Source organism: Nuphar pumila, chromosome 4 (genome assembly GCF_984573655.1).
Source record: "Nuphar pumila chromosome 4, dmNupPumi1.hap1.1, whole genome shotgun sequence".
In the NCBI taxonomy this organism is placed as follows: Eukaryota; Viridiplantae; Streptophyta; class Magnoliopsida; order Nymphaeales; family Nymphaeaceae; genus Nuphar; species Nuphar pumila.
Window position 1 is genome coordinate 105,285,146 of NC_143252.1, and position 72,089 is coordinate 105,357,234.

A 72,089-nucleotide genomic window follows, 5' to 3' on the forward strand; every position below is an offset into this window, starting at 1 on the left:
TGTGCATGAGTGCTGAAATTTTTCCCTGCCGATAAAACGTGTAATCAGAATTTTGTTACAGACATTCCCAGCATAATTTGATTATAAAGTTAAATTTGGGTTATTTTAAGTGTGTTGGGTGGTTCGTGTTGGAGAATTTGTGTAATTAGAGCTCCATCAGCTAGATCTAATCTAGCCGATTTTCTTGTTTTGCATTTTCGTAATTCTGTATTTCATTCAGCACTAGTGTTTGTTCCAGTATTTATTTTGTTCAAGAAAGTCCAGCAAACTAGTGGTGTTCGTATTGGGTCATTGGTCATAGATTAGGATTGTCAAGTTCGAGTGGTTGTTGAGTTAGGTCATGTCTCGTTTGTTGTATTGTTGATTGGTTTAGTTTGTGTTTCTGTTTTGTGTTTGCTGAAATTCCAGTAGATAGTGTTCTAGCATTCTTTCAATATTAATTTAGTTAATTAGGTGGTTTGAATCTTCATTTGAGTGTGTTTTAAAGAAAAAAAGCTTTATAAATATTTTCTATCGATTTCCTTAGTGAGATAAAGATCGGTGTTTTTTTTTAGGGTCTTCTTCTTCAGTTGGACGTCTGCCATTAGAGGTCCAGCTGAAGCTTGATTTTTAATTAGAAGGTTCTTAGAATTAGGTAAGTCCATTATGGTGTCTAGGTTCAATGCATTAGGACTTGTTTGTTTTAGACGTTTTTTTTTATTGGTAAGTTGAATAGATTAGATAAGGTTTGCTTACTTAGATTTTTTTATCCATATCTTTTAGTCTATTCATAACCATTCATTTTGTAGTTTAGAGGATATTATACTTAGATTAGTATAAGTTAAGTCAATTAATTAAGGGTTGGCGTTTTGTGTCAAAGAGGGCAGTTGAGTAATTTTGTGTGGAATTCAAATTTGGTAAACTTTGAGACCTTCAAATTCATGGAGTACATTTTAAGCAAGGTTTGAAGGTGGGTGTCCAGCATAAGAAGTTAGATTTTATATCTTTAGAAACCAAGTTTGAAATTTTTAATTACTTTCCAAAAGAGTAGCCACGGTTTTGAGAAAGGATCTTGATTGTTCTAAAATTCTAGAAAGTCAAAACTGTGTGGTCCCCTGGGTTGGACGGTTTTACATTCTTCACTTTCCTCATTTGATTTAGAAAGCTCTTAAGGAAAAGTATATCTTTTTAGGTTGGGCGATTTCTCCTATCTCACTTTCCAAGTTAATTTTTAAATTGCAATTAAGGAGGGTGTTGGCTTTCCCAAATTCGTGACTCGTTATTTAAGGGACCTTTCTCTAACCGTCCATAGTGAGCTAGCATAAATTAGGTTTTAATTATTTTAGTTAATTGTGTATTAACCTTAGGTTAGTAAGTAGGTTATTGATTAGGTAGGTCTTAATTAGTGTTTAATACATTAGGCGTGTAAGGTGTATAGAGTCTTTAGTGTTCATTGTTATTTTTTTAATTAATTAGGTTTTAATTTTTTGGTTTCTATTTTAGTCATTACCTAATTAAGTCAACCTAGTTGATTCATCTAGGTGGGGCGTGAACCTAGTCCATGTCAAACCTTAAACCGCCCTTCTTTGGTTCGTAGTTGTTGAATTAACTTTACTTTTAAGTAACATTAGATAAGTGCTTATTTATTTAGTCTTTATTAGCTTCTTTTATATTTTAGTGCAGCACTTAACTTAAGTTATTGTTTTAGAGTATAGTAGCTTAATCATTTAGATAATGTGTTTGGGATTGCATATTTAGAATAGTTACATTGGATTTGTTGTGTATGTTAGATTTAATCGTGCATTGCATAGCTAAGTTAATGTTTCATGTAGCGAGTTAATTGCATTCATTTGCTGTATTTTAAGAATCATTTTACAGCATTTAGGTCTGTGTTAGTGTGTTAATTGCATCCATAGTGTTAAAGATAGACTTCTAAAGTGAATAGTGAATTGAACTTGAAACCCGATTTTTGCCCTGTCGCACACTCGTTATTTCATGTGCAAAATTTTTTATTTTTCTAAAAATTCTTTTTTTATTCACTTTATTGGTGTGTTAACTGTCTGCAGACCAAATTTCAACTCAATCCGAGTTGATTTGGTCTGATTTTTAAGCGTTTTGTGAAAACAGCTTTTTCGGATTTTAAAATTTCGGGACCTGCGATATCCAGATTTTCCCTGGTTTTGAAACGCTTATATCTGGAGTTTCAGATATCATTTTTTAATTTTGTAAAACTGTCAAATTTTTGAATCTGTCAGTTACATAATAGACCAAATTTAGGGAAATTTGGACTTCGTTTGCCCTATCAAACAGCCAGTTTACGAAAAGCTGTCAGAAGTCTATTTTGCACTATTTAGGGGTAAGATTGTAATTTCACTAGTTTAGTCATTTTCGGTCTATTTTTATTAGTTTCTGCATTTTAATTGCTGCATCTGCATCATCCAGCATAGTTAGACTTATATTAGTTAATTTTAGAATTAGTTTAATATTTTATTTGTTATTTTAGTGTTAATTAGGTTTTGCTTGTGTTAAGTTCTTCAGAATTAGGTTTAGTTTACATTTTAGTTTATTTTCATTAAATTATTTACTAACCTTGCATTTTGTTGTGTTATTAGGTTGAAAAGCATAAAAAAATTCCAAAGATTCTTGTCCAAGTGCAAAAATTTGAGAAGTGGCGAAAAGATAGAATTACCCTTGGCGTGCAACAGAAGATTGAAGTGCTTTTCTATTTATTTTAGTGTTAATTTATAATTGTTATTAGAATTGTACTTGTTGACTGGTATTTGTGATTAATAAATTTAATTCCTTAGAAATAATTGAGTAATTCTCGTTCCCTGTGGATTCGACCTGTGATTACCACTTTTGTGGAAAGTCGGTTATTTACTTTTGGTTGACGATTTTCCAAAGATTTTATTGAAAACTATCTTTTAAAAAGAGCATTCATAAAAACTCAACCATTCGTAACCCTATCCTTGTTGAAGGGTATTTTTGAAAGTGATCTTTTGGACAGAAGGTTAAAGCCTTGTTTGTGCCAGTTGAACCTTGGAATTTCCCGTTGGAGGAAACTGTAGATCCCCAGTTGTTCTTGGTGATGAGAATATGCAGTTGTGCGCTTAGCAAATTGTTTGTGAGTTGTCAATGATGGCAGTCGGCACCTAAGAGAGTCGTATATGAAGACAACATAATGCCGATCTTCATGGTGACATTTTTTTTGAAAAAGCCTTGTGGGAGTTCTTGTTCTCAGCCACAGTCTGAGGGGCTTGTGGTGTGATGAGTTTAGCTCGGATGGTGATTCCTGGTGATGCCAACAATGCTGTTAGAGTGATGATTCTCTTACGATGCCATTAGGGTGATGATTCCCTAATGATGCCATTAGAGTGGTGATTCTCTAATAAAGGTTGTTAAAGTGGTGACTCTCCGGCAATACCATTAGAGTGGTAATTCTCTGATGATGCCATTAGGGTGGTGATTTTCTAACAATGTCATTAGAGTGGTGGCTCTCTAATGAAGGTTGTTAGAGTGGTGATTATCTAACAATGTCATTAGAGTGGTGATTCTTTAATGAAATGGTTGAAGTGGTGACTCTTTAATGATACCGTTAGGGTGGTGATTCTCTAATGAGGTGGCTGAAGTAGTGATTCTTCAGCAATACTGTTAGGATGTTGATTCTCTAACGATGCCATTAGGGTGGTGATTCCCTAATGATGTTGAAGTGGTGATTCTTCAACAATGCCATTAGGGTGGTAATTCTCTTATGATGTCATTAGGATAGTGATTCCCTAATGATGCTGTTGAAGTGGTGATTCTTCAACAATGTCGTTAAGATGGTGATTCTCTAACGATGTTATTAGGGTGGTGATTCCCTAATTGAAGTGGCTGAAGTGGTGATTCTTCAACAATGCCGTTAGGGTGGTGATTCTCTAATGATGCCATTAGGGTGGTGATTCCCTAATGATGTTGTTGAAGTGGTGATTCTTCAATAATGCCATTAGGATGGTGATTCTCTAACGATGTCATTAGGGTGGTGATTCCCTAATTGAAGTGGCTGGAGTGGTGATTCTTCAGCAATGCCGTTAGGGTGGTGCTTCTCTAACGATGTCATTCGAGTGATGGCTCTTCGTTCATGATATCAGAGTGGTGATTCTCCGGATAGTGTAGTTAGAGTGGTAATTCTCTAATGTTGGTCATCTAGAATGGTGATTTTCTAACGATAGTGGCCTTATGTGGTGTCGCTTGAGGTGATTCAAAGAATATATTGTGATATTGTACAAATAAATTATATTGTGGCACCGTTGAATTGTGCATCGTGCAATCAAGAATTTTGAAAGATTGCCAAGGCATATCGCTAAGTTTGGTCTGAAGAAGTCGACTGGAGACTTAGTATATATTGATTAGGCTCCATTGAAAGAGAAGACATGACGATAATCAAGAAATCTGTCTAGGTCGTCGATCATCGAGATCAAATTTTACATAATGCAACCATTCTGTTGGTCAAAGTGTGTTGGCAACACCATGGCATCAAAGAATGCACATGAGAGACAAAGCGAGTATGAGAAGAATTTCTTGACCTTTCTGTTGTTCGATGTTGTGATTTCGCGGACGAAATCCCTTTTAAGGAGGGTAGGATATAAGACCTGGAAATTTTCTAAGAAATTATTCAATACATGATGGAATTTCATAATTTCAACTATCGATGTATTTGTATATGCATATGTAGGTGTGCGCATTCATATATGTATATATATATATGTGTGTGTGTGTGTGTGTGTGTGTGTGTGTGTGTGTGTGTGTGTGTATCGGAAACCCTAAAACAAATGTTTCTCTCTCTCTCTCTCTCTCTATATATATATATATATATAAATATATATATATATATATATATATATAAATATATATATATATATATATATATATATATATATATATATATATATATATTATTCGCAATTATACCTAAGTTTTGTTTAAAAACATATAATTAATTTAATTTCACCAACGAGACCTCTAAACCATCTAAACCCTTTCATTCGATAAGGGATTGAGGTTTGAGAAATTCTTAAGCCTTACTGGAGTTAGACAAAGCCTTTTCAAAACAAAAAATATAACTCTATGCAAAAGTTTTAATAAAGCAAGATCAGATTGTGGTTTGGTTGGGCTCGACCCAGAGAGCTCGGACCTAGACCCTAGTTGGGCATGTTTGACCAGCTAGGGGGGGGGGGTGACTAAGCTGGGCGTTGGCAAGAAGGTAAGGGAAATAAGAATTTTTGAAAAAAAAGTGTGGATTGGCCAAGTGGGTGGCGCCTATGGCAATCCTATAATAATTCTGGGTGTCATCATGAGGAGGGGGCATGCTTCCAAGGGGAGCATGGGGCTGCGTCCCATGGCAATTTCAAAAAAGTGAAAAAGAAGATTCAAATGATAAAAGCCTATTGGGCATGTGGAAGGCTAGAACGAGATATTTCAAGTATGCCACCGCCTAGAAGGGTGTGACATACATCTTGACCATCCATTTTGGATCTTAAATTCCAACCATTGATTTTAAAATCCTAAGTATTTAAACTTTTTGAGAAGAGAAGAGAGAGAAACAAGGAGCGATTTTTGCTCCCTCTCTCTCCTCTCTTTCTCTTTTCTCCTCTCCCTTATCTTCTAGAAACTGAGTTTCCTTGAATGTTTGTGGTGTGTGTGAATCGATTTTGTGGAAGCTCCTCCATTCCAAGCAAAGAGAGACGTCTCTTCTCCTCCTTCTACCAAACCAAGTTGAGATTTTCCATTTTCATGTTATCGGTTTGAAGGTTTAGCATGTGGTTCATCCATGAAGCCCAAACAACCTTGTATCCATTGCATGTAAGGGGTTCTTGTGGCAGATTAGAAATATTTTAAAAATTTTATCCATCGTATGCTCTCCTTTGCACTACTATGCTCACACATGCACGTTGCATGGTGCATTTCCTTCTTAGTTTGCTTCGTTTTCCCCCCTTAAGATAGGGATTCCCACGGTTTTTCTGCTACTATGTGAAGTTCTAGCTGAAAGGGAAAATGGTTGGGTTGCTGCCTCCCTCTCTTTTGCTTGGAGGCTGACCCCTTTTTCCTTTTTTCTCCCCTTTCCATGCTACAGCCGCGCCTCAACCCGAGCTGTTGTAGCTCTTTTGTTCCTTCCGGCCTGACATGGTCTGGACCAAGTTTGGTCCAGACCTGTCACGAGGTCACCTTGGACCGAGCAGAGCCTCGGATGGGGTCACCTCCACTTGCATCGACATCGTGGCTGGCGCCCGGTAGCCTACTGCAACTGGGTTGCAACAGGAGAGCTGGTCGCAGGCCTACACCCTCTTCTTTAATTTTTTTATTGGTACAATAGCATCACCTCAAGTCTGGACACCACGGTTTAGACCATGGCTCAGGGCCCGAGCACCCTGGTGTGGGTCTGAACCGGTCGGTCCAGACCCAGGCCACCAACAACTGAACCTAGTTTGGTTCAGTTGGAGTTGCCGGGTGTGGCAGCACCATACCCGGTCTGGACAAGTCTGTCTAGACCATGCTTGTGGCTTGTGCATACACTGTGTTGCCAGCACAGGCCTTGACTAGTTGTCCAAACCTGGGTTGTTGGCCCGGCTGCGACCTACACCATGACGGGTCAGGTCAGGGCTGCCTCAGGTTGGCCAGGCTTGCCTCAAACTGGGCATGCTGTGCTGGCCTTGTTGGCATTTTTGACGCATCCCTGCTACAATGTTGCGGCAGCAAAGAGGTGGACAGCAAGTGGCAGCTTGTTGCCCACCTAGTTCACTCTCGTCGTAACAGCTTTTGTGGCCATTGTGGGTGGTTGCACCACTTTTAGACTGTCGCAATCGTGCTACATGAGTTTCTCCTTAGTTTGTTTTGCAAGCGCCATGTTCGATTATGTATGTATGAGCACTAATGTGATTTTCTGCAAAATTAATGTGAAGTATACCACTTGCACATCATGACACATGTGTGTGAACTTCGTTGTGGGATTGGATGCGAATGACATCACCATGAGATGCGCTTAGCGAATTGCCCTTGAGTATGTTGTCACCAAATGCAATGCGTAAATTCATGCAATATGACACAGGTTCACTATGTTTCAATTGTCATCATTGCAAATATCGGAAAAGCGGCGCGATCACTTGCGTATTGTTATGGTTGACCAATGTCACTAGGCACTTGCACATAATTACACGTTGTGAATGGAAATGAGATATGTAAATATTATCATTTACGTTTAATGATTGTACAAGGGAATTTAGAATATATTGCGTGTTTGCGCACTTGCACTTTGGCACATCATGACACGTGTATGAGAATCCCTTGTTAAAATGCATAAGAGGGGTGGTGAAGTGAAAGGAATGCGTTGCAATTATGCGAATTGTCTTGCACTTAGTGGCACCAAATACGATGCAAAAAGACATGTGATGTGATGCGCATTTGCAAATGCTTATTTCGTCATAATTTTAAAATATTACATGAAAATGTGTAGTTGGCTTATATATCGATTCATGTTGCGCAATTACATTCACACTTGGACATATTGACATGAATGTGCTATGGGTCGTACGCGACATATATATATGCGGTAATTCACCTCTTGGCTTTACACTAATGCATGTCGCACACTACATACTTGATGTGTCCAGACAAAGGTTTGAGATCAAACACCACATTAGGGTATTAACATGTTTTCCAATCGATATTGTTGAACTCCATATGAGTTGCATTGGGCGATTGACCCACGTTCGTGAGTGAGCTCACAAATCTTAATACCCTTAAGACATTAAATGGTGTTATGTCACCTTCATCGGTGAAAAGCTCCTCTTGACTTTATCGTAAAGCACGTGTTTGAGTGGGCTAGATCTTTATACAGTGTTTGTGTTACTCTGTGGGGAACACAAGGTCAGATGGGCCTAAGTACCTCGAAAGGAGAGAATATTGCTAGATAAGCATAATTATGATAGCTGCCTGGTCGCCCAGTTCACGAATTGGTTCGCCTTGAAGAATGTAGATTGAAGACCGTTACCTGTGCGAGTTCCTATCATGTACGTGCAGGAGTAAGCAAGAGGACACTATTATGTATCTTGTGGTATGTTTTTAGAGATGTCTTGCTTTGGTTAAATGTTTCTGACTATTTCATCATGATGCACATTGTTTGATATTGTTACTTTTGTTAACACTCGTACTTGTCATACGATGCACGTGTATGCTCACATGCACATATACATTGGTTGCTTGTTTATGCTACGTGCTTTTGATTCATGTTATAATTGCTATCATGTTCATGCTTTCCTGAAAATGGTTTATCTCACCACCTCGCAAGAGGTCTGACCTCGTTTTATGGGGATATAGGTGATTGACAGGTTGTGCGATGGGGCTCGATGTGCTGCGAGACTTGGATCCCACACTTCTAAACTTCTCGCGATTCTGGCAGTTATTTGGGGGAATGTCTCATCTTTTTGAGAGACATTTTGTAAAGAAATGAATATATATTTGTCGATCTCACTTTTGTAAATAAATTAAAATGTGTTGTTTCTACTTGTTGTTTCCTCTTGTAACCCGCTCAGAATTTCTAACTCTTTTCCCGTTTTGATTTTTCGCTTGCGCAATATTTTTTTAAAAAAATTTACTCTAAAAAAATTCAATGGATTTTCCAAGTTGGGATTTTGGGGCGTTACATGTATGTTGATACATATTGTAGATTGATTGTAGATTAATCTCTTTCGATTTCATATCTTCATACAATAGATAGTATGGTCGAAAGGTTCATATAGTTCTCCCCACCATACTATCTCATCTTTTGGATACATATACCACATATGCTCATTTCAATCATATTTTTAGCCCTAGTAAAATGGGAGAACAAGAATATAAAAACTATAAATATGAGCATTTTCAACACTTTTTTTGTAAATCTAACCATGTGAATGTGTTTGGCATGGTGAATTTGCTAGGAATCAACAATTGGATTTGTGTAATTTCTACGAAAAATGTGATTTTTGAATGCTTGAATATTTAGGAAGATTATGAGCTATTGATTTTAAATCCTTAAAAAATCTTGTTTATGCATCAAAATCGGATGATTAAAGAGAAAATTCTTATAAAACCAAGCATGCAGATCACATCCATACAGTTAGATTCAAGAGAAAAGAACAAAAAATTCATGAAATCATGCTTTACACATTAGTTCTCATAATTTCAGTTCTCATGTTCTAGTGATTTTATATATATATATATATATATATACATACATATATATATATATATATATATATATATATATATATATATATATATATATATATATATATATGTGGACATTTTCAGCACTTTTTTTGCAAATCTAACAACGTGGATGTGCTTGTCCTCTGAATTTGCTAGAAATCAACCATTGGATCATGTATTTTTGATGAAAAAATAAAATTTTTGAATGCGTGAATATTTATTAAGATTAAGTCATTGATGTTAAAGCCTTACAAAAATAATCTCATTTACACTTCAAAATTGGATGATTCAAGAGCCGGTTCTTATAAAACCAAGCTTGTAGATCACATCCGTACAATTAAATTCAAGAGAAAAAAAATCCATGAAAATCATGATTCACACATTAGTTCTCATATTTTCAGTTATCATATTCTAGTCACTCTCTATCTCTCTCTCTCTCGAAAACCTCATCAATGAAGAAACCTCCCAAACCTCCTCAATAGAAGTTTTATTGGATTTTTAGTATTGTTTTCAAAATTCTAACCGTACAGATGTAATATATATGCTTGTTTTTATAGGAATAAGTTCTTGGAGCATTTGATTTCCTTACGGAGAAACCTTCTTTGGCCACCCAACTGGACAATGCTCCAATGGAAGGTTGATGGTCGACTTCATAGGTATTGTCTTTGTGCTTCTCTACTTCCACAGTCACTCTTTACTAAGAATGCACAATGAGCCGAGTTAGCTCAGGCTCATCTAGTTTAAGCTCGACTTGAACTCTTTTGAAAAATAAATTTGCTGAGCTTGAACAAGCTTTCAGGCTTGATACACATAAACGAGTCAAGCTTAAATGGGTGGTCTAGCTCAAACAAGCTCAATTAGGCTTAGTTCACATAGTTATATAAAAAAATTAGATTTATATATCTATGTATTTTGTTCATATTCATAACACAAAGAAGGATCTTACCTTAGTGGACAATTCATTGGAAGAGGCATGAGACCGTTTGCATCTCTTTCAAAAAAGGCATTTTTCACAATTTAAAAAAAAATTAAAACAATTTTAAATTAAAGGTTTTCAGCTCGTACTCTAGCCAATCCCGAACCATCGTTGTTTAAGCTCGGTTTGGGCTGTTTTTTTTCATGAACCGAGCCAAGCCAGCCCAACCTCAGCTCAACAAGGATCGTGTGCATCCCTCCTTTTTACACTTAAAGAATATGGCGCAATTTACTTTTCCTTTGTTGCCAAGCTTGTGCTCTAAAATTTATATGGTACCAATTCACGACACCATGACCAATGTGGGAGTCGCCCACATGGCCGGCATAGTGATTGTGAAGGCATTGATATCAAGATGCAAGAACAAATCCCGCTGGTGCATGCTGTGTCAGTAGCTTTTAGAGGCGGGCCACATAAGACAAGGTGGTCATGGCCCCACCCAAAGTTTGCCTTGCTGGGGCATGGGTCCTTTAAGTGGCTCGGTTCTTGGCGAGGGCTCCTCATCATAAAAAAAAAATTAATGATATCATAATCTTGCTGATATATTACTAATCTTGTACATGATATGATTGGCATCTACTAATAGTCCTTAGCAATTAATTTGCTTACTGGGTTTCTTCATTGAATCTAAAAATCAAGTAGGATGAATTTGGTTGCCATGCATGAATAAGGTGCTAAATATTTGGAGCCAATCTTTTCTATTATTAGACCTTAATCGCGTCATGCATGAATATAAGGTCGTAAATATTTGGAGTCTGATTTTTACTTAGATAAAGACTTACCTTGTGTCTAGCATTGAGTCACGGTAGCGGTGTTTATGATTTTAGTCATAGATATCACTGTAATTTTTTATACCTTTTCAGCTAAGGCATTTGGTCTTCCACTTCTTCTTCCATATCTGACCGATCCTGAGGGCAAAGATTACACCAGTGTAGTCAATTTTGCAGTAGTAGAGCTACAACACTTGATGTATCATACTTTGTGAACCAGTTGTTGGATTTGTAAATCCATCAAAAACTAAAGAAGACTGATTTATATATTCTCGCTAAACTGTTGAAATAAAAACTAAAACAGATTTTGATGCGGAGGCGTACTTGAATCCATAAGCGCTCTGGTAGATCATTAACGGGTATGATCTTACAGAACCTGTATATCTGGCCCTATTCTTTTCTCTAAACCTTATGAGCGGGACTATTTTCTCTTGATAATTATGAGGAGCCTCAAATAGAGGGCCATTATATAAGGTTTGAGGACCATAACCTAATGTGTATCCAATTAGGAGTCTGTGTCCATTTCAACCCATTACAGAATGGTAGACAGATCAAGTCTCTCCACATAGTGTATCATACCATATAAGATATCACATGGCCCAACCAGATTAAATCACATAAACCGGGCATGAACCTAAGACAATCTATAATGTATGATTCAACGTATGTAGGCGCACACGATTTTTCTAACAATCTCCTACTTGGGCCACATATATAACCTTATAATCACACATTATATTCTTATGAGCTAAAAAATATTGTCTTATCAATTGATATGTCTACCAATCCAGTCCATTAATCATGTAACATAAAACTAAAGTGGTCTTCATTATAAATTAATATAATTGAACCCAACAATGATCACATATATCGATATAACCAAATGACATGAATCAAGTATAGATGTGAAGCATAAAAATTACATACAATATGACCAAACATGCCTATTTTCAATTGGTCCTTCCTTAGACTTTAGTGAGATCACAACAAAATGAGTACAGAATAAAACCGAAACTTTAACTTTATACTGAAGAACTTTATTATATCATAGAATGTCCAAATGCAAACTCCCATTAAACCATCATATCATAAAATGACAAAACACCCATTCGAGCAGTATGCTCATAAAAGACCTTGGGTGACAAACCTTTAGTAAGCGGATCCAGAATCATGGAGTTTGTGTCAATATGTTCTACAAGGAACTTAATGTCAATATGCTTTGACTTTGAGGAACTCTTTTTATTATTGAAATATGGCACTGTCGAATTATTGTAATAAAATAACTTCAACAGTTTTTTAACATTGTCCGAAATTCACAGCCCTGTGACAAAATTACGTAGCCATATTTCATGGTTGGATGCCTTGTAACAAGCTATAAATTTTGTTGCCATGGTAGAAGAAGCAATGAGTATCTGCTTAGCACTCCTCCAGAAAATAGCTCCCCCGGCCAACAAAAAAGCATAACCTGACGTGGATCTGTGACCGTCTTGGCATCCCGCAAAGTCAGAATCAGAATACTCAATTATCTTCAACTGATCTGACTTCCTGTATGTGAGCATGTAACCTTTTGTTCTCTGTAAATACTGCATAACCCGTTTGGTCGCTTTTCAATGATCCATACCTGGGTTACTAAAATATATGCCTAACATCCTAACAATAAACGCTAAATTCAGATGCATACACACCTGAGCATATATAAAACTCCCCACAACAGATGCATAAGAAATTTGTTTCATATCCTTAATTTCAGACTAGTGTTTAGGGCACTAAGCGAGACTAAACTTATCTCCATTAGCAACATGAGTTTTTCTTGGTTTGCAATCCTCCATGCCAAATCTATCTAGAATCCTTTCGATATAGCTCTTTTGAGATAATCCAAGAATACCCCGAGAACGGCCTTGATGTATTTGGATCCCTAATACAAAAGAGGCATCACAAAAATCTTTTATTTTAAATTTTTTTGCCAAAAATCTCTTGGTTTCGTGCAATATGACTATATCATTATTGGCAAGCAATATGTCATTCACATACAAAACCAAGAAAATAAATTTATTCACACTGAACTTATGGTATATGTATTCATCAACCACATTCATCTTAAAGCTAAATGAGAGGACAACTTGATGAAATTTATGATACTCCTAACCAAAAGCTTGCTTAAGTCTATAGATGGATTTCTTTGATTTGCAAACCATTTTTTTGGCGTCGCCTGAGACAAAATATTCTAGTTGGACAATGTATATTGTTTCATCGATATCACCATTAAAGAATGCAGTCTTAACATCCATATAATGCAGCTCTAAATTATAATGAGCCACAAGTGCCATCATAATCTTAAAAGAGTCTTTCGTGAAAACTAGAGAGAAAGTCTATGTGTAATCAATGCCTTCCTTTTGAGTAAATCCATTTGCAACAAGAGGGACCTTATATCTTTTCATACTACCCTTTGAATTTCTTTTGGTTTTAAATATTCATTTACAATCAATGGGTTTAGCACCTTCAGGTAATAGGACAAGATCTCACATGTCATTGTCTCTCAGGGATTTAATCTTCTCATGCATTGCATCAATCTATTTTTTAGAGTTAGAACTTTGTGTGACTTGACGAAAGTTGATTGAATCATCTTTTCTTAAGCCAATATTACCCTCATGTTCTTGTAGTTAGATAATATAATCATCTGAAATTGCCTTTCTTCTCTCTCTAGTGGATTTTCTTAATGACACTTGTTCATGAAGTGTTTCTTGAGGTTGTTGAGTTTGAACTCCAAGAGTAACAACTTGATTTTGGATAGGAAGATCTAAAATATTACCTTGATCTAGATTTGTGAAAACAATGTCAAGAATAAAAATTTGGTTATTGTCAACCACAATTGTAAAAAGAGAAATAGTCGCTTCTTCAAAAACAATGTTTTTTACTTTATCACTCCCCCCAAACTTAGCACCCTCAAAGAAATAAGTGTTTTGCATTTCGAAAATGACTTATTCACAAGATCATAAAACTTATAGCCCTTGGATCTTTCAGAATACCCAACAAAATAGTAGTTAACCGTTTTAGAATTCAGTTTCTTTTCATGTGGTCTGTAGGGCCTAGTCTCAGCTGGACATCCCCAAATATGAAAATGTTTCATACTAGGCTTTCTATTTGTCCACAATTCATATGGGGTCTTGGTTATTCCTTTATGCACCTAATTTCCTTATGTTTGTTCATTTCTCTTTTATACACTCAACACAAACCTAAAAGTCAGTAAAATTAAGGAAATCAAGAATCTCATTTGTCAGTGAAAGTCACTGAAATCAAACCTTTCAATTCTTTGTTTAGAAATATTACCTAAGCGCTTATGCCATAATAAAGCAGAATTCTCATTTATTAATTTGTGTTTTGTATCACAAAAACTTAAATGCAAGGTTTCATCAAATGAGACAACAATATCAAGCAAATAACAGTTATCAGCCATAGATAAAGAACTGGTCCCAATAAGATTTGAACCGAGAAACAATTTAACTTCATTATTTTCAAATAAGAAAGAATAACCATATTTGTCTAAAATAAAAATAAAACCAAATTCTGCCTAAAAGATGGCATAATAAATATTTCTTTCAAATCTAAATAATTTTCAGTCTTTAAAGGTAACTTAAATATCTCTATTGCCTCAATTTTAACTGTTTTGCTATCACCCATATAGTTAAATCTTTCAGCATCAATTGACGGTCGATAACTTAAGCAACCTTGTAAAGACACACTTATGTAAGTGATAGCACCAAAAGTTATCTACCAAGTGTGTTCGGGCATATAAGTTAAATTAACTTCAGAACAAACCAAAGCAAGAAGCGTACCTTTTTTCTCATGTCAGGCATGATACTTGGTACAGTCAGTTTTCATGTGACCATCCTCTTTGCAAAAGAAACAATTAGACTTTGGGTTCTAATGTCTTTTTTGTTTCTTCTGTGATTGAGAGTCAATTGCAGTTTCCTTAATCCTTTTCTTTTTCTTAAACCTGTCTTTAGAGGATACTGTCAAATGTGCACTTTTAATCTTCTCTTGGTTCATCTTATCCTCTTTTTGCACTCAGTGAAAAATGAGCTTATTAAGAGTCCATTTTTTCTTCTGGCAATTGTAACTGACCTTAAATTGACTATATTGTGCAGGAAGGGATATCAAAACCAAATGCATGAGTAAGTCCTCAAACAACTCTAACTTAAGTACCTTGAGTTTTGAAGTAAGATGGGAGATTTCCATAATGTACTCTCTAATATTTCATTTGCCCTTGTACCTCATTAAGATAAGACTCAAAAGAATAGTACTTGTCTTAGTCTTTTTATTTTTTATAAAATATTTTTTAATTTCTTAAAGGAAACGTTTGGCATTCACCTCTTCGGACATAGTGCTCCTAAAGGATTTAGGAATTGCATATTTCAAGATCATGAGACTCATGCGATTAGATCGATCCCACCGCTCAGAGTTCCTTTTATCCTTAGTGGAACTTCTATCCGTAAGAGTAGGAGGTTGATTTTCTCGTAGTGCAAGATCAAAATCTATACATCCAAGAACAATCATGACATTCTCTTTTCAGTTTTTGAAATTGAAAATGCTCAAAACAGGGATGAAATTAATATTTGCAAATATCGTAGAAGCAGAGGTATTAACTGAATTAAGAACAAACAAGTTCATGATTAACATACATTTTCATGTGCAATAACATAAAATAACATATTTAAACCATAGTGAACCTCATCACAAGATATCCAGCACAACATTGACATTTAGTCTTTGGACATAAACATCAACTTGTAAATAGTACTCTCAATACAGTAATCAAACATGGATAATTAATCTTATCAAACAATAAGCATTTCTTTGGACCAACTCATTATTCACATGAAAAACTGAATAATCATCTTATATTTATTATTAAAAGTATATATTTGGGCTCGGCTAAATAGTAATCTTTCTTTAAGCCGATCAATATTTGCATGAACTGCAAATATATAAACATCACAATATTCCAAAATGAATAAATCTACACAATCGAGGTTACTTTGGCAACATATTGATTCAACTAATTTAATTTAGAATATTGGACTCGAAATTCTAAATAATAACAATGTTTAAATATGTCAATATATGCATATGAACATAAATTAAGCACAATCATGACATGAATGGGCCATAAAAAGATAACCGAAAAATGCCCACCAAAATGACTCATGATGCACACCGAATAGCCTTTGCAAATAATAAAAACCTAATAAAATTTATTTATTTATTATTATTTTTTTAAGGCTTGCGCATAGGTTCGATCAATAGGAATGGGTTGGACCCACCTGTAGGTCACATCAGGTCTGACTCAGCACGGGTCAGCACCATAGCCGAGTACAAGCCTGCACCATCAGGTCGAGCCCATCCAGGATCAACCCGCATAATTGTGTGGCTTGACTCAATTCAACCCCCAAAACCAAAGGGGGACTGAACTAGTCAGTAGCCCCTATCTCCCAATGGGACTTGAGCCAGTTTGGGTCACTTAAGAAGCCTGTACCCAGTAATACATAGGACCGATCCAGTCTTGTGTACAGATACCAAAATGGCCCTAGCCCAGCTGAGCTGGCTGAAGAAGGTATCAAACCACTCTGGCTTGGATGAGCCAGCTGAAGAGGCTCTATATCGCCCTGGCCCGGCTTAGCTGGCTGAAGAGGGCACTAAATCGTCCCTGGACCGGCTGATCCGACTGAAGAGGGCATCAAACCGCCTTGGTCCAGCTTAGTCGGCTGAAGAGGGCGTTGAATCGGCCCTGGCCTGACTAATTAGGCTGAAGAAGGCACTGAATCGACCTAGACGATAACCAAATTTTCTGGCCTGTCTAAGTCGGCTAATAGACATTGAATCGACCTAAAAGTCATTTTGCTTGGCCCAGCTCATCTGCCTCATCTCGGGTTAGCTGCAGTGTGATTCATCTGTAATGAATGAGGCCCGAACGAATCGTCGAAAACCCATAACGGTCGCCAAAACTCATCGCCGGAGGGTTGAATCTCAATGACAGGGGGCCGAATCAAACCGCAATAGCCGCCGACCTGTGAAGATCACAGGCACCGACCAAATCTAGCCCGAATGCTGGCAGACCCAAAAAAAACTGGAATGGCATTCATCCTTCATCGTTCGGCGAACAAAAGAAAGAGGGACCTCCACCACCCACCGTCCTTCAGCGATCGTGTCAGCTAGGGCACTCCACCGTCAGACATCCTTATGAGGGTCGTCATTCATTGCTCTATGAATCAAGCAGCCAATGACCCCTCCTATCATCTGACAACCGAAAGAAAAATAGGGGAGAGCCAAACAGCCCTTTTGTATGCCCTCCATAATGGGGCATACGGGAAGGGCCCCGACTGGTGCTCTGTAGAACTATGCCAAACTTGATCGTTAGGTCGCCTGAGTCATCCGGTGATCGAAGTAGGCAGACGCCCGTCTGGCGATCAGACCAGGCATCCTCCCATTCGGTAGTCCAAATAGGGGTAAGCCCTTCACCACCCGACAATAGACTAACGATCAAAAAATTGGAGAAGGGCCCATATTGCCCTTCCATCCGATCCGCAGAGAAAGGAAAGGCCTGGCGGGCCTCCTATCTGGCAAGCTGAATGGGGAAAACCCTTTGCCGCACGGTGGTGATCTGACGATCACGATGGATCATCACTGAAAGAAATAGGAAAGAATATAAAAATCATGTTTTTAACGATTCAACGGGAACAATAACTCTGATACCAATTGTTGGATTTGTAAATCCATTAAAAACTAAAGATGACTGATTTACATGTTCTCGCTAAACTATTGAAATCAAAACTGTAACAAAACATAATGCGAAAGTGTACCTAAATCTATAAGCACTCTGGTAGATCGTTGACGGGTATGATCTTTCAGAATGTATATATCTGACTCTATTCCTTTCTTTAAACCTTATGAGAGTGATTGTTTTCTCTTGATGGTTATGAAGAGTCTCTAAAAGATAGTCATTATATAAGGTTTGAGGACCATAACCTAATGTGTATCTAATTAGGAGTCTGTATTCAATTCAGCCCATTACAGAATTATAAACAGAACAGGTCTTTCCACATAATATACCATACTATATGAGATATCACATGATCCAACCGAATTAGATTACATAAATCGGGCCTAAAGACCGTCTATAATGTGTGACTCAACGTATGCAGGGTTTGTTAAGCTCACAATTTTAGGGTTTGTTATTTTTTAACACCAGCAACTCACTAAACGTTCAACTCGGCTTGTTCGACAAGCTCCTACCTTCCCATTGCTCTTGTTAGCTAATTAAATTAATAACCAACTTTTTCAAAATTTTGCTTCCTGTTCTTCCGACAACAGAAGGGAGAAAAGAGGGAAAATCTTATATTCTGCATCAATCGAATGGATCAGACGTGATGGGAATGCCTCAAAAACTAATAATTAGTAGGTTTCTCATTTGATGCATGTGATAAAAGAGTGTCATCACTACCTTAAGTCATCACTATTTCTGGTTGGAGAGATTGGAGGGAACGATTACAACTACGCCTTCTTTCAAGGGAAGAGCATTGATGAGGTCAAAACTTACGTGTGTAATGTAGTGAACACCATCTCCGATGCTGTGCAGGTTGGTTTCTATATCTTCTCACTTTTGTTATTTTTTACCGGCCTTTGTATTTCTGAACTCTATTTGCCATTTAATTTTAAAGGGTTTTGTAAAAGTTTATCTTGGCATTGCCACAAATATCAAGAAAATTTGGTTTTAATTGGTTAAAAGAAAAAACTGACTCTATCGAGCAATGTTAAGCTATGGTCTAAGCAACTGACTGGAGCAGGACCAAGTTGGTTTGAACCTTTTCAAGCCTTTGACTACTGAACAAACTACAATGCACCAACCAACCTAATGAAATGCAGAGACTGATCAAACAAGGAGCAGTGGAGCTGAAGGTTCCAGGAAACCTTCCCATCGGCTATTCGATGAGCTACGGGACCATCTTCCGGTCGCAAAACACATCGGATTACGACCCTCAGATCGGTTGCCTCAAGAGCTACAGCGACTTTGCAGTCTACCACAACTCCCACCTGCAAGATGCGCTCCAAAAGCTAAGAGAGATGCACCCACATGCAAGGATCATTTATGCTGATTACTACAATGCTGCTGTGGGCTTTTTCAGAAACCCCAGCCAATTCGGTAATGCCTATGATTCTATTAAACTTTACCTGTTGATTGTCCAGTTTTTTACAATAAGAAAAATTTGATAATGGTATGTTCTGCAAACTGGGGGGTGGTCATATATGGTTTGATTTCTTGTATTGATAGGTTGGCTATGTCGGCTCTGAACCAGCTTGAATCTGAGATCAACGGAAGACTTGGTCAACTTTGAACCCAGATTCAAGTTGGTGACTTAGCCAACTCAATCATGTTTTTTTTTTTTTTGCATAGTTGCATTATCTTTTACAATGAGAACCTCCCAGCTTTACTTATCCAACTGCTCGAACCTATTCAACTAGTTTGACTGGTTTGATACTGATTAAGGTCACCCAAGACTGGATTGACTCTTTCTAACTTTGATCTATGCTCCATCTTTGCCTAGTCTTAGTGTTGTGAATTTGTAGTATGCTAATGTTTAATTTTACTCTCCTTTATTTTGATTAACACAAATGAATTGATAATTAATATTTGTTTTTTTTCTTTTAACTTTTCTCTTTGTTTAATTGCCAGAGTATGAGAGTGCACTGAGGGCTTGCTGTGGTAAGGGAGAGCCATACAACTTCAACCTTGGGGCCACCTGTGGGGAGTCAGGGATCAAAGCATGTGAAGATCCAACCAGATATGTGAATTGGGATGGCATTCATCTTACTGAGAAGGCCTACCAGTGGATGGCCAGTGGATTCATCACTGGGCTCTTCAGTTACCCCTCTATCAGATTGCCCCAGAATTGCAACTGAACATTAATCTGATCAGTTCAACAACCATTGTTTTTATTCTTTTATTGCTTTGTTTTATTAGACTTATCTGTCAATTGTTTCTAATCTGGTGATTGAAAGCCCTTAGGAATAGAATAGTCAAAAGGGGATTGTCTTTTAGTTCAAGGAAATGCATGGTTTGAAGGTTGCATGTTAACCAACTGCTCAAGGGTTCGTAGTGTTACTTTTCTTTCTTCATGAAAAAATAGTGTTCTTTCCTTTTATATTGCTTCTCTCTCTCTCTCTCTCTCTCTCTCTCTCTCTCTCTCTCTCTCTCTCTCTATATATATATATATATATATATATAGAGAGAGAGAGAGAGAGAGAGAGAGAGAAAATGGGTCAGTGCTAAATGTGTTTTTCTGCTCTTTGGGTATATTTTTTCGCAGTTCCAACACTATAAATGTGTTGGGCATGATCGATTTAAGAGGAATCCACACCTGGATTATGTGTTTTTGATGAAAAAACGATATCTAGAGCCTAAAAATTTTACAAAGATTTTGAATCATTGATTTTTGGAACGTTATAAAAACCCACCCATGTGTTCCAATAGAACACTTCAAGAGCTGATCTCTATAAAATCAAGTACATATATCCCATCTGTACGGACAGAATTTAAATAAAAAATAAAAAAACCCTGAAAAACTTGTTCAGCATCATTAAGCACGGACCATTACTCTCTCTCTCTCTCTCTCTCTCTCTCTCTCTCTCTCCAAAGCAGGTTATATGTTCCCCCCTGAACAGGGCAGTTAGCTACATCTCATGTTCGGGGGTCCCAAAGAGCACCACGTATGTAAGCATGTGTGTCTCGTATTCCCATGTTTGTCAGCGTTAATTAGCATTGGAGTTTGATGTGATTGCAAAGACTTAAGTACCCTCTCCTCCATTGGTGCCAAAAAAAATGACGATTCTTGAAAAGGAGTGGTTGTAAAGACTTAAGTGCCCCGAAGATGATTATTTAAGACCCAGTCTCTGCACTGCAGGATTATCCGAGAAAGAAATCTCCCCTGGAGGAGGCCATGAACATCAACCCTCTCACTCTCTCTCTCTCTCCCTTCTATTTCTGCTTCTGTGCACATCCATTAGAAGATCATGCATTGCTCCATCAAGCACCGACTGACCTGCACATTGACTATTGTGGAGCATGATTCAGAGTTTTTACCCTTACAGGAGAAGGGTTTGAGGGCTCATCCCAGCGTGGGTAGCATCATTCAACTAAATGAGTTGTAGATCCTGATTCAAAGTTTTTACCCTTACAGGAGAGGGGTCTGGGGGCTCCTCCTAGCGTGGGTAGCATCATTCAACTTGAAGAGTTGTGGAGTCTGATTTAGAGTTTTTACCCTTACAGAAAGGGGGGTCTGAGAGCTTCTCCCAGTGTGGGTAGCATCATTCAACTTGAAGAGTTATGAAGTCTGATTCAGAGTTTTTACCCTTACAGAAGGGGGGTCTGAGGGCTCCTCCCAGCGTCTTCATGGCCTTTTGCCCTTACATGAGGGGGGTTCGGGGGCTCATCAACCCTCTCACTCTCCCTTCTATTTTTGCTTCTGTGCACATCCATTAGAAGATCCTACATTGCTCCATCAAGCACCGACTGACCTGCACATTGACTGTTGTGGGTCCTTACTGATGAGTTGCCTCTAAATTTATTCGACTCTGGGTCCTTACTGCACTTGAAGTTGAGTCGTTGTATTTTTTGTTGTTCAATGGGTGGTGAGGCCCTCCTCTACTCTCTCAAGACTCTTAGCTTGGGCAATCTTTCTTTTGATGATTGTGGTTGTAATGTATCGTTGAAGTTAAAATGGAGAATAAAATGAAAATAAAAATCGCTGAAAATTTATAGAAATAAACTAGACTCAATAACGAAGACACCACTTTTTACGGATTTGGAATATGACCTCCGGTTAGGGAGATATGGCCCTAACAAGTTGGTCCTAATTCGGGTAGCGATTTACAGCGATTTGCTTACTGAATAACACTACAAATCGCTATAGCGATTTGCGGAAGACACTACAAATCGCTATAGCGATTTGCGATTTGTAGTGTCTTCCGCAAATCGCTATAGCGATTTGTAGTGTCTTCCACAAATCACTATAGCGATTCGTAGTGTCTTCTGTAAATCACTTTAGTGTTTCGTTGGAGACCCGAAAATACTACAAATTGTTGTAGGAAAGCCCGATAATACTACAAATCATTGTTGGAAGGCCCAAAAAAAATTTCTTCTCTAGAGAGAGAGAGCCCCCGGACCCCCCTCCTGTAAGGGCAAAAACTCTAAATCAGGCACATAAGTAGAGAGAGAAGGGAGAGAGAGTGAGAGGGTTGGTGTTCATGGCCTTCTCCAGGAGGAACTCTTTACCTCCCTTGATTTCTTCTCCAGAGAGAGAGAGGGTTTTACAGTGTTTTACGAAGAAGGAAGAAGAAGAAGATGGCGATGAAGCAATGTAGGATCGTCTGTTGGATGTGCACAGAAGTAGAGAGAGAAGGGAGAGAGAGTGAGAGGGTTGATGTTCATGGCCTTCTCCAGGAAGAACTTTTTGCCTCCCTTGATTTCTTCTCTAGAGAGAGAGGATTTTACAGTGTTTTACGGAGAAAGAAGAAGAAGACTTTGAAGAGTCAACATCATCCTCGACTTTCTGGATAAAGGACATGTTTGTCCTTTTTTTGAACAGAGAAAGAAAAAGACTTTGAAGAGTCAACATCATCCTCGACTTTCTGGATGGAGGACATGTTTGTCCTTTTTTTGGACAGAGAAAGAAGAAGAAGACTTTTAAGAGTCAACATCATCCTCGACTTTTTGGATGGAGGACATGTTTGTCCTTTTTTTGAACTGTTTGTTTTTTCTTTTTTGAATGAAGGGCATTTTTATCATTTTCTCAAACCATCACTTTATGAGAAGAATAGCAAGAAAGGGTACTTAAGTCTTTGCAACAATACCAGAGTTCGATGCAAAGTTATGTCAACATACACGGGAATACGAGCCCCATGTGCTTGTATACGTGGTGCTCATTCAAAGCCCCGATCACAGACGTGGAATTCAGTGAATCATCGGGGGCGAACATACACCACCCTCTCCTCTCTCTCTCTCTCTCTCTCTCTCTCTCTCTCTCTCTCTCTCTCTCTATATATATATATATATATATATATATATATATATATATATATATATATATATATATATATATATCAACTCCTAACTTGTCATTTTTTTATGGAAATTTATTAAGAAGTGAAAAAAAAAGTTCGAATTCAGTTTCGATGTCGATTCACCAAAACCGACTAAATTGGATATTCCCTAATCAGAGTTTGATTCAGATCTGGATTCGGGCTGTAACTCAAGCTGAATCCGAGTCTGATGGCAAGCATAATACTTAATCCAAACCGATATCCACCTAAATGGGTTTGGTAGGTCGGATATCTGGCCCAAACCCATGCTGTTGACATCCCTATAATAGTTCCTGATGCTACCATTGTCTCAAATATAACTGCAAAACAGTCATGATTAAGTTAACACATATGGTCACAAGGCCAGATAAGATTCTTTTTTTCTTGCTGGGGCAAGGGAAAACCCCATCATTGATCGCACATTGATAAGAGGGTTGAAAGCGGGTTAGATTTGGGTCAGACTTAGGCAAAACTGGTACTAGGTCTGTCTTTAAAGAGGTAGGTGGTTCCAAGTCCAAAACACAAAATTAGGGCTGGTAAATGAGCCGAGCATCAAGTGTTCAACCTTGGCTTATTCTTGTGCTGAGCAAAGCCAAGTTTGAGCTCATAATGAGTAAGAGTTAAATGAGCCAAGTTCGAGCTCATAATGAGTCTGAGTTAAAGAAGCAGAGTTCGAACTCATAATGAGTCTGAGTTAAACAATCTGAGTTTGAGTTGGCTTGTCTACAGAAAAAAAAAATTTGTTTTAGAGCTGAAAAATATGGGGTTACAAAAAAAATGCATAGTCTCAGAGCTAAAATAATAAGATTTTATGACTAAACCTGTTTTTTGCAAACCAAATACTTTAATCTATGTTTTAAGCATATATATGATGTAAAATATATCTAAAATAAAATTTCTAGCATGCACAAGTCAACCCCATGTGCATTGTTCATATTCAACTTGCCAAGCCTATTTCACAAGTTTGAACATCTCTTTGTAAGCCAATGACCATGCCATGAGCAGCTGGGCTTGTTTTCCAGCACTACTCGGAATGCATGAGAAATCCTGGGTTTGGGAAGACCATTGAGTGGTTATTTATTAACTTGTATTTATGTATGCTCCACAAGCCACACTTTATGTTTCGGTTTACAAAATGGGCAGCTAAAGAGGTAGGTTAAATGGTCAGTCGGGTCGGGTGGGGTCTTGCCAGGCTTAGTTATGGTTTTCTTTTTTTGGATTTATAACCTTAAGAAATCACACCCGACACAAAGACCTAGTCGCGCGGGCTCAACCTTCCATACCTACAGTTGTCGTGCCAACAACGTAACACTTCGAGGCTAGGACTCCTGCCCCTAGGGCCTATGCTATGTGTTGCTTGTGCAGAGAGGAGCGATGCCTGTGGGAATCGAACCATGACAATTCATCTAGCAGCCAAGGCCCCACCCTACTATGCCAAACCCCTTGGGGCAGTTATGATTATTTATTTATATGGTTCTTACTGTCCCTGACCAATCTTTTAGAATAGGGCAAGTGTAGGAACGCGCGGTATGCGTTGGCTTGATCGGTGATGTGCAGTGGTAGCATGGCACATGATAGGCAATGGTATCGTTGTTAGTGCATCGTTGTATGGCGGTACAGACGTGGAACATTGTTTGGTTAAGCAGTGCCAACGGATCAGAAAATGTTGCCTTTAAAGATTGGGTTAAGGACCTCTTGGCTTGCAGGGTTTCACGCGTAGCGGTTGGATACACGGGGGTGTATGTGGGTTAGGGCTAATTCCCTCAGGGATCACATTAGGTGATTCCAACCGAGTATGATAACTCGAGAGTAGGCGAGTGAATGCCTAAGCGCCGGCGAATGAGTCTTGGTGGTGCTCTTCGCTATAGTGTTTAATCATAAATTGGTCTTCGAACTGGGGGACACAAGATCTTGTTCTTTTAATAGTGAGGTTTTGTTATAGCGTGCACATGGAGTCGCAATACGCTCCATGTCACGCAAGGCTAAGGCAACTTTGTGCCCCTTTCGCAAGTGATAATTGGTATGAGACGGCTATGCACTAAGCGACATTGACTAGATGAAATTCGTATTTGAAAATGCTCTTGATCAGCTTTCGCTAGGCAGTTGTGCACGAGGTGGTACGCAGGACCAATAAAATTATTCAGCATATGAAAAAGTGTTGGTGTACGGCCTTTGATCGTTAGGCTATTTAGATTGGGTAGTTTGGCACATTGTGGGTTTGCAAGAAATTTTATGCCTGTGACAAAGCGATAGGAAGGCTTGCAGTTGTACGAAAGGATCGTCGCATCACATTGGTTTATTAAAAAAGTAAGTTGGTGACAAATTGACATCCGAGTAGAAAGTTTCATGGAGACCTTGTTGTTCATGTAGTACGACACTGAAGAGGATAATGATGGTTTATCTTGGTTACGCAAATTTTCTCAGCTTAAGTATTGTTGACCGAACATAGAAGCAAGATGTTGGCAGGATGATATGGGACATCTTGATCATGATAAAAAGAAGTGTAAGGTTTATGTTTCGTTGACTAAGGGAGCATAGATAAGCCAAAAGATTTCTGCCAGTTGTGCGTTAGGCTCAAAGGTGGAGCGTGACGTCTGCCTTGTGCATGCAAAGAATGCACGTTGCATTCGGCTAGATGGATTTGCACCTTTGGGTATGGAAGACTCAACTAAACTTCTACATTCTCTTTAAAGATTATGAGTTAGCGGAGTGTCCATGTTGAGCAAAATGCTTGTTGTTTTGGTTTCTTGAGTTAGCCAAATACTCTATGGATTGTGTGTACAAAAAATTTGTCATTCGTGGCTCATCGATTCTTGCAGGAAGGTTTTGCTGACTCTAGATGAGAGTTACAGCGTGCTGGCTCCGGCAGAAGAGTTGCAGTGTTGGGACAAAGTGCTTTTGTGAGGACGAGTGCCTAAGAATACACTTTGAAGGACCACTTTGGGGGTGATACACAAGTAGGCATTCCCCACCTGAGTACTAGTTTGGATCGTTGAAAAAACATAAGTGTGAACACCCCAAATTTTCAAAAGTTTTATAAAATGACCCTTTTGCCCCTGGTTTCATTTTCTGAGAAAACCAAAGCTAAATTTTGATCATTCTTCAGATTTTCTGAATTAAAATCCATATTGATATATTCGAAATCAACTCTGGATTCGAATCCAGTACTTTAAATCCATATTTCCTCAAAATCCGGATCAAAACCCATTTCTGAAGAAATCTTCTCAAAATAGCTTTAAAATTCTCAGAAAAATTCTCTTTTGTAAATATTTTACAAAAACACAAAAAAAAATTAATTTTAAATCTTTATTTTCTCGTAAATCCTAGGATTTTTGAAAAAATAAACTAAAAACTAAAAAAAAAATGAATTACAAGAAAAACGAGTGATTTTCAAAACTTTTGAAACTTTTAAAGACAACTTTTCCAAAAACCTCATTTCTTAAACCATCTTTCAAAATTTCGTAAAAGAGGAACCACCTTTGTGAAATAGGAAAAAGTTGTAACGGAACCCTCCCGCGCTTCCCTCTTCTCCTCTCTCCATCGCACATCTGCAGAAGACCTGGATTCTCCTCCATCAATCTTCAACAACCTCCCTCTCGAACCATCCTTTTTCCCTTTAAGAGGAGACCCCCCATCTGGTGATCGGATCATCCATCCATTTCTTAGCATTGCGTACAGCAACCCATCAACTTCATCCGATTCTCCCATTGATTTCTCTTCCAGTCGAGGTTTCCCTCTGAAGCATCCTTGACATCGTCCACCTTCATCGGCCTCTCTGCTGGAGTTTTTCTTCTCCTCGACTATCAACACCCCTCCATCCTAAGGTGTCAAAGCAAGATACTGCAGAATAATCCTGCTTCAAAGCCTCTCTCCTGCAAGGAGCCGAAGGTCGACTCTATCACAGGGATTTCATAGAGGTCAGTATTTCCACTCCTACTACCCTTTTTTTTTTGGGTTTTCCTCCTCTTTTACCTCCATGGAAGCATCCTTGTAGCATCGGTTTGCTCATTAACAAATCCGATCTACGGACATGCGATAGCAAGGGAATGATTCTGTTATTCCAACATTTCTCCTTTTTTACTTTCTTAACAAGTTCTGTGCTCTTCGTGATTCCAATATACGCTCATTTCCTTTGTACATTCCTGTATGCTCACACAAGATTATTTCTGTATGTCGCTTCATGTCATTCATTCCGAGATTTGATATTCTGCATGTTTCTTTATATCTTTGTATACATCCGATCCATCCCCTGATTCGCTGTTGAAGCCGGATGTGATCTACTTTCCCCATGCTTTTGATTCACATATCGTCATCCCAATTTTGTTTTAACTATGGTTTCCATTTCAATAAGATTTCTGTTTCGGTTTTCTTCTTCTTGCTTTTATTTTTGTTTTATTTTGATTTATGCTCTTTTCTTGTTGTGATCTATTTCAAACTTTAATATCTGTTTTGATTCTCAACACGATATCTATTTCATCCCTATTATCTCGTTTCTTGTTTTATTTCATCCCCGTTCTTCTGTGCGCAAGAGCAGCAGAAGTCAGTTTATTGCTTAAATTTGAGGAGCTTGATGTCAGAGCCTAATTCACTGACCAAACTGTTAAAGATCTGATGTCTAAAATCGATTTGTTAATTGATTCTCTACGTTGGGTTTGAATCATCAGTGCTTATGACTAACCCACCACGTGAGATAAGATGACCTGAGTTCTCACTAAATGCATTCGTTAAGTCCATGCCTCTGAAGTGCGTTTTGATTCCTGTTAGTGTACTTATCAAGGGGGATTCTTTTGTTTCATCCTACTTGCTCTCTTGTCCAGTTTTAGCCATGAGAAACACCCAGAATAGTCGATTCTGTTTATGGTCTTCCAATGCACCTGCATTTGGTAACACCCGATTAGTGCGATGACTATCTAACATCTCATTGATTTCATTAGTAGTCTGCCTCTACTTATGAAATTTAGTATTCACCATGCATCATGCCATTCCTACATCGTTGGACCATCAGGTCCGACCTGCACTATGTCTTCAAGCCTTCAGTATATTCACAGGAATTGATTCAGACATGTCCTGCTCAAGAACCCCCACCCTTCATCCCATCATTTAGGTCATCTTTGCATCAGATTCCCCACAGGTAACAGGTCCAAACCGTAGCAGGAGGCTGCTAGGAAGCTCAGGAGATCTAAATTTTATTTACAGATTAGATGGTAACCTCAGTTGTTTTTAACCATCTGAGATTGAAATGTTTCTTATATTCATTGGCAGTCTCTGTAACGTTCCATTTTAATGATACTTACTGATATAAGATTGTCCTGGAGTAAGCCATCTTTCAGTAGTCATATGAACATGATTTCTAGAGATTTTTTTGGGGTTCTATAGAATTGTGCATTCATGTACCTGCTATTGGGAATGATTCATTTATATACAGGTTTTATCAGGATGTATTTGCTTGCATATAGCCTAAATCTTGTTTTATGATCGTGACTTTGTCACTCTTTTCTTTTATTCTTCTGCAAAATCCTGGTATTTAGGGATCAGACGCTCTACCTAGAGTTTTGGAACCTCGTCACTTAATTTCATCTTATGTTAACACATCTTCTGGAAATCCGAAGATTCGTGGAGTTGCTCAGAGGATTTTAAGATGGGGGAATAAGTTCAGATGATGGGTCCAGACCTGTTAAATTCATCCGAATTGTTTTCCCAAATGCTCATAAGTAGAAAGGATTGATGGGGAGTTGTTAAAAAGTTGAAGCTAGAAATTGGAAATAGTGTTGCTGAGATCAATTAAGAAGCAGAGGAAGCCTATATGCCCACGGTGCGCTGCCAGTGGTCTTCTGATAGGTGTGATCAGAGTCACAGGGGTGAAAAGATCAAATTGGCTCAAATATATTAGCAACTCTAGTTTCTCTTTTTTTTTTTACTACTTACAAAGGTCATGGTCCTGTCATGCCGACACCTCTTAGGCACTATTCACCTACAACAGCACAAGTTCCAGCCATTGCGTCACCTCAAGCCCCCTGCAGTCAGTCCCTTACCACAACATTATCATCATCCTTTCTAGTTGCAACTAATACGTCCATAACAGTTTCAGGAATATCTAAAATTTCTGAACATTATGGATATCTCTGAAATCCAGATAATTGATTAGTTTCCAGGAAGTCAGTCAGCAGGTTCATCCCATCTACAATCATCACGTCCATTCTAGGTATGATAAACTCGTTGGATAGTTTCACCTGCATATCATCCTGCACATGTTGATTGTTCTAACAGCACCATAGTTTCATGATGAATTTTCGGTTTAACAAGTGTTGTTACCTTGTGCTCCTTTAGGTTATATTCTTGTTGACACCATACAGCATATCATCTTCCCGCTAGTCCCCTGCAAATACATGTCCACCTGTATGCCCATTTGCTGTATCACCTTCTTCATAGCAGTACCTCACTGCTGTACATTTGCACTAATTACCACAAACAAATTATTATCTTTATATCCATGCACATTTTGGGTATTCCCATTTCATCATCTACATACAGTAACACCATATCATTAACAACAACCCCTGTTATTTGACAGTCTTCTTCTCTTCCGCAATTCATTTTGGAAATCCTCTTCGGTTTTAGCATGTTGTGGAGGTCTCCGTGTTGCTGATCCTTTTTTTTAGTTATGAATTTGCATTTTGATTCTTTAGGTTTTTCTTATCCCTAACATCCTCATACCTTTTACCTGCCATATACTTTTATTTCCTGCAAATTATACTCACCACCACCCTCTTTCCCTTAACATCACACTTAGATAGTTGTGCATATCACCACTCACTACGATACCCATTAAGTGGGCATGAACTTTTATGCAGTCTACCCTCATTAGTATACATGCATCCTCATAGGTACTTTAGCTTCAGTATAACCTCTTGAATTCTTTTATATTCTTGCCATATATTAACCCCTTTTTTTTGCAGGAAAATGTATGAAAAGTGCCATTTTTTTTAGAAATTGTAATTTCAATTCAAGCTTCAAGTTGTAATAGCTAAGTTTGAATAAAAATTTACATTTCCTGCTTTAGGTAGAATGAATGAGCATTGTAGATATCATGAATTACTTGTTTTTCATGCATTTTGCCTTTATTTCTCAAATTCTCACAATGGTGAAACACGAATGGCACGTGCACCATTTTGTAAGAGGTAATTGATACTAAGTTGATGATCCACATCGATGGCCATAGTCAGGGTGTGGACAAAACTTAGCATCTTTATCTTTTACAAAATAACACTGGATCCACTTTCCAAATTCATCATATTTTCCTTAAATATTTTCTTCTTTTATCAGAATTTAACTTAAAATTAACTCAAAATATATACCAACGGCCATAGTCAGGGTATATTGAGAGTTCATTTCATTTTAAATTCTATAAAAGCACCAAATGGGTTTCATTCTTCTCCTGAATTTAAATATGGATTATTATATAATACATTCAATGACCATAGTCAAGGATGTATTATATCTTCAATCTTGTTTTAATTCATTTGGAAAATGGAATAGCTTTTCAAAAATCCAATTTCAAAAATTCTTTAAATGCATTCATCATTTAGGATAGAACTGCATCATATTTTCAAAATTTCCTTTTTTTCAAAATTCCAGGTGTTTCTTCTTCTTATCCAATTCTATCTCATTTCAAGATTCAAAAATTCAATTTCAAATTCCAATTTGACTTTGAAATTCCAAAATCATTTCATATTCAAACTCCAAAATTCCAAATTCAATCCAAAAGTTCAATTTCAAAGTTCAATTCAACTTTGAAGTTATCTTCTGATTTCAAATCAAAATCCGTCCTCTTATCTTCAATCAAGGTTTGGATTTGAATCTCAAAATTTAAATTTAAATCTGGGTTTCTAAAACCCAGATCCATCTTTAAAAGGTCCTATTTGGACTTTTCATAATCCAAATCCAAAGTTAAATTCCAATTTCAACTTGGATCCAGATTTCCAAGTATAAATTCAATCCCACTTTGGATCTTAGACTTCAGATCCACATTTCATCTTGGATTCCAGAATCTTGGATCAAATCCGTTCTAGGATACAAGATTCTACTTCTACTTTGGATCTCAGATTCAGATCCAAACTCTATTCTAGGATCCAAGATTCTACTTCTACTTTGGATCTCAGATTCAGATCCAAACTCTATTCTAGGATCCAAGATTCTACTTCTACTTTGGATCTTAGATTCAGATCCAAACTCTATTCTAGGATCCAGATTCTACTTCTACTTTGGATCTCAGATTCAGATCCAAACTCTATTCTAGGTTCCAAGATTCCACTTCTACTTTGGATCTCAGATTTAGATCCAAACTCTATCTTAGGATCCAGAGTTCAAATCCACCTTTGGATCTCAGATTACAGATCCAAAATTCCACTTAGGATCTAGATCCCCATTCTTCATTGGATCTTAGATTATAGATCCAAAATTCCACTTAGGATCTAGATCCCCATTCTTCATTGGATCTCAGATTCAAATCCAAAAATCCATTCTAGGATCCAAAACCCAATTCTTCATTGGATCTCAGATTCAGATCCAAAAATCCATTCTAGGATCCAGAACCCAATTCTTCATTGGATCTCAGATTCAGATCCAAAAATCCATTCTAGGATCCAGAACCCAATCCTTCATTGGATCTCAGATTCAGATCCAAAAATCCATTCTAGGATCCAGAACCCAATCCTTCATTAGATCTCAGACTTCAGATCCAAATCCATTCTAGGATCCAGAATCCAATCCTGCATTGGATCTCAGACTTCAGATCCAATTCCATCTTAGGGTCCAGAGTCCAACTCTATCTTGGATCTCAGATTTCAGATCCAAAAACCATCTTGGATTCCAAACCTCGAATCCAATTCCATTCAAAATTCCAAATCCAAATTCCACTTTAAATCCAAACCTTAAAATCAATTCCATTTCATTTCAGATTTCAAGTCAAGTTCCCATTTCAGATTCTAAACTCAAAATTCAAACTTTAAACTCTATTCAGAATCCAGATCTTGGATTCGGATTTCATCTTGAAATTCCAACTTTTAAATCAATTCCATTTCTCAATTTTATTCAGATTTCCCAAATTCTATCTTTCCTTCTGATTTCAAACTCCAAAGTTAGAATTCAATTCCATTTTCATTTCTACTCTGATTCAAAGTCCATTTATGACTTTGAAAATTTCCTTTCTTCTCTCAAAACTTCAAAATCACTTTCCAAAATCCAGATTTACTTTCCCGAGCTCTTGATTATTCTAAAAACTTAGAACTTTAATCTTAAGTTCTAAGTTAGAAAACATTTCTTCACTTTATCAGATTCACTTGGAAATTCTTCAAAATATTTTCAAAAAGAGCATACATCTTTGCATATTGCACAAGCATGATTCATTGTGCATTTAGACTTAGGATAAATACTTAGATAAATTCTTTGCAAAGCAAAAAGGCATAAAATTTGACCCTTGGTTTGATTACCCCTGGTAAAGGCGCCAGGAACGGTTGAACCTCGTACCGACGAGCGGATCCCGTCTCTCCATTTTTCCCGCAAATATTTCAAAAACGGAGGCGAGTTATTTCAAAAAATTTCAAAATTAAGGTCAAGTGAAAACCCGCAAAAGAGTTCCTCTTTTCTCTTTCTTTCTTTTCTCTTCTCTCTTTCTTTTCTTTCTTTTATTTTACTCCTTTCAAAAAGGAGGAGAATAGAGGTTAGAAGAGGGAAAGAGAAGGAAGAGAAAGAAACCACAAGAGAGGAAAAATTTTGCGATGATCATAATAAGTTGGTGCTTAAAAGAGTTGATATCCTTTCAACACGCATTTGTGGTCATTTTTCTCTGCAAGGACCACAAAAGGCTTGGAATTGCCCTTGTTGGGGTTTGAAGGCACCCCAGCCATGAGCATGATGACGACAAGTTTGTCGTGCGGGCGAGAATGACCCGTTTGTGCAGGAGACTGCACTAGGGTCTCACGAGCAGAGAATGCTCAATGTTGATAAAGCAGAAGATCGTTGTCTAAGTGACTGGAGATGCATTAAGGAATGAGAATTGTCGTGTTAAGGTTACGGCGATGATGCATGTAAACCAGAACAAGTTGAGTAGGTTGGAGAAAAAGAGTAAACCAAAGATAAGTATAAAGGGAAACTGACATATCTGTAAAGAGTGTATTCTTAACTGCACCGACATTGTCGAAGATGATAATGGTTTGGGTGGGGGAGAATGTATCAAACCGATCTTTCAGAATAAGGCAAGTTGCAGTACGAAGCTCTACTAAGTAGAAAATGCATAGAGTATAAGAATGTGTGGTGTGCGTTAGCTTGATCGGTAATGTAGGGTGGTAGCATGACACACGATAGACAACTATATCATTGTTAGTGCATCGTTGTATGGTGGCACAGACGTGAAGCATTATTTAGTTAAGCAGTGTCAGCGGATCAGAGGATGTTGCCTTTGGAGATTTGGTTATGGACCTCTCGGCTTGCAAGGTCTCACGCATAGCGATTGGACACATGGGGGTGCGTATGGGTTAGGGCAAATTCTCTCAGGGATCACATTAGGTGATTTCAACCAAGTATGGTGACTCGGTGGAAGGCGAGTGAATGCCTAGGCGCCAGTGAATGAGTCTGGGTGGTGCTCTTCACTATGGTGTTCAATCATCAACCGGTCTTCGGACTAAAGGCTACAAGGTCTTGTTCCTTCAGTAGCAAGGTTTTTCTATAGAGTACGCATAGAGTCACAATACTTTTCATGGCACATAAGGCTAAGGCAAGTTTATGACCCTTTCAAAAGTGATAGCTGGTATGTGATGGCTATGCTCTAAGCGGCATGGACTAGATGGAATTCATATTTAAAAATGTGCTTGATCAGTTTTCGCTAGGCAGCTATGCACGAAGTGGTGCGTAGAGCTAATGAAATAATTAAGCACATGGAAAAGTGTTGGTGTGCAACCTTTGGCCGTTAAGCTATTCAAATTGAGTAGTTTGGTGTATCGCGGGTTTGCAAAAAATTCTATGCTCGTGAAAGAGCGATAGGACACCAGAACAAAGCACTGGATTAGCGACGACCTCATTTCGTCGCTATTCTGTTGCTAATCCATCGCTAATCGGGTTAGCGATGGATTAGCGACGAAGAGGGGATGGACAACTTACGTCACAAATTTTTCGACTCTAACTGGCGACGGAATAAATCTGTCGCCAGTTTCGTCGCTAATTACGATGGAATAACGAACGACGGATTTCGTCGCAAATCCGCCGGTACTAAACGGCGACCTCGGCTTGGCGATGGATTTACATCCATAGCTAAGACGTCGCTAGATTTCTATGTATAGCGACGAAAAAATCCGTCAATAATCCATTGCAAACACGAAAAAAAATAAAAAATTTTATTTGAAAATTAAATATCGAGAACGCTACAATTTATATTTCCTGTACAATTTATATTTCCTGTAAATAAAAAAAAAGTACACATAAAATTTCATATAAAAGGAATCTACAACAATTAATCATTTCACTTTAAAATTAACAAGTTTAATTATTTACAATTCAACAATTACGATTTCGAAACAAAAAAAAATAGAACTTCTTCAACACATTAATCTAATCATCGCCAAGATTTTGTGCATCTTCTTGTTCATTGCCTTGATCTGTCCCTTCAGCTTCACTACGCTGATTATCGCTAGCAACCTACACAAGAAAAGAACAGTCAATATTGATAAACAAAATATATTGAAATAAATTATACACTACATGTGATTCTATCATGTACTCATATGTGTTCTAAGGCAGTAAAAAAACTTTATATGTGATTCTATCATGCTCATATGTGCTCTAAGGCAGACAAAAAACTCTATATGTGATTCTATCATGAATGATATGTGTTCTAAGGCAGTAAAAAAACTCTATATGTGATTATATCATGCTCATATGTGTTCTAAGGCAGCTAGAAAAACTCTATATGTGATTCTATCATGCTCATATGTGCTCTAAGGCAGGCAAAAAGCTATATATGTGATTCGATCATGCTCATATGTGTGCTAAGGCAGTCAAAAAAATGAATATGTGATTATAGCATGCTCATATGTGTTCTAAGGCAGTCAGAAAAACTCTATATGTGATTCTATCATGCTCATATGTGCTCTAAGGCAGGCAAAGCAAAAAACTTTATATGTGATTCTATCATGAATGATATATGTTCTAAGGCAGTAAAAAAACTGAATGTATGATTCTAGCATGCTCATATGTGTTTTAAGGTAGTCAAAAAACTGAATATGTGATTATAGCATGCTCATATATGTTCTAAGGCAGTCAAAAAACTGAATATGTGATTATAGCATGCTCATATGTATTCTAAGGCAGTCAAATAACTTTATATGTGATTCTATCATGCTCATATGTGCTCTAAGGCAGGCAAGAAACTTTATATGTGATTATAGCATGCTCATATGTGCTCTAAGGCAGACAAAAAACTCTATATGTGATTCTATCATGCTCATATGTGCTCTAAGGCAAACAAAAAGTTATATATGTGATTCGATTATGCTCATATGTGTTCTAAGGCAGTCAAAAAACTGAATATGTGATTATACCTGAGAGGGACCTGCAATCGAAGTTTCCCTGTTCAACAAAAAACTGTTGAACTCATCTTGGAGAACGTCGACGACGGTTTCATGGAAGTAGTCACGCATTGTGTCCTTAACGATCTGACGTACATCTTCACCGAAAAGAATAGGTTGCTGCTTGGAGCTTATGTCGGCGGAAGAAGTTTGTGAGTCGTAACTAGAAGAAGCAATAACATGTGAAGTGTTCATATTACTCCTAAACCCGAACACGCGACCTTTTTTGGGTTCACCTGCTGTAGTCACCCATGCTGCAGGATCAAATGATGGATGCTGAGTAGCATCATCGCCATATCGCTCTACCATATGTTGCTCATATGCCTCCTACAAAATAATGTTTAAAGTATGCATTAATAATTAATGATAACATTATGATAACTTGCATATTGCAATGATTATTAATAGAATAAATACATACCGTTGTCGTTCTCGCCTTCTCTGATACGAAGTCTCCTGTGGTCTTCCATTTATGTGTTTCAACAAACACATACTTATATGGTACAATGCCTCATTTTTCTGCTTCCTGCGAACTTAAATGATAAAAGATTTAGTTAACAAGTTTGCAACAATACTTATAAAATTAATATTATATATTGATGAGTTACCATTTTCTTCAAGTGGCTCCCAAATGTCTTAGATCCACCTGTGTGTAGATGGGCTTCAGGCATTTTCGCTCGATTTTGGGCAGCCTTCACAGAGCGATTTCGAAATGCATCTCCCGCCCACTTATCGCACATTTCATCCCAATAATCTCTCCTGATAGTAATAGGGTCATGGCCCTTCCACTGAAGTGGATCATCTATTCCGCCAGATGCTTTTTTTGCTGCAGTCTTCATATTGTGCAACATGTCTGCAAATCGCTTGGCAACCACCTTCTGCCATACCTTCCTTGCATCATTTTCTTCCACCGTAGTTGCGAAGCCTACAAATATTTTCAGAAAGTTAGTAGACATGACTAAAAAAAATTAAATATGAAACACATTAACTATGAGAAACAACTGTATACCGTGAATGAGGACCACAATCTGTCTAACACCGCCTTTGGGTACTCTTTCCATTAAGCAACCGGTCCTGGTAGATGTTGAAGAAGTGAATTTCTAATCTCGCGTACTACTTCTTGTGGCTCAAACCTCGTGCTGCACATGAATTTGTACATAGTAAATATCAATATAAAATATTTATAAGATATGCAATAATTGAAAATGAAATACTTACGGTCGATTATTGATATACACTATTCGAATGAGTCTTCTTGTACCAGACTGAGAAGACCCTGCTTCCTGTGTTGGCTCCTGACTTGTGTGATCAACTGGTGTAGGTGGGTCGTGTACAGGCGAAACATCATCTGTAAAAAAATACGTTAGAAATTCTCAGAATGCGCATTTGAACTAATCAAGCATCCAATTAGTTAAATGATATACCTATCACAGGAGCCCGTGAAGATGAAGGCTGGGCCTGGCTACTACTGGATGAGCGACCATTGTAACCTCCACGAACCATATTCTAACAAATAACATATGTCATACAATACATTCAAATAATTCGCATCAAGTATTACAATACATTCAAATCATTCGCATCAAGTATTGCAATACATTCAAATGATTCGCAACAAGTAGTACAGTACATTCAAATAATTCAAATCATTCACATCAAGTACAATACAACCCATTCATTCACATCAAGTATTATAATACATTCAAGTCATTCACATCAAGTATTACAATAATTCAAGTCATTCACATCAAGTATTACAATACATTCAAGTCATTCACATCAAGTATTGTAATGCATTCAAATCATTCATATCAGGTACTGCAATGCATTCAAATCATTCACATCAAGCATTGCAATGCATTCAAATCATTCGCATCAACTATTACAATGCATTCAAATAATTCAAATCATTCACATCAAGTATTGCAATGCATTCAAATCATTTGTATCAAGTATTACAATACATTCAAATAATTTAAATCATTCACATCAAGTATTGCAATACAATTCATTCATTCACATCAAGTATTACAATACATTCAAATAATTCAAATCATTCACATCAAGTATTACAATAAAACTCATTCATTCGCATCAAGTATTACAATGCATTCAAACAATTCAAATCATTCACATCAAGTATTGCAATGCATTCAAATAGAGGTTTGTATTACAAGATTTTACTCACTAGCTTGAGAATTCTTCCTCGTCACTTGTTTGACTTTCTTCTTCTTTTTCTTTTTCTTCTTCTTCTTCTTCTTCATTGTTTACCCATCCACTTGGTATATCATTTGGATCACATTCTTCTATGAATGTTTCATCGGCCAATGGAGATATGACATGCATATCATGCGCAACATCGTGATCATAAGCAAAGTCATAAATATCATCTGATTGATAGTAATCATTGTCTTCTTCTAACTTTTCTTCCTGTAACTGATCATACTCAGGGTATAGTTTGGACTTCACCTTGCAAACTGCCCAGCATTCATTTCTATCTGACTTTTTTATACTCGGATATGAAGTATAATAAACTTGTTGAGCTTGCGAGGCTAATATGAATGGTTCATATGTTCCAAAACTGGATTTATGATTCACTTCCACAATGCCTGAAGCATTGTCGAGTCTTGTTGCAGTTGGATCAAACCAATGACACTTGAATAAAGTTACCCTGTTATTTATGCTTAAGTAAGTCAACTCCATTATTTCTTCTATAACACCGTAGTAATCATGTTCATTTTCACCGTAGCTGCTACCCTTGACACATATGCCACTATTCATCGTTGATTTGTTTATACCATAATCTTTTGTATAGAATCGATAACCATTTACGATGTACCCATTGTAGCATTGCACAACTTTGATCAGACCATTTTCTAAATCACATATTCCTTGATCTTTAACATCACCATGGCGGACCTACGCTCAGACATAAACAATGATTGTGATCATCATCAATTAAGTAACTTAGTGTTGTTTACAAGTACAAAATTTATGTTAGCTTCTTTACCAACTGTTTCAACCACTCCACAAACTTAGTTTCACGTTCTTTTTGTACTTCTGCATCAGTGAGATGTGAAACTTCTCTTTGCAACTCCAGATCAAATCGTCTGCAAATCACAATTACTTATATTATCGAACCATGTATGCACGTATAGAACATAAAAGGATTTATAATTGTGTTGCGTCTACATATACTTACTGGATGTATGGGTCGATCGCTGAGCAATTAAAAGGAATATAGATGTATGTTGCGTCTTGCTCTCGATCTGTCAAGAGCCTTGATCGGCAACTACCAAATGCATGCCCAAGTGGTTGAAATATCAACATCTTGACAGCTACAGTTACTTGTTCTCCATCATCATTATGGGGCAGGCATGTGTAACGTGTTGGAATGTGAGGTTCAAAGTACATAAATGAGAAATTGGAAATCTCTTCTAAAGTGTACGCCTCACAAATAAAGCCTTCTACTCTTTCTTTATTACGAACCTTTTTTTTGAGGTCGAACATGCATCTAACAAAAATATACATTTCAAATTTTAAATATCTGTCGTTAAAGAGACATATAAAAAAATATATACCTTTCAAATGGGTACATCTATCGATATTGCACAGGGCCACCAACCCTTAGTTCATATGACAAATGTATGATCAAATGTTCCATAACATCGAAAAATGCTGGCGGAAATATCTTTTCTAGCAGACAAACAGTGGTGATGACAGAGTCCTTAAGATGCTTTACATCAGATACTATGACTTCTGATGCGCACAATGTTCTAAAAAATCCACTCAACTCAGACAATACCCCCCATATAGGTTTGTCTAACATATCATGGAATGCTAGGGGTATCAATCGTTGCATAAAGATATGACAATCATGGCTCTTCAACCCATATAATTGTTCATCGTCAATCTTCACAGCCCGAGCAATGTTAGAAACATATCCATATGGAAATCTCAATTGTCTCAACCATTGACATATATGTTTTATTTGATCAGGTCCAAGAACGTACTTTGCCTTTGGTTTCAGTACTTTGTCATTATACTCTTTGAGTTTCAATTCTGGTCTTTTACATATTACTTTTAAATACATACGGGCCTTCGGATTATCCTTCATTTTCCTTTTAACATTCATTACTGTATTGAACACATTATCAAACACATTTTTCTTCATATGCATCACATCCAAATTATGTTGTATCAATAGGGTTGGCCAATACGGTAGTTCCCAAAAAATAGATTTCTTCGTCCAATTGTGATCCTTCCCAAATCCACGGAAGGGTGTAGGACTGCGGGCATCTGTTAATACATCTGGAAAGTATCGCAATCTTCTTAGAATCTCTATGTCAGACAATCTTGTGGATGGACCTTCCATTTCAGTTGTGTCTGCTTTAAACACATTCTTTTGTCGTCGAAACGGATGGTCGCTGGGTAGAAATCGACGATGGCACTCAAACCAGCAAGGCTTCCTTCCATGCGTCAATCTAAAAGCTTTGAAATCCTACATGCAGTACGAACATGCCAACCTCCCATGTGTGCTCCAACCAGATAGCATACCATATGCAGGGAAGTCACTGATTGTCCATAGAACAGTGACCTTCATGTTGAAATTTTGGTTTTTATGGGCATCATACGTGGTAACACCGTTATCCCACAGTACTTTTAGTTCATTAATCAATGGCCTTAAATATACATCAAGATTTTGGTCAGGTGAGGTCGGACCAGGGATCAACAGAGACAACAAAAGATTTGGACGTTTCATATACAAGCTTGGTGGAAGGTTGTATGGAGTTAAAAATACTGGTCAGCATGAGTATGGAGTTGATCTACCCCCAAATGGATTAAATCTATCTGTACATAGACCGAGTCTAACATTTCGCACTTCCATTGTGAAGTTCTGATGAGTACGATCAAAGTGCTTCCAAGCTTCAGCGTCAACAGGATGCGTGATCTTGTTTTCATCGTGTCAAACTTTATTTGCATGCCATCTCATGTGTTTAGCTGTCCTTGAAGACATATACAATCGTTGCAATCTAGGAGTGATAGGAAAGTATCGGAGTGACTTGTATGAAATTTTCTTTGATCTTGTACTACCACTGCCTCTTGACTTTGGCTTGAACAGAGGATGCCCACATGACGGGCATGATATGTTGTTTTTCTGCTCCTTAAAATACAACATGCAGTGATTTGGACAAGCATCAATCTTTTTGAACCTCATACCTAAGGCGTTGACCATAACTTTCGCACGATAGAAATTTTGTGGCAATTTCTCATCTTTGGGCAACATACTCTTCACAATCATGCACAAACGGTCAAAAACATGATTGACTCAAATTATACTTGGACTTCAAATTCATTAGTTGAAGAACTGCAGACAAGATAGTGTGACTCTCGCAATCGTTCCAAAGTGGCTCATCAGCATCTTTAAGTAAATCATAAAATCTACTAGCTGCATCGTTTGGTGATTCTTCATCTACGGCAGTTCTTACATCACTAGAACTCATAGCAGAACCCAGTTTTGTTCCTACGACATCAAATATCAAATCCATATATGGATTATCGTGCACCATATTCACCCATGCATCAAAATTGTTTCTAAATTCTTCTCCATGAAACGTCTAGTTCTGATAATCACTCACAAAACCCTTTTTGTATAGGTGATGTCTAACGTCAAGAGGTTCTACAAATCGATTATTCTTACAAATCTTGCAGGGACACCAAATCCGACCTGTGAGATCCACAGTACTGACACTTGCCGTTGCAAATTCAATAAAACTTTCAACACCATCCATATATTCATGCGATAACTCATTGTCCACTATCCTATGGTACATCCATTCACGGTTTGCAGTCATTTTCTTATGATGTTACGAATAATAACCTAATCAATTAAAAGAGAATCATCAGAATGCTATGATAAAGAAAATATCAAATTTATCATGCAATATATGATGTCATATAATAACAAGAAATATGATGCATGCATTGATAACTTAATATTTTCATGTGCAAACTATTAATGACACGATACAATCATTTGAAACATGTTTTTATTATACAATTTCACATGGAAGTCATAATCAAATTGAAAGTAACTACATGCAAGCATGAATACAATTACATCAAACATTGCAATACATCGTAATCATTCATATCAAATAAATGGCAAACATGTACCTGCAACAAACACAATTCAATATTCTACTAACTACTACCATGCCTAGCATGGACTCCGTACTTTAAAAATAAGAACACTTCCATATTCATACATTAAAATCATGCTTAGCATGATCTCCGAACTCCAACAAAGCAACCCTAAATATCAACAACTAAGTGAGTGTGTGAAAAATAAAGTGTTATATCTAATAAATTAAATAGCATGTGATACGCTTGCATCACTTACTCACCATGGGTATTTACCCGATTTGCATTGTTTTTGTCACTTACTTACCATGGGTGGCTGAGCACAAGCGGGTTCCGTTGAAAAATCTGCAAAAAATAATGTTTTAAAATGAATTAACTATAAAAAAAAAAGCTGAGGCAAATGAAAACATTTTGCATAGGCCTTGAGAAGCCCAGTACCCAATGACCTACCGAAACCGCAGGGGGTCGACACCATACAGGAACACAGGGGGTAAACCCCCCGCCGAAAACCGCAGGGGGTTGACCCCCTGCTGTTCCGGCAGGGGATCGACTCCCTGCTGTTTCGGCAGGGGGTCGACCCCCTTCCGGAACATAGGGGTTAACCCCCTGCCTTTCCGGCAAGGGCTCGACCCCCTGCCTGTTCTGGCAGGGGGTTAACCCCGGCAAGGGGTCTACCCCCTTGCCGGAAAGGCAGAGGGTTAACCCCCTGCCGAAACAGGCAGGGGGTCGACCCCCTGCCGGAAAGGTAGGGGGTTAACCCCCTGCTGGAACGGGGGTCAACCCCCTGCCTTTCCAGCAGGGGGTTAACCCCCTGTCGGTGCTCGCGATCCCCGTAATACCTGAACGGTGGGAGCGGCGGGACGGCGAATGGCGAGAGTGGGCGAATGGCGAGAGCGGGCGAACGGCGAACGGTGGGAGCGGGAGCAATGAAAGAAGAAAAGGAAAAGAAGTCTGGGTTAGGTTTATCGACAAATAGCGACGGATTAATTCCGTCGCTAAGCCGCTGTAAATCAAATTTACGAACATAGCGATAGAAGATATTATGTCGCTAAATAGCGACGGAAAATTGTTTATCGCAAAATCCATCTCTAAATGGTGCGCCCATTATGACAAAATGTTTTGTCGCAACATCCGTCGCTAATTAGCGACGGATTTTATGACGGGATATATTTTATCGCTATTTTCATAAATTTCATTGATTATAGCGACAGATGTGTTTCTCTCGTTAATCCGTCGCTAACTAGCGACGGAATAATTCTGTCTCTAAATGTCGTCGCTAAGCACCTATTTTCTTGTAGTGGGAAGGCTTGCGGCGGTATGGAAGGACCATTGTGTTGCACTGACTTATTGAAAAATTAAGCATGTGACACTAACTTAGATTCGACTAAAACCTGAAATTTTGTATTTTGAGTTCTATTTTTAAAACAAAATATTTTTTTTACCCATATTTGCCATGTCTTCTTGGTAGAGTCCGAATTGGATGAGGATGCCCTAATTAATTGGTACCCTTAAGTGGGTAGGACTTTTGATCAATGCTGGCAGTATCAAAATCAGACCTGCCATCTTTTGGCCAACTATTCAGGTCAATCGATCGATACTAATTCTCAAGTGAATCATTTTGAATTGGCCAAAAACAATTAAAAAATATTACATGTCAATCAAAATGCAACATGCGTTAAAGCTATTAAAATAATATTAAAAATTAATTTTAAACTATTTTTATATTTATTATAAAATAGTCAATTCTCTTGCAGGGGAGTTACAAAGTGTCCAGGTTGAGCAGAATACTCATTTTTTGGTCATTTGAGTTGGCCAATATCCTCTATGAATTGTGTGTGCAAAAAAAAGTTGTTATTCATTGTTCGTCGGTTCCTGCAGGAACATTTCACTAACTTTGGATGAGAGTTACAACGTGCTGACTCCTGCAGTGGAGTTGCAGTGTTGAGACAAAGTGCCTTTGTGAGGACAAGTGACTAAGAAGACACTTTGAAGAACCACTTTGAGGGTGATACGCAAGTAGGCGTTCCCCACTTGAGGACTAGTTTGGACTGTTAAAAAATTGCAAGTTAGTGCTTAAGGGAGGTGATATCCTTGCAGCACGCATTGGTGGTCATTTTTCTCTACAAGAACCATAAAGGGCTTGGAATTGCCCTTGCTAGGGTTGGAAGGCACCTAAGCCATGAGCATGAAGATGGCAAGTTTGTCATGCGGGTGAGAATGACTTGTTTGTGCATGAGACTGCATTGGGGTCTCACGAGAAGAGAATGTTCGATGTTGATAAAACAGAAGATCGTTGTCTAAGAGATCGAAGATGCATTAAGAATGAGACTTGACGTGTTAAAGGTTGTGAAGATGGTGCATATAAACCATAATAAGATGAGTAGGGTGGAGAAAAAGAGTAAACCAAAGATAAATACAAAAGAAAATTGACATATCTATGAAGACTATGTTCTTACCTACACCAGCATTATCGAGGACGGCATTGGTTTGGGTGGAGGAGAATGTATCAAACCACTCTTTTAAAATAAGGCAAGTTGGTGTGTGAAGCTCTACTAAGTAAAAAATGCATCGAGTGTAGGAACATACGGTGTGCGTTAGCTTGATCAGTGACGTGATGTGGTAGCATGGCACGCGATAGACAACTGTATCATCGTTAGTGCATCACTGCATGGTAGCACAGACGTGGAGCATTGTTTGGTTAAGCAGTGTCAACGGATCGGAAGATGTTTCCTTTAGAGATTTGGTTAAGGATTTCTCAACTTGCAGGGTCCCACACGTAGCGGTTGGATGCACGAGAGTGCATGTTGTGGGTTAGGGCTAATTCTCTTAGAGATCACATTAGGTGATTTCAACCGAGTATGGTGACTCGGGGCTAGGCAAGTGAATGCCTAGGCACCGGCAAATGAGTTTGGGTGATGCTTTTCGCTATGGTGTTCAATCATCAACTGATCTTTGGACTGGGGCCCGCAAAGTCTTGTTCCTTTAATGACGAGGTTTTGTTATAGCGTGCAACAGTTATGTACTAAGCGATATGGACTAGATGAAATTCGCGTTCGAAAATGTGTTGGATCAGCTTTTGCTAGGCAGTTGCGCACGAGGTAGTGCGGGCCAATAAAATGATTAAGCACTTGAAAAAGTGTTGGGGCATAGCCTTTGGCCATTAGGCTGTTTAGATTGAGCAGTTTGGCGCATCGCTGGTTTGCAAAATATTCTATGCCTGTGACAGAGCGATAGAAAGGCTTGCGACGATAAGAAAGGATCATCACGTCTCACTGGCTTATTGAAAAAATAAGCTTGTGCCATTGACTTACTAAAACATGAAATTTTGTGTTTTGAGTTCTAGTTTTTAAAACAAAATAGTTTTTTACCCATATTTGCCATGTCTCCTTGATCCAGGCCAAATTGGATGTGGATGCCCTAATTAATTGGTACCCTTGAATTGGTAGGACTTTGATCAGTGCTGACAGTACCAGAATCGGACCTGCCATCTTTTGGCCAACTATTCAGGTGAATCGACATATACTAATTCTCAAATGTATCTTTCCGAATTGGCCAAAAACAATTACAAAATATTAAATCAAAATGCAACACGTGTTAAAGGTATTAAAATAATATTAAAAATTCATTTTAAACTATTTTTAAATTTATTAAAAATTAACCAATTCAGGTCAGTATCGTATGATTTTCTGGCAATACTATAAGTATCGGCCGTTACTGACAACACTGCTTTTGATATCCCCCTGCCCATCATTGAGCATACCCAGCTTTAACCTTACAGCAAAGGATACTCCTGCTGGGTTTCCAACCATGGTTCTCATGCCAAGTGATGAACCGTGATCGCTTCTAACTAGACTAGATACAACCTGTGTCACAGAGACACGAAATTTGGTGGTGTCCATGCTCGGACACATGGACACGTATAGATGATATTTTAATAATATTTTAGTATTTTTTATGGTTTTAATTATTATTTTAATAAAATTTATTTTTAATATTAAAATATCAAAAACTAAGTCTTTATTGATTAAAAATTTTAAAAAAAATCTGCGTCAATTGCATTCCCTACATGGTTGATGGTTCAGATTAATCTTTTTGGGGGATACCCTAATAGGTTAAAAATGTTAAAATCTAACCCTAGGTGTTAGGGTTCCGAACATGGGAAATAAGAAATAATGCCTTTGCAAGATTTATCAACGCATACTACATGAATTAAGGAGGACATGATGTGCTTGACACTTTACCTTACATCATTGGTCGTTGGGTCATGGGTGAGTTCACAAATGGATCAGATATAAGAATATTACCGGATCTTACATATTTCGATGTACCTTAATAAGATTGAGGAGTGATTTTGGATATGAAGTGTAAATTCTTCACCAGTTACATGTTTTAGGCTTTTGGACAAGAATGGGCTCCGGTTCTTTTCCGAGTTGGATGTGGGATGCAAAGCCCCATATCCAACTACAATTTTCTAAAAATTTCTAAGAAAAGGAGAAAATCCTTCTGGATGGCTAACTGTTAGAATTAATTTGCTGCATCGATTAGCAGTTTCGGATTGGAAACCAGAGACCCCTTTGATTATGATAGCACGAACTAACCATCCAGCTATCTCATTCTACCTTATGTGATCGCTTGTGTGCCCTTAACCAATCATGTGACAACATTTCATGGGCACCACAGCTACACTTAAAATGCTGTCATGTGGTCATGTGTGGCACATAACGGATCACCTAAGAGATTCCGGGATTCCAAGTTGTTTGTATTGTATGCAGCAGTCTTGGGAACAATATATATGTTATATGATCGCTAAGCAGTTATAGGAATTAGGGCAAATATCAAGGGATTTTGACCCATATGCAGATGTATTGAGAATACTCTATGTGCCACATCAATGGCCAAGTGGTCATATAGGAATTTTTGGTTGATCCAAACTAACTTTAAATGGCCAATTATATTTATAGCATAAATGACCAGAATTATGACACATTAATTGTAGCCCCAGGGGGCGTTGGTGTAGGGAGGTGGAGCCTTGGCCACTAGACCAGCAGTCAAGGTTTGATTTTCATGAGTGTCGCCTTTCTGCGCAACCTGATGTCCAGCATAGGTCACGGGGGCAAAGGTCTTAACCTCAAAGTTTTAAGCCACTGGCATGACAAGCATAGGTAAGCCAGCGTGACCAGGTCTTAGTGCTGGATGCAATTTTTTCTAAATAAAAAAAAAGCAGTACATTAATTGTATACGCAAACCTCTCTATCTTTATATTTTCTCTTTATATGCTGACATAATCTTCCTTCTCTATCACGTCATATTCAAGAAAATAAAATCTATTTCACAACTCTATTGGCGTTAAAAGAAAAAGAGGTATCAAAATAATCTCTAGTTTATTTGAAAACGAACTATTTCCAACATATTCCGGACTAAGTTTCTTGTGGAGTTAGCTTGGAAATGTCATCATGAGCGTATTAAAACCGTTAATGATATACCATTGACTCTCTGACTGGCAATAAATTAGTCCAGATAAAATCGAGCCACCATAGTAACAATCACATCAAAACTATATTTGCCAATAATTAACATCACAATTAAGGTGTCAACCGGTCAGGTTTACCCCCGACTGGGACCAAACCTTATAGGGTCCGTGTACGATGACAAATAAGAAGACCCAGGTCCGGACCCGAAGGTCCGATTAAGACATGGATCCACTACAAGAAAAATGCGAAGTAGCGATGGATTTTTTTCAGCGCAACTTTACGTCGGATTAAAGAGAGAAAATAATCCATCGCTAAGATTTGTAATATTGACGGATGTAGCGATCGAAAACCGTCTGTCGCTAAATTCGTCGCTATGTAGCGACGACCCGTTTTTATCGCAACACACACAACGATTAGCGACAGATTGGGCGACGAAAGTTTTTTGTCGCTACTTAGCGACGACGTCCGCGATGAAAATATTTTGTCGTTAACGACTCCTGTAAATTTACGATGGCTTGGCGACGGACTAATTCTGTCACTAAAGTCGTCGCTAATTTTCGCGTAAATCCCTAACTAGAGTCATTTTTTCTCTTTTCATGTTTCATCTCTCCCGCCCTCCCGACGCCGCCCTCCGCCGCTCAACGCCTTCCTCTGCCACCCGACGCACTCCCCGGTTCGTCGCCCCGCCGCCTGACGCCTTCCTCCGCCGCCCGACGCACTCCCCGGCCTGTCGCCCCGTCGACCCTCGTTCTGCCTGGCCCATCGCCCCGCCGACCGACGCACTCCCCGGCCCGCCGCCCGTCGCTCCCCGTCCCGCCGCTCGTCGCTCCCCGGCCCGCCGCCCGTCGCTCCCCGGTCCGCCGCCCGTCACCCCCCGTTCTGCCGCCCGTCGCACCCCGCCCGCCGCAGGTAAAGTGTTCTTTTTTTTTCTAGCAGGGGGGCGCCTGCCCCTTCTATTTTTTTCGACAGGGGGTCGCCCCCTGCCGCGTTCTATTTTTTTCGGCAGGGGGTCGCCCCCTGTCGCGTTCGTTCTATTTTTTTCAGCAGGGGGTCACCCCCTGCCGCATTTTATTTTTTTTCGGCAGGGGGTCGACCCTCTTGCCTCGTTTATTTTTTTCGGCAGGGGGGCGACCCCTACGGCGTTTTGTTTTTTCCTGCAGGGGGTGTGGACCCCTTGCCTCATTGTTTTATTTGGGCAGGGGTCGACCCCCTTGCCTCATTGTTTTATTCGGGTAGGGGGTCGCCCCCTGCTTTTCCGGTATGGGGTCGCCCTCCTGCCACTTTTTTTTCTGGCAGGGGGGCGACCCCCTGCCTCATTTTTTTGTTTCGGCAGGGGGTCGCCCCCCTGTCTCATTTTTTTATTCGGGCAGCGGGTCGCCCCCGTGCCTCTTTTTTTTTCCGGCAGGGGGTTGCCCCCCTACCTCAGTTTTTTATTCGGGCAGAGGGTCACCCCCGTGTCTCTTTTTTTTTGGCAGGGGGGCGACTCCTGCCTCATTTGTTTTTTTCGGTAGGGGTTGCTCTCATGCCTCTTTTTTTATTCGGTAGAGGGACACCCTCCTGCCATTTTTTTATTCGGGCAAGGGGTTTCCCCCCAACCCCCTGCTTTTCCGGCAGGAGGGCGACCTTGCCTCGGGTTTTTTTTTCAGCAGGTAGTGACTTCATTTTAATACAATGTTTCTTGCAGATTTCTCAACGAAACTCGCTTGTGCCCCGCCACCCGTGGTAAGTAAGTGACAAAAACAATGCAAATTGGGTAAATACCTGTGGTGAGTAAGTGATGCAAGCTCATCACATGTTATTTAATTTATTGTATGCAACACTTTACTGTTCACACACTCACTTAGTTGTTGATATCTAAGACTGCTTTGTTGGAGTTTGGAGATCATGTTGAGCATGATTTTAATGTATGAGAATAGAAGTGTTCTTATTTTTGGAGTACGGATTTCATGCTAGGCATGGTATTAGTTAGCGGGATATTGAAGTTGAAAGTGCACTAGGATCTAGGCAACGAGCACTAGAGGGGGGTGAATAGTGCTTTTAAAAAATTGTCTGCGGAATATTTAATGATTTTGCAAATCTCAAAGCAAACACACAAAGAACACAAGATTTTATCCTGGTTCGGTCTAACCCGACCTACATCCAGTCCCCAAGCAAAACCCACTTGAGATATCCACTATCAACCTTGTAAACTACAAGATCACACAGACCATAACTGGTCCCACTTTCAGTAACAACCCTACTGAAAGCAAACAACTTCTTTACACCAAGGAGTCCTTCTTTTTACAGAAAATAAGTAACAACTTACAAAACAACCTATGAGTCTTCCTTTTGAATGCAAATGAGATGCAATTGGCTTTTGAGGTTGTTGAAATACTCTACTCACGAATTCACTATCTCTCAAAGTGATTTGAGTGAAAAACTAAAGTGAAAATATCACGTGAGTGAGAAAACAAATACTTGAATGAATAGGAGTGAAAAACAATAAGTAAATGATTCAAATCGATTAAATTCTTGTTGTTTTTGAGTGTACAATGCACTCATATTTATAGTTAAAGTTTTCCATACGTTGAGGGTATGAAAGGGTATCAAAACTGTCCATTTCGAACGATCAAAACGTTTGCAAAATGAAAAGACACGCCTTTTTGAAGTTTCAGGAAAACTGCAAAATTAGTCGACTGAAACATCAGTTAGTCGACTAATAGTTAGTTATTACTAGACTGACAGTTATCGTCGATCGACTGATCTGTTAATTGAGCCGTTTGAAAATCTGAACTTTTGAAACTTAGTCGACTTGAGAAAAGTTAGTCGACTGATAATATCATCAGTAGACTGAAAAACCTTTTAGTCGACTGTTGCTAAAATCTTCTGAAAAACAAACATTCTGTTCGGTCGACTGATAAAAAGCATTAGTCGACTGCTGCTAAATTTTTCAAAAAACACATGTTCTGTTCAGTCGACTGATAAAACCATTAGTCGATTGCTGCTAATTTTCCAGAAAACAGACATTCTGTCCAGTCGACTGATAAAACCTTTGGTCGACTAATTTGACAAAAATAACTTTTTAGAAAATATGGCGCGAAAGGATTAGTCGACTGGTAAGTCTATTGGTCGACTAATAAACATGAAAATTTAAGAAAAGAGTTTTCTAAAAAGATTTTCATGAGGGTTCTTTTTAGAAAAGTTTTTCTAAAGACTTTTAAGGTGAAATGCAACCTAAATATGCATTCTAAGTAAGACTCTTACAAGAATCTAAGACTTTTAATGAATTAAACATTTGCACACTAGTCTTCAAAGATTCTTCATCGAATTCTTCAATTTCTTCATAGCCTTAGCTGAAATGCAGTTAATTCCACTTGCTCATCATCAAAACCTTGTACTTGAAGTATCATGTATGGCTTCATTGTCGTAACAATCTTCCCCTTTTTGATGATGACAAACTTAATCAAAGATGAAGCATTTAGATGCATAGATGGAGATTTTACTCCCCCTATCAATATGCTGCAAAACATTAAAAGTTAGCACATTTAAAGCACATATATCACATATTGATTGGTTTGCATTTCCATTCATCATTTTTTCATGCATTTAGAAATACATTCATTCAAAGCTTTCTTTTTCTCTTAATTTTGCATTTCTCATGCAAGATCTCCTGCAATGTAATTGCTATCATCTTTTTCTCCCCCTTTGTCAGAATAAAAAAGAGTAAGGGCAGAAATAGCATAAGCAAAATAGAGATACAAGTTTAAAATATTACAACTCATAAAGTATGAAAGTTCAGACAACAAAGATTAGAAAAGTGAGTTAAGCAAATCCTTGATTGAAGTAATCTCTTTCTGAATCGAAGATAGTTGTTGAGTCACATCTTCACGAAAAGTATGTTGATGCAACTCTAAAGCTTCCAGTCTCTGCATAACTTCATCATGGTCTTGACTTGTCGAAAATTTCTTTCTTTTTGCATGAGATGAAGGTGTCGCAGAAGGTGAAGGTTCAGAAATTGATGGTTCATTAGGATCAGATGGTTCAGTTTGATCAACATTTAAAGGAGGCAGATATTTAATTTTCATTCTTTTAAAAATTGTTTGATCAAAGAACTCTTTTTGCTCAATGTATTTTTCATTTGTTAAAGGAACTTTGAAATGTCTAAAAATATGGGTTAAAAGACAACCATAAGGAAGAAATGATTTTTGTTTCCACAAATTTGTAAAATACACATTGGCCCAGTTGACAGAAATATTTCCAAATAAAACATAAAGAGCCGTAGATAGATCTGTGGAATAATAATCAAAAGAACCAGTTTTTGGTAGAACATTGTGGGCAAGGATTCGTCCAGCAATGCGTGCACGAGTTTGAAGATTAGTATTTTTGAAAGGAGGGCAGTGAGGTGCTCCTGGAAGAAGAATTTGTTCAAAAACTCTTTCATCATTTAATTCAATAGTGTTGAAAAGAGTGTCTGAAGGTGGAATTTCAAGAATTTCTCCAAGTAATTTCGAATCAAACTCGATTTCAACATCACAAACAAGAGAGGACAAAACTCCAGTTTCATGATCCATTTGTAAATTCGTGTAAAACAAGTGAATAAGAAAAGAATAGTGAAGGGTATCTGCACAAGCATCAAAAAGATGTGAAATACCAGGAAATAATTCTCTTATTTTGTAACGAGAAAACAAGTGAAATAGAATATTTTGGCCTGGTAAAATAGGTAGTGCAGAAATTGATCCAAAAGTATCATAGAGAAGAGGATTGCGAAGTAATCTTAGTGAAAAAACATGTCTTGAAGAAGGTGTAGGAGGAGGAGAACCTAAACCTTTTGCAGATGCAGACTTCGTACGAGGCATGGTTAAAAAAATAGAGTTACCAAAAACAATATCGGCTTCCAAATGATTTCCGGCAGAAGTAGAACGCTGTCCGGCGATGTGAAACAGAACCAGAGGAGGATACAATGGCTGACGGCGAGTGAGAAGTCGACCACAAGGGGATTCCGGCAATGCACTGTCACACAAGAGGGTTCCGACGTGTTTTGAAGATGCGCCAGTTACTGCAGGAGGATTCCGGCGTTTCAAGATCACAACCAGAAGACTCCGGCGTCTCCTTGTTACAGTAAGAAAATCCCAGCGAAAATGGGATCGAACGACACTCTGAGGGTTTTTCGGAAGAAAGAGAGGCAAAAGAGAAAGAGGGTTTTCATTTTTAAGGTTTTCGTTTTTAAGAAAAACGAAAAGATACGAAAACGAAGTGAAACGATGCTTATTTTAAAAGGAACGGGTGTTTTAAAAATCCAAGGGGTATCGGGTCTCTTCATTTAAAAATTTTAAAAAAATTTAGTCGACTAAGAATGTGCGACTCATTCTAAAAAATATCATCAGTCGACTAGAGATATATCGGTCGACTAATATGGTGCGATACATTCCAAAATTTAAAACACCAGTCGACTAGAATTTTATCGGTCGACTAATATAGTGCGATTTTGAGATTTTGTTCAAAAATCAACATTTTTATAAATCCAAAAACGAGCAAATACCTAGTTCTCTCCTAATTCTCATAAAATCTTCATTTTTAAGAGGTTTAGTGAAGATATCGGCATGTTGTTCTTTAGTGGAAATAAAATTTAACGAAATATCTCCTTTTAACACATGATCTCTTAAAAAATGATGTCTAACTTCAATATGCTTAGTTCTTGAGTGCTGAATAGGATTTTTCGAAAGATTTATAGCACTAGTGTTATCACAATAAATAGTTATTGTGGAGTAATTCAAACCAAAATCTTTTAAGGTCTGTTTCATCCAAAGTACTTGTGAACATGCTAAACTAGCCGCTATATATTCTGCTTCAGTTGTTGAGAGTGATACTGAATTTTGCTTTTTACTAAACCAAGAGACTAAGGAATTTCCTAAGAAATGACAAGTTCCACTAGTACTTTTGCGATCAGATTTACTTCCTGCAAAATCTGCATCACTATATAAAACTAAATCAAAGGAAGATGATTTTGGGTAAAACAAATCGAAATCTGAAGTATCTTTCAAATAACGAAGAATTTATTTTACTGCAGTTAAATGAGATTCCTTTGGATTAGCTTGAAATCTTGCACACATACAAACACTAAACATAATATCAGGTCGACTAGCAGTTAAGTATAATAGAGATCCGATCATACCTCTGTAGAGCTTAGTATCTACACTTTTACCATTTTCATCTTTATCAAGAGAAGTAGTTGTACTCATAGGATTCCTTCTTGATTTCGATGAGTCCATCCCAAATCTCTTGAGAAGTTCTTTTGTATACTTAGCCTGATTGATGAAGATTCCTTCTTCAGTTTGCTTTATTTGAAGTCCAAAGAAATAGTTTAATTCGCCCATCAAGCTCATTTCAAACTCTCCCTGCATAGCTTTAGCAAATTCTTTACAAATCGAATCATTAGTAGAACCAAATATTATGTCATCAACATAAATTTGTACAATAAGAATATCTGAATTAAGATTTTTAATAAATAAAGTGGAGTCTACCCGACCAATGGAAAAACCAGATTGTTCTAGAAAATTTCGTAGTCTTTCATACCATGCTCTTGGTGCTTGTTTGAGTCCATACAAAGCTCGTTTCAATTTGTAGACTTTTTCTGGATATTTCTCATTTTCAAAGCCTGGAGGTTGCTCTACATAAACTTCTTCATTGATGTGTCCATTTAAGAATGCACTCTTAACATCAATTTGATATAACTTGAAGTTTATGTAACTAGCAAAAGCAAGCATCATTCGAATTGACTCTAATCGAGCCACTGGTGCATAGGTTTCATAAAAATATATGCCTTTTTTTTTATTATAGCCTTGTGCCACTAGCCTTGCTTTGTTACGAATGACTTCACCATTTTCATCCAGCTTATTTCGGAAGACCCATCTTGTTCCAATTACCGGATGATCCTTTGGTCTATCAAGTAGATCCCAAACATCATTCCTAGTAAATTGGTTAAGTTCTTCAGACATGGCCAAAAGCCAAAATTCATCAACACAAGCCTCATTGATATTCTTTGGTTCTAATTTAGATATGAAAGCAACATTTGCAATATATTTTTCTAACTGCCTTCTAGTTTGGACACCACTCTTTATTTCACCAATAACTTGTTCATGTGGATGATTAGGAACTTCTTTCCAAACCGGTTGAAGAGGAATATTTTCTTGAGAAATACTCTCTATCAAGGGTTCTTCTTGAAGTATTACTTCTTCTCCTCCGCTTAGAGGTATAACCTGCTCACAATTCTCATCAAATGCAACATGTAAAGATTCTTCAATACAAGATGTTCTTTTATTGAAAATACGATATGCTTTACTTCTAGAAGAATATCCAAGAAATATTGATTCATCTGATTTTGAATCAATCTTATCAAGATTATCTTTGGTATTTAACAAGAAACATTTACTACCAAAATTTTTGAAATATGAGATCTTTGGTATACGATCATAATACAATTCAAAACATGTTTTATGTAAAATTGGTCGAATAAGAACACGATTTAAGACATAACATGCTGTATTAATTGCTTCAGCCCAAAAGTATTTTGGTAAATTTTTATCTTGAAGCATGGTTCTAGCACATTCTTGCAAAGTTCTATTCTTTCTTTCAACAACTCCATTTTGTGGAGCCGCTCTAGGAAAAGCAAAGTTGTGAGATATACCATGTAAATCACAAAACTTTAGAAAAGATTCATTTTCAAATTCACCACCATGATCACTACGAATTTTAATAATAGATGTAGATTTTTCATTTGTAATTCTTCTACAAAGTTTAGAAAATTCTGAAAAAACATCATTTTTGCTTTTTAGAAAAATCACCCATGTAAACCGAGAATAATCATCTACTATAACAAAAGCATACTTGCTACCATTCAAACTTTGAATTCTAGATGGTCCAAATAGATCTAAATGTAAAAGTTCAAGAGGACGTTTTGTTGAAACTATATCTTTTGCTTTAAAAGAACTCTTGATTTGTTTACCCCTTTGACAAGCATCACATAAGTGATCCTTTTTATATGGTATTCTAGGTAGGCCTCTTACAAGATCATTCTTGGATAACTTTGAAATAATTTTAAAGTTAACATGTCCAAGTCTCTTGTGCCATAACCATTGAATTTCATTTGAAACAATAAGACATTTTTCATTAAAAAAGGGTAATTTATCTAGGTATAGTTCATACACATTGTTTCTTCTTTTACCTTTAAAAATGATCTTTTTAGATTGAAAATCAGAAATTAAGCATAAATCATTTTCAAAAGAAACATGAAAACCTTTATCACATAATTGACTGATAGATATTAAATTATGCATTAAACCATCTACTAAAAGAACATTTTCTATCAAGGGAAATTTTGGATTACCAATATTACCAATACCTATCACTTTTCCCTTGTTATTGTCACCAAAGGTGACGGTTCCTCCATCCTTATTTTGGAGGGTGGAAAATAACTCCGGCCTTCCAGTCATATGTTTGGAACAGCCGCTGTCCAATATCCATTTGCTCCTTATGTTGTGTACCTACAACAAAATCAGAAAACAGAGCATTTGACCCCTTTCTATTTTCGGGTCCATGAGAGTTAGTCTTAGGAACCCATATCCATTTGGATTTTGGTTTCCTTTGATAATAAATATTCTTTCTATAAAAGGATTTAGAATAAACATGTCTAGAATAATCATATCTAGATGCATTTCTATTAGAACTAGAAAGTTTAGTTCTATGAACAAAAGGTTGAGAATAATGTCTTTGATTTTTCACCACATAGTTTGGTCTATTTTGAGTATCAAAGAAGCTATATCCCAATCCGGTTTTATTAACCGAGCATCTTTGAGAACCAAGAAGTTTTTCTAGATTCTCTTGACCATTTGTGAATTTGGTCACTATAGAAAGAAGATCATTTGACTTTTCTTTAAGACTAGATATTTCTTTTTGTAAGAGATTGGTTTTAACTCCAATTTCTTTTATCTCAAGTGCTTGGCAAGAATTTACCTTCTTGAGATCTTCTATTTCTTGAAGTAACACTTTATTTTGAGAGTCAAGAGTTAAATTTTCAGTTTTTAACTCTTTATTTTTAGAACTAAGACTCTTAAATTTAGCATATAAATCATTAAATGCTTCAAATAACTCATCATAGTCAAATTGACTTACCGAATCTTCTTGTGCTACAAAACACATGTTGGCGACTTCTTCATTTGATTCTTCATCGGAAGAGGAGTCACTATCATCCCAACATGCTTGAAATGCCTTTTTCTTCTTTAATTGGTCCTTGTGCTTGAATTTGAGAAGAGGACAATCTTTCTTGATATGTCCTGCCTTTTTGCAGTTAAAGCACTTTACTTCATTGGGAATGGAAGAATCTGCTTTCTTTGTCTTTCTTTGAAATCTTCCCTTTTTGATGAATCTTCTGAATTGCCTTGTGATGAGGGCAATATCTTCATCTTCATCTTCATCTTCATCTTCTTCTGAATTTTCTGAGTCAGAAGTAGCCTTAAAAGCAAGAGATTTCTTCTTAGGCTTTTCTTCTTGTCTGTCTTGAAGTTGGACATCATATGTCATTAGGTTACCAACTAAGTCTTCAAGAGTGAGAGTATTGAGATCATTTGCTTCTTCAATAGCAGTGGTTTTTTTCTCCCATTCAGGAGTTAAACACCTTAGAATCTTTCTGACTAAATCCACTTATGAAAATATTCTTTTCCAAGGGATTTCAAAGTGTTAGTTATATCGGTCATTCTAGTTACCATGTCCGATATAGATTCATTTTGCTTCATTTTGAACAATTCAAATTTATGAACTAAATAAGCAATTTTAGATTTCTTTACCTTTGACGTACCTTCGTGAGTTACTAGAAGAGTATGCCAAATTTCATTTGCTGTAGAGCATTGAGAGATGCGATTGAATTCTACCTTGTCAACGCCACAATATAATGCATTCATGGCTTTGGCATTTAGTGAAGCAGTCTTCTTTTCATCATCGGTCCATCGGCTGAAATCAGTTGATGGAGTTTGATACTTTTTTGAAACAACTCTTCAGATATCGAGATCCATGGATTGCAAGAATATTGTCATTCTTACTTTCCAGTATCCATAGTATGTTCCGTCGAAGAGAGGAGGACGAACAAAGGAGCATCCTTCTTTGTGCCGAGATGTTGTAGTTGTCATGCTAGATGATGGTCAAATCAAAGTAATAGCAAACCTGCGCTTTGATACCAAATGAAAGTGCACTAGGATCTAGGCAACGAGCACTAGAGGGGGGTGAATAGTGCTTTTAAAAAATTGTCTGCGGAATATTTAATGATTTTGCAAATCTCAAAGCAAACACACAAAGAACACAAGATTTTATCCTGGTTCGGTCTAACCCGACCTACATCCAGTCCCCAAGCAAAACCCGCTTGAGATATCCACTATCAACCTTATAAACTACAAGATCACACAGACCATAACTGGTCTCACTTTCAGTAACAACCCTACTGAAAGCAAACAACTCCTTTACACCAAGGAGTCCTTCTTTTTACAGAAAATAAGTAACAACTTACAAAACAACCTATGAGCCTTCCTTTTGAATGCAAATGAGATGCAATTGGCTTTTGAGGTTGTTGAAATACTCTACTCACGAATTCACTATCTCTCAAAGTGATTTGAGTGAAAAACTGAAGTGAAAATATCACGTGAGTCAGAAAACAAATACTTGAATGAATAGGAGTGAAAAGCAATAAGTAAATGATTCAAATCGATTGAATTCTTGTTGTTTTTTAGTGTATAATGCACTCATATTTATAGTTAAAGTTTTCCATACGTTGAGGGTATGAAAGGGTATCAAAACTGTCCATTTCGAACGATCAAAATGTTTGAAAAATGAAAAGACACGCCTTTTTGAAGTTTCAGGAAAACGGCAAAATTAGTCGACTGAAACATCAGTTAGTCGATTAATAGTTAGTTATTAGTAGACTGACAGTTATCGTCGGTCGACTGATCTGTTAATCGAGCCGTTTGAAAATCTAAACTTTTGAAACTTAGTCGACTTGAGAAAAATTAGTCGACTGCTGCTAAAATCTTATGAAAAACAAACATTCTGTTCGGTCGATTGATAAAAAGCATTAGTCGACTGCTGCTAAATTTTTTTTCAGAAAACACATGTTTTGTTCAGTCGACTGATAAAACCATTAGTCGACTGCTGCTAATTTTCCAGAAAACAGACATTTTGTCCAGTCGACTGATAAAACCTTCGGTCGACTAATTTGACAAAAATGACTTTTTAGAAAAATATGGCGCGAAAGGATTAGTCGACTGGTAAGTCTATTGGTCGACTAATAAACATGAAAATTTAAGAAAAGAGTTTTCTAAAAAGATTTTCATGAGGGTTCTTTTTAGAAAAGTTTTTCTAAAGACTTTTAAGGTGAAATACAACCTAAATATGCACTCTAAGTAAGGCTCTTATAAGAATCTAAGACTTTTAATGAATTAAACATTTGCACACTAGTCTTCAAAGATTCTTCATCGAATTCTTCAATTTCTTCATAGCCTTAGCTGAAATGCAGTTGATTCCACTTGCTCATCATCAAAACCTTGTACTTGAAGTATCATGTATGGCTTTATTGTCGTAACAAAAGTGTGTTTGCTGCAGGTACTTGTTTGACATTTGTTTGATATGAATGATTTCGATGTATTGCAATGTTTGATGTGATTGTATCCATGCCTGCATGTAGTTACTTTCAATTTGATTATGACTTCCATGTGAAATTGTATAATGAAAGCATGCTTCAAATAAATGTATCGTGTCATAAATAGTTTGCACATGAAAATATTAAGTTATCAATACATGCATCAGAATTCTTGTGATTGTATGATATCATATATTGCATGATAAATTTGATATTTTCTTCACCATAGCATTCTGATGGTTCTCTTTTAACTGGTTAGGATATTATTTGTAACATCATACAACAAAATGACTGCAAACCGTGAATAGATGTACCGTAGGATAGTTGACAATGAGTTATCGCATGAATATATAGATGGTGTTGAAAGTTTTATTGAATTTGCAACGGCAAGTGTCAGTACAGTGGATCCCATAGGTCGAATTAGGTGTCCCTACAAGATTTGTAAGAATAATCAATTTGTAGAACCTCATGGCGTTAGACATCACCTATACAGGAAGGGTTTTGTGAATGATTATCAGAATTGGGTGTTTCATGGAGAAGAATTTAGAAACAAGAACAAAACTGGGTTCAGCTATAATCCATATATGGTGAATATGGTGCATGATAATCCATATATGGATTTGATATTTGATGCCGCGGGAACAGAACTGGGTTCTGCTATGAGTACTAGTGATGTAAGAACTACAGTAGATGAAGAATCACGAAGCGACGCAGCTAGTACATTTTATGATTTACTTAATGATGTTGATGAGTCACTTTGAAACGGTTGCGAGAGTCACACTATCTTGTCTGCAGTTCTTCAACTAATGAATTTGAAGTCCGAGTATAATTTGAGTCAATCATGTTTTGACCGTTTGTGCATGATTATGAAGAGTATGTTGCCCAAAGATGAGAATTTGCCACAAAATTTCTATCGTGCGAAGGTTATGGTCAACGCTCTAGGTATGGGGTATAAAAAGATTGATGCTTGTCCAAATTACTGCATGTTGTATTTCAAGGATCAGGAAAACAATATATTATGCTCGTCATGTCGGCATCCTCGGTTCAAGCCAAAGACAAGAGGCAATGGTAGCACAAGATCAAAAGAAGTTTCATACAAGTCGCTCTGCTACTTTCCTATCACTCCTAGATTGCAACGATTGTATATGTCTTCAAGGACAGCTAAACACATGAAATAGCATGCAAATAAAGTTTGACACGATAAAGACAAGATCACGCATCTTGTTGACGCGGAAGCTTGGAAGCACTTTGATCGTACTCATCAGAACTTCGCAATGAAAGTGAGAAATGTTAGACTCGGTTTATGTACAGATGGATTTAATCCATTTGGGGGTAGATCAATTCCATACTCATACTGGCCAGTATTTGTAACTTCATACAACCTTCCACCAAACTTGTGTATGAAGTGTGTAAATCATTTATTGTCTCTGCTGATCCCTGGTCCGACCTCACCTGGCCAAAATCTTGATGTATATTTAAGACCATTGATTGATGAACAAAAAGTACTGTGGGATGACGGTGTTACCACGTATGATGCCCACAAAAAACAAAATTTAAATATGAAGGTCGTATGTTATCTGGTTGGAGCACACATAAGAGGTTGGCATGTCTGTACTACATGGAGGATACCAAAGCTTTCAGATTGACGCATGGAAGGAAGTCTTGCTGGTTTGAGTGCCATCGTCGATTTCTACCCAGCGATCATCTGTTCCGATGACAAAGGAATGCGTTTAGAGCAAGCACAACTGAAATAGAAGGTTCATCCACAAGATTGTCTGACATAGAGATTTTAAGAAAATTATGATACTTTCTAGATGTATTAACAGATGCCTGCAGTCCGACACCCTTCCTTGGATTTTGGAAGGATCACAATTGGACAAAGAAATCTATTTTTTGGCAACTACCATATTGGCAGACTTTATTGATACGACATAATTTGGATGTGATGCATGTGGAGAAAAATGTGTTTGATAATGTGTTCAATACAATAATGAATGTTAAAAGAAAAACAAAGGATAATCCGAAGGCCCGTATGGATTTAAAAGTAATACGTAAACGGCCAGAATTAGAACTCAAAAAGTATAATGGCAAAGTTCGGAAACCAAAGGCAAAGTACGTGCTTGGACCTGATCAAATAAAGCATGTATGTCAATGGTTGAGACAATTGAGATTTTCAGATGGATATGCCTCTAACATTGTTCAGGCCGTGAAGAATGACGATAGACAATTATAAGGGTTGAAGAGTCATGATTGACATATCTTTATGCAACGATTGATACCCCTAGCATTCCATGATATGTTAGACAAACCTATATGGGGGGTATTGTCTGAGTTGAGTAGATTTTTTAGAACATTGTGCACATCGGAAATCGTAGTATCTGATATAAAGAATCTCGAGGACTCTGTCATCACCACTGTTTGTCTGCTAGAAAAAAAAATCGCCAACATTTTTCGATGTTATGGAACATTTGATCATACATTTGTCATATGAACTAAGGGTTGGTAGCCCTGTGCAATATCGATGGATGTACCCATTTGAAAGGTATATGTTTTCTTATATTTGTCTCTTCAATGACAGATATTTCAAATTTGAAATGTATATTTTTGACAGATGCATATTTGACCTCAAAAAAAAGGTTCATAATAAAGCAAGAGTAGAAGGGTCTATTTGTGAGGCGTACACTTTAGAAGGGATTTCAAATTTCTCATCTATGTACTTTGAACCTCACATTCCAACACGTTACACATGCCCACCTCATAACGATGATGGAGGACATTTTACTGTAGCTGACAAGCTGTCGATATTTCAACCACTTGGGCATGCATTTGGTATTTGCTAATCAAGACTCTTGACAGATCGAGAGCAAGATGCAACACATATCTATATTATTTTTAATTGCTCAGTGATCGACCCATACATCGAGTAAGTATATATAGACGCAACACAATTATAAATCCTTTTATGTTCTATACATGCATACATGGTTTGGTAATATAAGTATTTGTGGTTTGCAGAGGATTTGAACTGAAGTTGCGAAGAGAAGTTTCACATCTCACTGATGCAGAAGTACAAAAAGAACGTGAAACTAAGTTTGTAGAGTGGTTGAAACAATTGGTAAGGACGCTAACATAAATTGTGTACTTGTAAACAACACTAAGTTACTTAATTGGTCGTGATCACAATCATTATTTATATTTGTGTGTAGGTTCGCCATGGTGATGTTAAAGATCAAAGAATATTTGATTTAGAAAATGGTTCGACCAAAGTTGTGCAATGTTACAATGGGTACATCATAAATGGTTATCGATTCCATACAAAAGATTACGGTATAAACAAATCAACGATGAATAGTGGCGTATGTGTCAAGGGTAGCAGCTACGGTGAAAATGAACATGATTACTACAGTGTTATAGAGAAAATAATGGAGTTGACTTACTTAGGTATAAATAATAGGGTAACTTTAGTCAAGTGTCATTGGTTTGATCCAACTGCAACAAAACTCGACAAAGCCTCAAGCACTATGGAGGTGAATCATAAATCAAGGTTTGGAACATATGAACCATTCATATTACCCTTGCAAGCTCAACAAGTTTATTATACTTCATATCCGAGTACAAAAAAGTCAGATAGAAATGATGTTAGACCAACCTTGTGACAAATGGATTTCAGAAAAGAGATCTCAAGCCTAGAGGCACGTTCTTAAGATCGCTATCTTTAGAACTTCAATCGCCTCACTTCGAGAATTCCGAAGATGCGAAAAAGGGTTTTATTATGACTGAGTTCCCAGGATACAACTAGGCTTGAACCTCAAGAGAGTCACTGCTTCACAAAAACAGATGACCTCTCCCATACATGAACTCTGCAAGCCAAACTGAGAAGAAAGAAAGGAAAAAACTAGAGAGTCTGAAATTTTGATCATTCAAAAGACGGAAAAGGAAGAGATTTATAGACTTGTGAGAAAGGCTAAAACGTTTTGAGATAAATGAGATTAATGGCCATAAACCAGACGGTTTGAAAATAGGATAAAAAGGTCCTTTAACGGTCACCCACCTTTGACTGTCAATCAAAGGCCTTCAAAACCGTCCAACAGTCACAAAGCTCCATAAACTCAATATAAATGTTATTAAAACCTTTCAAATGGCAAAATATCTCAAAAACAAAAATCCAAAATGGACATTTGCACCTCATATGCACCTCGCACCGCTGCAAGCATGCGAAGTGCGCCATCAACACGCCACATTGCGCCTCAAGCACCCTTGCGCGTGCATGCGCGCACACAAGTGCGCGTGTGCGCGAATGCCGCATCCGTTACTGCACAATGCGCAGCAATGTCCGCAATCTACCTAAAGACTCAAGGCTTACCAAAGTAATGAATAGATAACAAACTCTCTATTTAAACTTCTTGAAAAACTTTTCTCTCTTAGATATGGGACTAAACTTTTTCAAAACACTTTTGGTAGTAAACAAATCATCAATATTTAATATTTTAAAACTTTCCTAACAATCCCCCACTAGTTTTAAAATTTATTTGGCTTGCATAGACACTTATGCATCAGTGAGAGTGTCTACAAGACTTGAACCCCCACTTTTTGAAAGAAAACATAAATTAACCAAGGTGCTAAGTGGACTTACCTTGAACTTAGCTCCTTATATTATTAACAAAGTTTTTCAATTATATATAGGTTTCCAAAAGTTTAATTGTGTGTATTTCATGTTGGCACATTTAGAGCCTTATGCTTCCTTGGATTCATGAGTGCTCTAGAGAATTGTCAAATCTCATAAGAAACGGCTCACACTTCTACACTCATATAGGTGAGTTTGTCTAGGTGTACTGTAACACACACCCTAGCCTTAAGGCTTACAAACTCATTAAGAGCTATTACCTCAACCCTCACATTAGTTACAACTCATGAGCATACATCAGCAATGGGCTTACATAAATATGCTTAATATCTGTCATTTACCAATTCATTTTCCATTGAACCTATGCATGTGGGATCTCCAGCGCTCTAGGTTGGGTATCCTTAAGTGATGACATCTCTCGAAAGGCCTTTCATAAATGGGTCTGCCAAATTTTGACATGACTTCACATATTTCAATGAAATAATATTGTCATCAATCATTTGTCTTATAAAATTGTGTCTTAGACTAATATGTCTAGACTTTCCATTGTATTTCATATTACCTGCTTTACATATAGCTGATTGACTATCACAAAACATTGAAATAGTAGGTATAGGCTTCTCACCTAGTGGAATATCTACTAGCATATTCTTAAGTCATTCAGCTTCTCTACAAGCAGATGCTAAAGCAATAAACTCAGATTATATTGTAGAATGAGTTATACAGGACTGTTTCTTAGATCCCCATGCAACTGCTCCTCCACCAAGGGTAAAAACCCAACCACAAGTAGACTTGTAATCTTCAAAGTCAGTATTCCAACTTGCATCACTATACCCTTCAATAATAGCAGGAAACTCGGTATAGCGAATTCCATAGTCTAAAGTATGCTTAAGATATCTAAGAATCATGTTCACTGCATTCCAGTGTTGATGACCAGGATTATTAGTGTATCTACACACTTTACTCATTGCATAGGCAATATCAGGCCTTGTGCAGTTCATTGCATACATAAGGCTACCTACAACACTGGCATATTTTAATTGTTGAACACTTGCACCAACATTAGGAGTCAATTTCATATTTGGATCATATGGGGTGCATGCTGGTGAACTATTAAGATATCCATACTTTGTAAGAATTTTCTCAATATAATGTGATTGACATAATATAATACCATTATTATTTCTTATAATTTTGATTCCTAAAATAACATCTGCAACACTCAAGTCTTTCATACAAAACAAGGAAGATAAAAATCTTTTTGCTTGGTTTATGCATTCACTATTGTTACCCAAAATAACCATATCATCAACATATAAACAGATAATAATAATTGAGCTACTATCTACTTTATTGTAGACACATTTGTCAGCATCATGAATTTTAAAACCATTATGTACCATAAAACTATCAAATTTTTCATGCCATTGCTTAGGGGATTGCTTTAATCCATATAAGGATTTCTCAAGTTTGCAAACTTTGCGCTCTTTCCCTAGCACTACAACACCTTCAGGTTGCTCCATATATATCTCTTCATCTAATTCTCCTTTCAAAAAGGTCGTTTTCACGTCCATTTGATGAATTTGAAGCTTATATATGGCAGTCATGACAATCAGAATTCTAATAGTAGATATTCTGGTTACAGGGGCAAAAGTATCAAAATAATCAATACCTTCTTTTTGTTTAAAACCTTTTGCAACCAAACGAGCTTTAAATTTATCAATTGTACCATCAACTTTTAATTTCTTTTTGAAAATTCATTTGCAGCCAATAGTTTTGCAACCAATAGGTAAATCCACTAATTTCCAAACATTGTTTGACATAATTGATTCTATTTCATCATTAATAGCTTCTCTCCAAAAGGCAGTATCTTAAGAAGACATTGCCTCTTGAAAAGACACAGGATCATTCTCAACTAAAAATGTATAAAAGTCAGAACCAAAATTAGTTGGTTTTCTAATGTGTTTACTTTGTCTAACTTCAGTTTCTGGTTCTTCAGCACAATCATTAGAATATTTAATCATGTCATTAACAGGATGTTCATCTACTGTAATGTGATTGCCATCAAGAAGAGAATCAAATGCATTTTTATATTCTATGAAAGATGCATCTCTAGATTCTATAATAACATCATTAACAATGTCTAGAAATCTATATGCTTTACTATGTTCAACATACCCAACAAAAGCACATTTAAATGCTTTAGGTCCAACCTTCTTCCTTTTATTTTCTAGAATTTTAACATATGCTAAATAACCCCAAACACAAAAATAACTAAGATTAGGTTTCTTATCAAAACACAATTCATAAGGTGATTTTTTAGATTTGGAATAAGGAACTCGGTTAACAATATAACAAGCAGAAAGTATAGCCTCTTCCCATAAGTTGGAATGCAAACATGTATTAAGAAGCATAGCATTCATCATTTCTACAAGTGTTATATTTTTCCTTTCTGCTACTCCATTCTGTTCAGGAGTTCTAGGAGTTGACGTTTGATGGATACTACCATTATCTTCACAGAATTTATCAAATTCTCCACCTAAGTATTCACCTCCTCTATCTGTTCTTAAATGTACAATCTTTGTTTTGAACATATTTTGTACTTCAGCTAGATAAAGAAGAAATTTGGAAAATGTTTCAGATTTATGTTTCAACAAATAAACATAACAGAGTTTTGAGTAATCATCTATAAAGGTAATAAAGTACCTATTGCCACCACGAGTCAAAACATTATCCATCGTACACACATCAGAATGCACTAATTCAAGCAATTTATAATTCTTTTCTATGCTAGGAAACGGAAGTCTAGTTAGCTTAGTTTGAATGCATGTCTCACACTTATGCGTATGTTCTATTCTAACATGAGAAGAAAGAAGACCAAAGTTATTCATATTATGAATGCAACGAGAATTTATATGTTCTAATCGTGAATGCCAAAGAAAATAGGAGTCAACTATAAACAGAAGCAGTAGCTTCATTTTTGCTCATCTTGAACATACCACCAGTGGCAAACCCTTTTCCTACAAAGATTTTTCCTTTGGTCATAATTACAATCTCAGACTCAATAACAATCTTAAAACCATTTCTTGACAGGAGATCTGCAGAGATTAAATTTTTCTGAACTTTTAGAACATAGTGGACATTATCAAGTGTTAGGACTTTCCCGGAGGTGAACTTAATTTTCACACTCCCTTTTTCCAGCACTTTAGTTGAGGAAGAGTTTCCCATAAAGAGATTGCATCCCTCCCCCCACTACTTCATACGACTTGAACAAGTTCTTGTCGTTTTCCATATGAACAGTGCTTCCAGTATCCAGGTACCAGTCCTTATTTGCAGCCACCATAAAGGTTTCAGAGATTACCACAACAAGCCTCTCTTCTGACTCATTTGGCTTAGAACAAGTCCTCTTCCGTTTTCTGCATTCTCTAGCAAAATGGCCAAACTTGCCATAAACATAGCAACTAATTTTCTTTTTATCAGTTGACTTTTTCCCTTTCACGAAATTCTTTTTGATTTTCTAGGTTTTCATAATTTTGCCACCCTTGTTACTAACAAAATTCACTTTAGGATAACCTTCTTTAGGACTCAAATTCTTTTTGTCACGAAGGTGAGTCTCCTCCTCAATTCGGATGTCCTTAAGAAGACCATCTAAAGTGATTTTCTCATTTTTATGTTTTAGGTGATTCCTATATTCTTTCCAGTAATCCAGCAGTTTCTCAATGATGACAGCAACTTGGAAGTCATCATCAAGATACATACCTTCTCATTTGATCTTATAGGCCAGAATTTGCATCTCATGAATTTGAGCAAGTATAGGTTTATCATCAACAATAGAAAAAGTAACATATTGATCTACAATAAACCTTTTGTTATCAGCATCTTCAGCATTGTACTTGATCTCAAGAGCATTCCACAACTCTCCAGCCGACTCCAATGGTGAATACAGGTCAAAGAGAGAATCGGCTAAAGTGTTCAGGATATACCCTTTGCATCGGTAGTTGTTAGTATGCCACTTCTCTCGCTCTTTCTTCTGTTCTTCTGTCTCGAATTCTCCAGCAGCGACAGTGGGACAGGGCTTTTTGAGGACATAGTCGATATGCAGCTCGGACAGTAAGAAAGAGACCTTTGATTGCCACCGCTTGAAGTTTGACCCATCAAATTGATCTAGTTTTTCAAGGTCACGGCTAAGCAGATTGATGGAGTTGGATATTGAACCAGAGGCCATATTGAAGTTCTAAAATTGTTAGTCCAACCTTGTGACAAATGAATTTTAGAAAAGAGATCTCAAGCCTAGAGGCACGTTCTTAAGATAGCTATCTTTAGAACTTCAATCGCCCCACTTCGAGAATTCCGAAGATGTGAAAAAAGGTTTTGTTACGACTGAGTTCCCAGGATACAACTAGGCTTGAACCTCAAGAGAGTCACTGCTTCGCAAGAACAAATGACCTCTCCCACACATGAACTCTGCAAGCCAAACCGAGAAGAAAGAAAGGAGAAAACTGGAGAGTCTAAAATTTCAATTATTCAAAAGACGGAAAAGTAAGAGATTTATAGACTTGTGAGAAAGGCCAAAACGTTTTAAGATAAATGAGATTAATGGCCATAAACCAAACGGTTTGAAAATAGGATGAAAAGGTCCTTGAACGGTCACCCACCTTTGACTGTCAATCAGAGGCCTTCAAAACCGTCCAACAGTCACAAAGCACCATAAACTCAATATAAATGCTATTAAAACCTTTCAAATGGCAAAATATTTCAAAACCGAAAATCCAAAACGGACATTTTCACCTCATATGCACCTCGCACCGCTGCGAGCGTGCGAAGTGAGCCATCAAAACGCCACATTGTGCCTCAAGCGCCCTTGCACGTGCATGCATGCACGCGTGCGTGCGTGTGTGCGAACGACGCATCCGTTGCTGCACGATGCGCAACAAATACCTAAAGACTCAAGGCTTACCAAAGTAAAGAATAGATAACAAACTCTCTATTTAAACTTCTTAAAAAACTTTTCTCTCTTAGATATGGGATTAAACTTTTTCAAAACACTTTTGGTAGTAAACAAAATCATCGAGATTTAATATTTTAAAACTTTTCTAACAAATGAATGGTGGGCAGTTTGCAAGGTGAAGTCCAAACTATACCCTGAGTATGATCAGTTACAGGAAGACAAGTTAGCTGAAGACAGCGATTACTATCTATTAGATGATATATATGACTTCTCTTATGGTCACGATATTGTACATGATATGCATGCCATATCTTCATTGGTCGATGAAACATTCATAGAAGAATGTGATCCAAATGATATACCAAGTGGATGGGCAAACAATGAAGAAAAAGATGAAGCAGAAGAACATGAAGAAGATGAAGAGGAAGATGAAGAAGAAGAAGAAGCATATAAAAGTCAAACAAGTGTTGAGGAAAAATTCTCAAGCTAGTGAGCAAAATCTTGTAATACAAACCCCTATTTGAATTTATTGCAATACTTGATGTAAATGATTTCAATTATTTGAATGTATTGTAATACTTGATGCGAATGATTTGAATGTATTGCAATACTTGATGTGAATGATTTGAATTATTTGAATGTATTGTAATACTTGATGCGAATGATTTGAATGTATTGCAATACTTGATGTGAATGATTTGAATTATTTGAATGTATTGTAATACTTTATGCGAATGATTTGAATGTTTTGCAATACTTGATGTGAATGATTTGAATTATTTGAATGCATTGTAATACTTGATGTGAATGATTTGAATGTTTTGCAATACTTGATATCAATGATTTGAATGTATTGCGATGATGTGAATGATTTGAAAGTATTCCAATGATTTGAATTATTCGAATGTATTGTAATACTTGATGTGAATTATTTGAATGTATTATATGACATTTTTTTTTGTTAGAATATGGTTCATGGAGCTTACAGTGGTTGTTCATCCAGTAGTAGTCAGACTCAGTCTTCATCTTCACGGTCTCCTTTGATAGGTATATCATTTAACTAATTGGATGCTTGATTAGTTGAAATACGCATTCTGAGAATTTCTAACGTAATTTTTTACAGATGATGTTTCACCTGTACATGACCCACCTACAACAGTTGATCATACAAGTCAGGAGCCAACACAGGATGCAGAGTCTTCAAAGTCTGACACAAGAAGACTCATTCGAATAGTGTATATTGATAATCGACCGTAAGTATTTTGTTTTCACTTATTGCATATCCTATAAATATTTTATATTGATATTTATTGTGTACCAATTCATGTGCAGAACGAGGTTTGAGCCACAAGAAGTAGTATGCAAGATTAGAAATCCACTTCTTCAACATCTACCAGGACCGATCGCTAAATGTAAAGAGTATCCAAAAGAGGTGATAGATAGATTGTGGTCCTCATTCACGGTATATAGTTGTTTCTCATAGTTAATGTGTTTAATATTTAAATTTTTTTATAGTCATGTCTACTAACTTTCAGAAAATATATATAGGCTTCGATTCGCTTCGCGACTACGATGGAGGAACATGATGCAAGTATGGCAGAGGGTGGTTGTCAATCGATTTGCAGACATGCTGCACAATATGAAGACTGCGACAAAAAAAGTATCTGGCGGAATAGATGATCCACTACAGTGAAAGGGCCATGGCCCTATTACTATCAGAAGAGATTATTGAGATGGAATATACGACAAGTGGGCAAGGGATGCATTTCGAAATCGCTCTGCGAAGGCTGCACAAAATCGAGGGAAAATGCCCGAAGCCCATCTACACACAGGTGGATCTAAGACTTTTAGGAGCCACCTGAAGAAAATGGTAACTCATCAATATATATTATCAATTTTATAAGTATTGTTACAAACCTGTTAACTAAATCTTTTATCATTTAACTTCATAGGAAGCAGAAAAAGGAGGCATTGTACCATATAAGGATGTGTTTACTGAAATACATAAACGGAAAACCATGGAGACTTCGTATCAGAGAAGGCAAGAACAACAATGGTATGTATTTATTCTATTAATAATCATTGTAATATACAAGTTATCATAAACATTGTAATTCTTAATTATTAATACATATTGTAAACATTATTTTGTAGAAGGTATATAAGCAACAGATGGTAGAGCGATATGGCGATGACTCTACTCAGCATCCATCATTTGATCCTGCAGCATGGGTGACTGCAGCAGGTGAACCCAAAAAGGGTCGTGTGTTCGGGTTTGAGAGTAATATGAACACCTCACCTGTCGTTGCTTCCTCCGGTCACAGCTCACAGACTTCTTCCGTCGACATAAGCTCCAAGCATCCTATTTTTTCGGTGATGATGTACGTCAGATCGTTAAGGACACAATGCGTGACTACTTCCATAAAACCATCGCCGATGTTCTCCGAGCTGAGTTCAACAGTTTTTTGCAGAACAGAAGAACTTCAATTGCAGGTGCCTCTCAGTTATGAAAGTTTCATGCGATATATTGCATGTCATTAGATTTCATATAAGTTTGATTGTCTTAACTTAGGTGCATTGGATGTAATTTATTTCAGTATATTTTGTTTATCAATACTAACCTTTTATATAATATTTTAGTATAATATTTTTACTGCCTTTGAACACATATAAGCACGATAAAATCACATATAAAGTTTTTCTGACTGTCTTAGAACACATATCAGCATGATATAATCACATATTCAGTTTTTTGCCTGCCTTAGAATACATATGAGCATGATAGAATCATATATACAGTTTTTTGACTGCATTAGAGCATATATGAGCCTGGTAAAATCACATATACAGTTTTTTTGACTGCTTTAGAACACATATGAGCATGATATAATCACATATAGAGTTTTTTGCCTCCTTTAGAACACATGTGAGCATGATAGAATCACATATATAGTTTTTTGACAGCCTTAGAGCATATATGAGCATGGTAGAATCACATATACAGTTTTTTTTACTGCCTTAAAAGACATATGAGCATGATATAATCACATATACAGTTTTTTGTCTGCTTTAGAACACATGTGAGCATGATAGAATCACGTATATAGTTTTTTGACTGCCTTAGAGCACATAAGAGCATGATAGAATCACATATAAAGTTTTTTTGACTGCCTTAGAACACAAATGAGCATGATATAATCACATATTCAGTTTTTTGCTTGCCTTAGAACACATATGAGCATGATAGAATCACATATACAGTTTTTTGACTGCCTTAGAGCATATATGAGCATGGTAGAATCACATATACAGTTTTTTTTTCTGCTTTAGAACACATATGAGCATGATATAATCATATATACAGTTTTTTGCCTACTTTAGAACACATATGAGCATGATAGAATCACATATAAAGTTTTTTGATTGCCTTAGAGCACATAAGAGCATGATAGAATCACATATAAAGTTTTTTTGACAGCCTTAGAACACATATGAGCATGATATAATCACATATTCAGTTTTTTGCCTGCCTTAGAACACATATGAGCAT

The 72,089-nt window shown here is 37.2% G+C and overlaps 1 protein-coding gene across 1 annotated transcript; it reads left to right on the forward strand.

Annotated features, from left to right (window-relative positions):
- Window positions 1–9,784: 9,784 nt before the first annotated feature.
- On the forward strand, window positions 9,785–19,902 carry LOC149840411 (GDSL esterase/lipase At1g31550-like; the record flags this gene model as incomplete). Its single annotated transcript, XM_090005063.1, has 6 exons — window positions 9,785–9,860; window positions 11,041–11,146; window positions 18,194–18,254; window positions 18,425–18,580; window positions 18,868–19,144; window positions 19,676–19,902. Coding segments are annotated over 6 exons (903 nt in total), but the record flags the coding sequence as incomplete, so codon positions are not given.
- Between the last annotated feature and the right edge of the window lie 52,187 nt (window positions 19,903–72,089).